Source organism: Pelodiscus sinensis, chromosome 26, assembly GCF_052426305.1.
Source record: "Pelodiscus sinensis isolate ZL-2025 chromosome 26, ASM5242630v1, whole genome shotgun sequence".
Taxonomy (NCBI): domain Eukaryota; kingdom Metazoa; phylum Chordata; order Testudines; family Trionychidae; genus Pelodiscus; species Pelodiscus sinensis.
In genome coordinates this window covers 11918613-11990274 of record NC_143077.1, presented here as the reverse complement: position 1 = coordinate 11990274, position 71662 = coordinate 11918613, and the positions used below count along the sequence as shown (strand labels likewise).

The 71662-nt window shown below is 47.1% G+C and overlaps 2 long non-coding RNA genes across 5 annotated transcripts; one reads left to right on the top strand and one right to left on the bottom strand.

Moving 5' to 3' along the window:
* The first annotated feature begins 14650 nt into the window (after positions 1-14650).
* LOC112547617 (uncharacterized) lies at positions 14651-26017 on the top strand. Of its 2 annotated transcripts, XR_012897639.2 has the most exons (5): positions 14651-14887; positions 20978-22048; positions 22373-22474; positions 24801-25087; positions 25418-26017. It is a non-coding gene; the product is annotated as an uncharacterized LOC112547617 (long non-coding RNA). The 2 variants fall into 2 exon arrangements; XR_012897637.2 differs by having other exon boundaries at positions 20978-22474; positions 25418-26010.
* Positions 26018-48822: 22805 nt separating this feature from the next.
* On the bottom strand, positions 48823-63065 carry LOC142819928 (uncharacterized). 3 transcript variants are annotated; one of them, XR_016347897.1, is made up of 5 exons: positions 62505-63065; positions 58662-58781; positions 54532-54680; positions 53903-54008; positions 48823-48961 (listed from the first exon to the last, which is right to left on the bottom strand). It is a non-coding gene; the product is annotated as an uncharacterized LOC142819928 (long non-coding RNA). The 3 variants fall into 3 exon arrangements; XR_012897612.2 differs by lacking the exon at positions 48823-48961 and having other exon boundaries at positions 53383-54008; XR_016347896.1 differs by lacking the exons at positions 48823-48961; positions 58662-58781 and having other exon boundaries at positions 53383-54008.
* Positions 63066-71662: the final 8597 nt, after the last annotated feature.

Genomic DNA, 71662 nt, shown 5'->3' with positions numbered 1-71662 from the left:
AGTTGTGTCTGTGACTTTTGCTGCTGGTGCTACTTGACGGTTTGCTAACAAAGTCTTTTGGGGAAAACGGTCGGGGCTAGAGGCGGTGTTTCCAGGACTGGGACCTGAAGGATCCACTTTTTTGTTTGTTTGTTTTTTACGGAGAGGTTTCCCTCTTATTTCTCCATCTCCATAGGATTTCTCTCCCAACAGCTGCCTCATAGTACGGGTCCCATCATTTCTGGGGTGGTGCCTATGCTGCCACTTTCAGGGCTAAAACTTGAGCTGTTCTGAGGTGTGAAAAGCTCACCCCTGAGCCATGAATGGTTAAGCCCTGCATAGTGCCGGCGTGGACAGTGCTTTATGGGCAGTGGCTGTGCCCCCTGCGATAAAGCCACCCCTCGTTTGGGGTGAGGTTTTTTTATCACCAGGAGAGCTCTCTCCCCCCCCCCCCACCCACCCCGGCGACAGTGACTACACTGCCCATTTCACAGGGCGGCGGTGGCAGCGCTGTAATGTGGACAGTGTAGACGTAGTCTCGAACCGCTGCTTCTCCCTCACCCCTACTCATTTGTACCCACTAGTCTTGCTGGCCCTAGGTACCAAACCTGCTGCTGCTTCCACTCTGAATCCACAGCCTGCTCAGCTCCTGTGGGTCTTCCCCACTCAGACCCTTGCAGCCATCTCCCAGGGCTGCACAGAGCAGAAGAGGAAGCTGTCTGTGTCTCTCTGCGTGCTCGGTTGGCTTGGGAGGCACTCCGCTTCCTGCTCAGCTGTTCTTCACGCTTCTCCCAAGTGCTTCCCTGTTAAACACTGTGATAAGTGCATGCAGCGACACTTTACATGAAGTGTCTTGTGTCTGTGTTTTGGTTTGGGCTAAAAAAGGAGCTGGAGCCGGTGGCCTGATGCTAGTTGCTTAATAAAACGCATGGAGATTTAAGATGATCTGCGGTGCACCGGGGCGTGGCTGCCAGAGGCCCTTGCATGTCCCAGAGAAGGGTACAGTGCACCCGGGGTGCCCTTGCCTGTTTATGGCCCTGGATCAAATGTGACACTGACTCAGATTGGCAGATGTTAATCCAATCTCCCCACCCCAGCGAGGACCCCCTCCTGCCTGCCAGCCTAACACACAGGTCAGGATCTATTCTCTCTGCTTGGATGGAGAGCCCCAGCCCCTCAGAACTGCTGAGACCACTGCCCATTCACAGGCCCAGCAAGAGAGAGGTGCCTTCCCCATCTCTGCTCCCTTTAGGAAGGGGGAGGGGCGGAGGCTCTTGTCCCACCAGCGGGGAAAGCAGAAGGGAGACTCTGGCGGGGGAGGGAGGAGAGCCTCTCCTCTGGCTAGAGGGGAAGAATAGGAGCCTGTCACTGCCTCCAAGGAGGAGGGGACAGATGGCAGCCCTGGGCCCACAGGCTGTGGATGAGTCCCTGTCTTCACCTGCAGCCTAGAGAGAAAAGCCCCACCGCCAGCTGGTACGTGAGAGCCCAGGAATGCAGGGGAGCAGGCTGCAATGGGGAGGAAGGCAGATGCTACAAGCAACCCCCACACATCCCTGTGTAGCCCCTCTTCCATAGCGCACACACAACCCCTCATTCCTCCCCTGCCAGGATGGATGCTGACAGAGTCCCTGCTGAGGCGGGGAGGCTTCAGCGCTGTGTACATGACCAGCCCCCCAGTGTGGTGCTTCGGGGATGGTACCTTCTTGTTATGCCAACAGTAATATTACTATGTGCGTGGGATTCGTGTGCAGAGCTTCCTCCCTCCCCTGCGCCTGCTCTCTTGCTATCAGTGAGGTAGTCTGGCTTTACCTTGCATGGGCATGGATCTCCCAGGGCCGGATGCTCTTCTCGCTTCATGCCAGTTTTATGCCAGTGCAATGCCGTTCGGCAGCCTTGCTCCTGACCTACAACAGCATGACCCCCTCCCCCCATCTCCCATGGGTGTGAACTCCAGGGTTGCCTCAGATACTCTGGTTTGTGATGCACTTATTAATGTCCAGGAGCAAAATGATTCCTAAAACACAGTCAAAACTGAGCAAAAAGTAAAATCATATGTAACCAAGCACTTTGCAGAGAAAAACTGGCCCTCTTTTGCCTTCCACTCTCTCAGGCGCAAGGATACTATGTTGCTAAGCCTTTTTCCCTCGTAAAAGCCGAGTTACAAAAACTATTTTCCAAGGATTTTTCTTCCCAGCATTGCGCTGGTTTAGAACTGAGAAGCTCAGGTACGAGAGACATTCAGCTGTCAAATGTCAGACCACGCCTTATTTTTTTATTTCCATTGCAGCGGGTGGGTTTTTTCCCCCCATGTACAAGATTAGTGATGTCCCCTTGGATAAGCCCATAGTTACTAAACGGTGAAAAATGTTCCTCTCAACTCATGGGCATGACTGTCCCTCAAATGTGGGTGATTTTTTTTCCAGAGAAGTAAGCGGATAGTTCTGGCAACAGGAGGTGGCGGGCAAAGGAGTTGGAAAGAGATATCATAGAATAACAAGGCAGTTCACTGTCCAGAGTAGCTCAGTACGGTGTGATTTATCCGTGGCTGTTGCAGTGGAGAAGAAGTAAGGTTTCTTTGCTTCTCTCATAGGTAGAGTGTGGACTCTGAATGCATGCACGCCTGCATGCCTAGGTCCCCTGCCACTGATGCTCAAATTTCCTGCTTTCTTTTTTCTTGTCTTAGTCTGGGAGGAGTCCTGAAGCTCTGTGTGGATGATGGAGCGGTTTCTAGTTGTTATCCATTTCATGTGTGAAATCACACAAACGGCATCGTTATCTCTGGGTTTTGTCTCCCTGTGATGTTCCCCGTCCCAGATTCTCCTCTGACAAAGTGCGAGTTCACACTCTAAGCCCCTTTTCTACACACAAGTGAGCGCTTCCTATTGACCTTTTCCAAGCCGACCCCCTCCCCCATTAGCTCCATAAATCCAAACAGCTCAGCTGTGTACTTCTGTTGTGCTGCCTTATTCAACCAGGCTGTGTAACAGAGCAGACTTCTCTTTGAGACCATTTAAACCAGGCTAGAATTGCTGTAATGAATGTATATATGACATGAGGAAAACCAGAGGGTAAAAGATGCTAATCAGCACAAACATACAGGACCTGAAATATAGACTTTGTATGGAGGGAGAGAGAGAGATTTTAATTAAACATCTTAATAGAGAATGCCTTCTTGTTTTTTCAGAATAAATTAAGGAAGTAACTTTGATGCAATATCATTTTCATCTAATCAGTAACATTCCAAAATTACCATGTTGTTTTCCATTAGAAATACCATCATCCAACAAATCAGATAACATTATTTAACAAAGCTACAATGCAGTCTCAGCTAACATTAGCCTGGGCATGTGTACACACAAAATAGCAGATGGAGACTGAATTGACAAATGTTTATAGGGGGAAAAGGGCAGACAGTAGCAACAATTGTATATACTCCTTTGAATAGGATGCCCAGATCTGATCAAGATTTTACTAATTATCAGATAAAGGATGAATCAGGTTCTTGCCATCTGCATAGAGAAAATCCTGATTACTGACACCAATAAAAGACAAAGGGGCATTGGCTTTTACTCAGACAATAAAAACATCACCATGCAGACTTTTGGCAATGTATCTGGGATGAATCCTGAATTGCCTGTTGGACATAAAAACTGCCATGTTAGCTTTCCAGCATTTCCATTAGCTTTTGTACGACAGTGTTTGACTTTTTTAAACATACACAATTAAATCCATAAAGAGCGAGCACCTTGCAAAAAATCATAATTATTCATATAAATCTGAAGTGAAAATAACTTTTTCCCCTCGGCTCTTTGCGCTATGTCCACCACTATTTTGGCTCTTTGCCTGTAATGGGTTGGTCACCCCTGGTCTAGGTCACTCTGGACCCTATCCCTACCCTCTAATGTATCTACCTCTCCCACTAGCTTAGTGTCAGCTGCAAACTTGCTGAGGGTGCAATCCATCCCCTCATCTAGGTCATTAATAAGGATGCTTAACAAAACTGGCCCTGGAACCGATCCTTGGGGCACTCCACTTGAAACCGACCATCAACCAGACATCGAGCCATTGATCACTACACATTGAGCCCGACAGTCTAGTCAGCTTTCTATCCACCTTACAGTTGATATATTCAATCCATACTTCCTTAACTTGCTGGCAAGAATACTGTGGGAGACCGTATCGAAAGCTTTGCTAAAAGTCAAGGTATATCATGTCCAACACCTTCCCCATGTCCACAGAGCCAATTACCTCACCATAGAAGCTAATCAGGTTGGATATTAGGAAAAACTATTTCACTAGGAGGGTAGTGAAGCTCTGGAATGGGTTACCTATGGAAGTAGTGGAGTCTCCATCCCTAGAGGTGTTTAAGTCTTGGCTTGACAAAGCCCTGGCCGGGTTGATTTAGTTGGGATTGGTCCTGCCTAGAGCAGGGGGCTGGACTTGATGACCTTCTGAGGTCTCTTCCAGCTCTATGGTTCTATGATTCTATGACTTGCCCTTGGTGAAGCCATGTTGACTACTCCTGATCAAGGGCGGCCCATGGCTATAGGCCGACTCGGCCGTCACCTAGGGCACCACCTCAACAGTGCCCGATGATGACGTCACGGGGCGCCCGATGATGACGTCACCCCATTGACGGCCCATTGACAGCTGTGCAGGCGGGGGCGCCGATCGCACGTTCCACCTGGGGCACCAGCTGTCACAGCCCGCCTCGGGCCGCTCCTGCTCCGGATCACTATTCCTGTCAAAGCAGCACAGCAATTGTCCCCCTCTCGCTGCAGCCGCAGTCTGCCCACCACTGTGTTCTTAGCAGGGTGGAACAGGAGAGATCCAATGATTTCCTCTGTGTTTGTTTCCCGAAAGGAGCAGCTCACTCCTGGCCTGGCCTTTTGAATGAGCTTACGGGGTGTGTAATTGTCTTGAATCCTAGCTTCCTCGAGTTCTGTCTCACCCTGGTGGCAAATGGCTCTCCTGCTCCCCCTCAGCTGGCGTGGATGGGGTTCAGAGCATGATGTGAGGCTGCAGTGCCCTTTGCACCCATTAAGGCAGCTGATATGGGAAGCCACTGATGGATATGGGGCCTCCTGGGGCACTTAGAAGAGTCAAATCTGTACAGGGGCTCCTGGCCCAGTCCCTCCTGAGCAAAGGGATGTTAAATTCCCAGCATCAATCAGGCGGCAACCTGATACCCAATCCCACATATAATATCCACATGTAACTCACACACCTACTGAGAGTGGTGCCCTGTCACATGGAGTGGCACCGAGACCACTTAGGGTTTGTCTACACTGCACTGTTATTTCAAGAGACTGAGCGTTATTACCGGAGCCTGCCTCAGACTAATTTTGAGGCCTCCCTGCAGTGTAGACATGCTATTTCAGAATAACTATTCCAGAATAGCTTATTTCGAAATAAGTGTGCAGTGCAGACGTAGCCTTACAGAGAGAGAGAATGAGTTTCCTCTACAGCCTTAGCTGGGAGCCAGCTGGCTTTTAGCTCATGCACTAAGTGCCAGAGGTCCCGTTCCTCCTGTCGACGTTACACATGATCGTGTTATTACCGTCCAGTGCACTTGCTTTGATTTTAAACCCAAGTAGCAGCTTAACCTAATGAGAAGTTGGAGGAAAAACCCGAAAAAAGAAGGTGCAAGTCAAGGACAGATGGGGAAAGCGAGGCTCATGTGTGAATTTCAAGCACCCCGCAGAATGTGTTTCACTTCCTACCGTCTCTCCTACTGTCAAAGACTGAATTATATTTTGCACCTCAACAGGGGATATCCCATTGTAGGCAAGAGCTTTTAATGATCCTCAGCCTCACACGTGCTGTTCTGGAAACCAGCTCTCAAGAAAAAGGAAGATTTTTTTCCCCCGACATATTATCTCTGTAAATAAGAACATAATTCTTAACAGGAATGCAGATTCAAATACTCTGCACTGTTTTCTTTTCTGAGTAAGTATTGCTCCCTGTGCATGCTCCTTTAGCTTTTTCAGGCATTTCTTAGTCTCTTGAATCCCAATAAGCAGTAAGTGGCAACAGTGGAAGTTTAGTGCCTTGGATTGTCTGCACACGCTTTCTCAGTTTTGTCCACTGATGAATCAAGTGGTAGTAAGCAGATTCCAGTCTGCAATTGCATTTGTACTTGAAAGGGAGGGAGCGCAGCCGTGGGATAAGAGAGCTTAAAGTAGCAAGAGACCCGAGTTACTGTCCTGAATTGAATACCCCCAGGCTGTGTCTACATTGGCCCCTATTCCGTAATAGGGATGCAAATGTAGCACTTTGGAATAGGCAAATCCACGGGGGGATTTAAATATCCCCCGCGGCATTTGCATTAACATGGCTGCCGCTTTTTTCCGGCTTGTAGATAAGCCGGAGAAAAGCGCCAGTCTGGACGCGATCCTCCGGAAAATAAGCTCTTTTCCAGAGGATCTCTTATTTCAAGTAGGAATAAGAGATCCTCCGGAAAAGAGCTTATTTTCCGGAGGATCGCGTCCAGACTGGCGCTTTTCTCCGGCTTATCTACAAGCCGGAAAAAAGCGGCAGCCATGTTAATGCAAATGCCGCGGGGGATATTTAAATCCTCCGCGGATTTGCCTATTCCAAAGTGCTACATTTGCATCCCTATTACAGAATAGGGGCCAATGTAGACACAGCCCCACAGTATTCCCAGCACTGCAACAATCTGTAGCCATGACAATCTTATTAAATGGTCCAAATTTTAAAGGGACCCTAGAAACGTGCAAATGCTACTTGACTGTTTGTAATTCCCTTGGTTACTAGGGCAGGTGTTTTCTGAGGCACAGCCTCACCCCAGCTATTTTGCACAGTCCCCTGTACTATAGGGGGGAGCAATGGGATATTTATCTGGGTTCTGAGGCTACGTCTACATTGCACATCAATTTCAAAACAAGCTATTCCAGAATAGTTATTCTGAAATAACTTATTTCGAAATAGCACGCCTACACAACAGGGAAGCCTCAAAATTAGTCTGAGGCAGGCTTCCCTAATGTAGATGTGCTATTTCGATTTAAAGCCCCAGGAGGCATTGGGGAGGAATAACTTAGAATGGCCCTGGTGAGGGGCTATTTTGAAATAGCACCATTGGAACGTCTACACGTGCCTTATTTTGAAATAGCTGTTTCGGAATTGGTGTTATTCCTCATAGAATGAGGTTTATAGAATTTGGAATAAGCCACCTGTTATTTTGAAATTATTTTGTAATAATGAAATGGCTGTGAAGACACTCGCATAGTTATTTTGGAATAACAGCCGTTATTCCGAAATAACTTTTCTGTGTAGACACACCCTGAAGCACAGACTGCAATCCACTCCAGTTGGGACCCAGCGCAACTGATCTGAGGCACTAAGTGCAGCAAATACGGGTCTGTGGACCAGATACTCTGGCCATTTGGGGTGCAGCGGGGGAACCTAAGAATCTTCATCTCTGTAGTTCCCCATGCAGGAAACAAGTGGCCTGCGAAGCCCTGTGAAGTGTTTTGTGTAACTGATCTGAGTATAAATTTAATAGCAGCCATGTCCTGCATGCCAGCATCAGGGGCCTTCCCAGCTGGTTTTTGCCGGCATGCTCTGAGGGGTCACAGAAGTGTGGAGATGCAGTGGCAGAAGAGAGAGAGTAACTGTATTGAAAGACGGTTTGAGGAGTTTACGTGGCATTTTTCTTTATTTTTTTTTAAATGACACATTTTTGAATACAGCCCTGCAGAGCAGGAAAAACACGGGGAGGGAGGCAGCAGGACAAGTCAGAACCAATTAATAAGCTTGTTGCTGCCCTACACACCAGCGGGGGTAATAGGCATGAACTTCACTTAACTAGCCACCTCTGAACCCTGCGCTACTTGTGAAACTAGCTTGAATTGCAACTGGACACAGCTGCTGCAGTTTGAGATTCCAAGGGGAAATGCAAGCATTGTGTGCTGCTCTATTAGTTCCCTAGAAACATGAGTTGACATGGCCACCTCAGCTTGCTGGCTGGGTAACTTGAGATGACAAGTTAAGGATGATGGGTCTTTTGGGCTGCCAAACAGCTAACAGTGACGCTGAACATGAAGGAGGCAGCCTGGCCAAAGTCATAGTCAGCATTGTACCAATTTATAATGCCCAATTTGCTTTGCTTTGCTTTCCTGGGGTGGGTGTGATGCCTGAGAACTGACAGGCTTGATGTGCACTATTGTGTGCTCTAGTGTCCTCAATGGAAGTGGAGCTTCATAGAATTTATAGAACACTAGAACTGGAAGAGCCCTTGAGAGGTCATCAAGTCCAGTCGTCTGCCCTCATGGCAGGACCAAGCACCATCTAGTTCATCCCTGACAAGTGTATGTCTAACTTGCTCTTAAAAATCTCCAGTGATGGAGATTTCACAACCTCCCTGGGCAATTTATTCCAGTGCTTAACCACCATGATGTTTAGGATGTTTTTCCTAATGTCCAACCAAAACCTCCCACGCTGCAATTTAAGACGATTGCATCTTGTCCTATCCTCAGAGGCCAAGGGGAACAATTTTTCTCCATCCTCCTTATGACTCCCTTTCAGTTATTTGAAAGCTGCAATCATTTCCCCTCTCAGTCTTCTCTTTTCCAAACAATACAAGCCCAGTTCTTTCAGTCTTCCCTCGTAGGTCATGTTTTCTAGACTTTTAATCATTTTTGCTGCTCTTCTTTGAACCCTTTCCAATTTCCCCACATCTTTCCTGAAATATGGTGCCCGGAACTGGACCCAAGACTCCAACTGAGGTCTAATCAGCGCAGAGAAGAGTGGAAGAATGACTTCAGCTGTGAGACGGTTGGAGAGGATGGTAGAGTCTTACAGCAGATGGGTTCTGATTCTAAAGAGATTAGGGCACAATTAGATTGCTAACTGGGGTCAAGAGGAAATGCCCCCTCATAGAAGGATGCATGGGGAGCTATGCCTTCGGGTGCAGCATCTGGCTTCAACCCCTATGGAGTGTGAGATAACAGATAAGATGGACTGCTTGGTATATTCCAGAGTTTTCCAGCACACATACTGTAGAGTAGCTAGGGTTATTTTGTCATGTGATTTAGACCCAGAGGCCTGCCTTGCAGTAGGAAGACAATAAAGCTTTAAGTCACAGAAGCCTAAGGAGTGGCCTGTTCACCATAGATACCCATGTGTCCAGGCTCTGTCCTGACTTATCAGTGGGATTAGCTAACCTGAAGTGCCGCGTCTGAGGTATGGTAAAAGTTGGCAGCGGAGATGAGCACAGCTGCAGAGCCTCACCAGGCAGAGGTGCACCTCAGTTTGTGTTTTGTCTCAGTAACGTGATAGGTTCCCTGAACAGAGACCTGCTCATGGATTTGGGGCCCTGCCCATGTTCTGATGAAGTTCTAAAACCCTGTAGAGTCCATGCTTCTCTCCCTTGGCAGGAGTTTGCCCCATTGCTTGTCCCCTATAAAATAGCCCCAGTGCTCCCTACATGTGGTTGGACCTCTCTTTCATGCATGCTTCTGGTGAACAAGTGCCCAGTCTCATGTGTTCACATGCACTGTGGCTAGAGTCTGCCCCTTTAATGGTTCCGGGGCTGGGTGGGAGGGAGAAGAGTTAGGGTTTGATAAAGAACAACAATGAATATTGTCAATGCTTAGGACACAGATGATATAACACAGGTTTTTAACCACAGAGCACAATAACTGAAGCAGGTTATAAAATGAGCATAGCAACAGAGTGGCACTAGGATGGACAGTGTTAATCATTGTGCAATACTGTCCATTAAAACTAATATCTGTTAAGAGAATACACTTTTTTGTTCACCAAACCAAGCCAGCAACAGAGTGAGTTGCCTGTAGCTGAATCTTTGCTACAGTAATAAACCTGTTAAAAGAATCAACTGTAGTGTCACCGAACGACATAAAATTCAACAGAAAATCAACCTGATACAAGAATCGATCAGTTCAGTGAACACGTTTCTGCACACCAAACTGAAATGTGTGTTCTGAAAGAGCAAAGCCTCACAATTGGAGGCCCATAAAAGCAACAGACCTGCTAAAACAATAACATGTTGGTGCAACAAGCTTATCTGTTTAACAGCTTTCCACTGCAGTTAACTTAGGCAGTAAATACAGTCATTTCGCATGACATTCCACTCAAGTAACCCTCGTTTAGGAGTGAGATTATATAATTTAAAAATCTTCGTGTAGCTCTGAGATTAAAATCACTGGTTTACCCCATTTATCTAAAATGCCAGCAGCAGTCCCTCCATCCTAATCACAGACTGTATGTGATCTCTGTGTACAGCATGGGATCCAGCATCTTCAATGCATGTTCCGAGAATAAAATACAGGACTATGTAGCACTTTAAAGACTAACAAGATGGTTTATTAGATGATGAGCTTTCGTGGGCCAGACCCACTTCCTCAGATCAAATAATGGAAGAAAAAAGTCACAACCATATATACCAAAGGATACAATTTAAAAAAATGAACACACATGAAAAGGACAAATCACATTACAGAATGCCACCTTCCTTCCCCCCCCCCCCCCCCCCATCCCCCTTCTGTTCTGTAATGTGATTTGTCCTTTTCATGTGTGTTCATTTTTTTAAATTGTATCCTTTGGTATATATGGTTGTGACTTTTTTCTTCCATTATTTGATCTGAGGAAGTGGGTCTGGCCCCCGAAAGCTCATCATCTAATAAACCATCTTGTTAGTCTTTAAAGTGCTACATAGTCCTGTATTTTGTTTCAGCTACACCAGACTAACACGGCTACATCTCTATCACTGTTCCGAGAATAGCACTCACAGTAGAACTTTCAGCTGGGACCTGGGAAAGCAGTGGGAGGAAACCTGGGGAAGAAATTCATCCAGACCAGCACCAAATCTTAGAGTTTGACCTTGTCATGTTCTGTGGCTTGGCAGCCATAATCTGCCCAGCAAAATGGACATTAAAAGGTCTAGCAGGAAAAAAAAATGTGTAAATTCATAGCCAAGAATCCACCAGTCTCTTGGCTAGTGGCTCTCCTGCATAGCTCGCCTAACAAGATCCACAGAAAGATCTTCATCCAGCCTCATGAGAAATAGCTTCTTATGGTTGATGTCGGCTGGGCTAAGTGTAAGTGACTAAATGATTGACAGGTGGTCAATGCAGAACTTTGTTCCGTACAAGCGGTGATGCTGACACTCCATGCATATCTGGAGAAGAGTCTAACCTCGACTCACTTCCTGCTGCCAAAACAGACTTCTCACGGCAGGTGAGTTTTAACTGCATGGTGCTCAACTGTTGCTGAGCCTCCTAGCTTATATCAAGGTGCCAAAGCAGCCCCAACATCAGTATCCCACCACTGTCCGGTGCGGATGCCCTTCGCTTCCCTGCCTGGCCTTTCACAAGAGAGGTAAATTACTTTAACACCTGTGAAACAGACACAACTTGACCATGGCCGTTAGCCCTTCCTGCGCGTGTGAATGGAAATGGCCTGCCTACGGGGCTTGAGAATTGGAGCCTGGCAGGAAAGGAACTGGTCAGCAGGGAGACACCAGTGTGTTGAAAGGGATGTGCCAGCTTAGGTGGAGGTGGGGAGCAAACTGTCTGCTCGTCTGAAGAGAAGGGCGAGAAAGAGAGACCCAGAAATAAACAGAAAACAAAACCGGCGAAAAGGAAATCATCTATGGAAATAAACTGCTCCCTGCAGCTGCTCGGTGGAGCAAGCAACGTGCGAAGCAGATTATGCCTCTGCCTGGAGTGCTCTCGGAGATGACTCAGAGTCATAGCCACAATGGTGGCGCTGATTTCAGAGCACTCGCACCACTGATCTGAGAGACAAGCGCCAGCTCCTGTTTAAATTGGAGCTGCAGTAAATGCAATTCCTTTTCCTGAAGTGGAGCAGGTTTGGCTGGGGCTGATGAAGGAAGAAATACGGATAGCGTATAAGAAATAAGGTGTGCCCAGTGCAGCCTTGTATGTGGCTATTGAAAGGGAGAGACAAGCTGTTGTCAGGGTGGAAAGTCAAGCTGACTCCTGCAGATACAGGGACACTGGAAACAGTTAAAGGCCCTTGTGAGGACTTTAGCGACAGGCTGCACTGGGCACACTGTCCTTATCCATATTTCTTCCTTCATCAGCCCCAGCCAAACCTGCTCCACTTCAGGAAAAGGAATCGCATTTACTGCAGCTCCAATTTAAATGGGAGCTGGAGCTTGTCTCTCAGCTCAATGGGGCATGTCTGCACTAGGAAGTCATTTCGAAATAACTACATTTGAAATAATAACTCCCGAAATAACAAAATTGAAATAGTGTGTCCCCGCTACAGGGGAGTCTCGAAATTAGTCTGTGGCAGGCTCCGTTACTGTGGATGTGCTACCTTGACATAGAGCCCCAGGAAGCACTGGGGAGTAATTACTTGGAATTACTCTGGGGAGTTGTTATTTCTAAATAGCTGCGGCAGAGTGTCCACACTAGCGCTATTTTGAAACAAGCGTTGTTCCCTGAGGAAAGCAGGAATACAGATTTTGTAATAACCAGCCTGTTATTTCAAAATAACAGGTTTGGTAGTGTGGATGCTCTGATTATTATTTTGAAATAAGGGGGATTATATAGAAATAACTCCATAGTATAGACCAGGACTTGTATCCACCCAAGGCTCTGCTTGTGGCCTTAGTATTCAGTTCTTCTTGCCGAGGACCTGGGTTTGTCAGTGTTACAATTGCAACAAGTGAATCCTGGGCAGAGGCAAACCACTGAGAAGGAAAGTGAGAAAGCTTTCCTGTATTGCCTGGTAATACATTTTAATCTCCTAATTCATGGGCAATAGAAAAGCCTGCAGTACTTTGCCTGCCCCAGTCGGAGCAATGGCTAATCCCTGCTAACATTCAGGAAAGCTAGGGGCTGTAGTTGGTTTTTAGGTGGATTATAAGATCTTAAGGGCATGAGAGGCTCTTCCGACATTCGTACCCAACCCTTCTGGGAGCGCAGATGGGAAAATGATGGTGCTGAAAGCCTCCCCTCCTTATGAGCAAAATACATTGAGAATTGAATGTAACTAGTGAGCAGATATTGGAAGCCAGCTGTTTCAGAGCAGTGCAATTTCCTCCTTCAGGAGGGAGCAAGATTGGGTAGCCCCATGCAGTGGTGGGGACCTGGGGTGTCCGGTCAGGTGTGGCTGAGAGCATGGCTGTGAACTGTGGGAGGCTTGTCTCTCACAAGACAAAGTGACCAAGCTGAGCGCTGAATTTTTCTTCCATGAGTAGTTACGTAATGAGCCTTAGATCTTGCTCAGGCTGGCAATGGCCAGGCCCTTATTTTAAAAATCTCAGTATCGTGGTTATAAAAACACTAGAGAATTCAGCATCGGTGCCAAGTCTGGGTTTTTCTCGGGGATAGTCCTGAAGACTTTGAACCACTCGGAAAAATGTTGGAAGCTTTCCTAAGAAAACACAGGGAGGCTCTGATTTTGACACATCCCATTTTGACCTGGGCAGCGGTAGGGATGTTAAAATGCATGTATTCAGGGAAAGGATCTTGCCAGCCTGAGCAAGATCTAAGGCTCATTACGTAACTGCTCATGGAAGAAAAGTTTGCACGTGGGGCAGGGGAAGATGGCTCTCCAGGAGCTGGTGCATGTGGGGAGCTGACTGATACCTAGGCAGCAGCATGGTGGGGCAGGTGGGAGCCAGTGCTTGTAGGGAGCCAGCTTTTAAGCCAGCTCCCTGTGAGCACCAGCTCCTTCCTGCCCCTCACTCCCCCGCCCCCCCACACACAGCTGCCTCTGATACAGAGGCAGCAGCATGATGGAGGAAGGGCTGCATGTAACCATGAAGATTTACCTTTTACACGTGTACACTATCGCAACCCTAGGCAGGAGGCAGTTGCCATTCTTGGCAGAGGATTTGGCAGCCACAGAGGTCTCAGTGGGACCATTGCCCATTTCAATTCGAGAACAGAAACCTTTCGTTCAGCCTCGTCCTTGCAATATGGAGAGTGCAGAAAAGCCATTGCTGTGAGTCAAGGGAGTGAGGGAGCAACCAGAGAATTTGTTCTCAGTCCTGGGCTACTCTAGAAAATTGAATTGACTTAACTATGTCATGCAGGGGGAATCCACACCCCTTGGTGAGTTGACCTAACTCCCAGTGTGACAGCACCAGGTTGACGGAAGAATTCTGTTAACCGAGCGGCCGTCTCTCGGGGCATCGGCATAGGCGGTGTCCTCGCTGAAGTGCGAAAGTGGTGCAGCAGCTGCATCTTAAGTGTAGACAAGCCCTTCTCCCCGTATTTAAAAAGAGGCTCAACTCCTAACTGGGGTCGTTGTTCCCTGGGAAGCACTAGGTCACCTCTCACTGAATAATGCCGCTCCCTTTACATATTCAACTTGCAGATGGTATAGGCCCAGGGACAGAAATTTCCCTCAGGTGTGCTAAACATTTCAGGTGATGATTGACACGTTCTCCGTGACATTTGTATGATTATTAGTCTCTTCTCTGTGTGCTGTTCGGCGGACAGCACTGGTCATAAAAAGCAGATCGGAGCAAGTTTGGCTGGTGCCCCTGGTGAGCAGGAGAGAGAATGGGCTGATTGATGACCCCTGGCTGTTTTCTGGTGCTGCAATTGTTTTTTATGATGTCATTAGGAGGCTATAGTCACATTAAGGAATCCCTCATGACATCATAAAGGACTTGATATTTTGCTAATGTTGTTTCAGCGGAGTGAAGCTCTGGCATTTTATAGTCCTTGTGTTCCCCAAAGAGTGAGGAGTTGTCTAACTACAACCTGGAAGAAATGCAAAAATAGTCAAATGCCGACTCCAGAAGTCATGGCTGGAGAATGCTAATATGTTTGGTGCTTTCTGAGCACCTTTAGGTGGAGTACATGCCGTGTTTTTAAAAGATGCCGCCGATGAGTGTGTTTCCTGACACAGGGAAAGGGCAAAGAGCCTTTCGCGTTTACTGGTACGTAGCCAAGAAATGCAACTCACTGGGTCCTGTTTCCCATTGTTGGGAGGCATTGGGGTTATCGGCATTGGAGCCCTCTAGTGCCATGTTCCTCTCAGTTCCTGGCATAGAATTGCTACGCTGCCTGGCATAGGAGGGTAGGCAGGAAAACTCTGGAAGGGGAGGCAAAAGCTCAAGTTTCTGAATGCACGAAGAAGCAGAAAGTAGCAACATCGGTGTGCTGAAAAGCCCTGATGTTTGCAGATGCCCTGTGTACGTGGGGGGAAGGTACTGAACGTGCTGGTGGTGGCTTGCGTCATGGGGCCGACTGACTGTTATTGGAGCATGCTGCACCAAGAGCAATGTTTGGTGTGACCGCAAGGGGAGATGTGGATGCCTGCTGAGAAGGTTGCTCTACAGGGAGACGGATGGTTGCTTGGAGGGGGGCAGGGTTGGTGAGAACTGGGCTTCTTGCAGGGGCGTTCCTGTGTGGGAGTTGGTTTCCACGGAGTTCCTGGAAGATGCTCTCATTTCTCATCCTAAAGGCCCGGTCTACGGGCGATGAGGTGTTTTTCTCCAGGGCGTCAGACATTTGTGTTTTCTGAGATCCAGTCTGGGTTTCTGGCTCACTGGGGTTTGTGGTGGGGGTGGGCAGAGGTAGTTATGTCAGCGGACCCCACCTCACCAAGGCCTCTGACGCTGTAATAGCAGAACGGCAGCGCCTGCATTGCAGCCACACAAATCACCATGCCAGAGCCCCCCCGAGCGTGCTTTCGTTTCTCCCAGCGACAGTATTTGTGCTTCCGTGGAGGAGGTGGGGAAATGAAAACAGGGAATTGCCGCGCTGTGTAAAGAGCTGAGCTGGGCCACAGGCCGCTGTCCTGGGCTGCCCATGACCTCTGTAGCTACCAACGACAGGATTTCTGCTGCTGCCCGTCACTCACCGTGATACCTTCATGGTAATCAACTGCTCGGCACATTAGCACAATCTGTTCCGTTCTCATGGTGCGAACACAGCTCCAGTGATTTGCATGACGTTTCTTCGGGCCATCAGACAAGTCCCAGTGTGAAACTGTATTTCAGTAACGATGGTGTGTCTCACCCTCGCTGCTCCAGTTCTGTTGTGATAAACGGTTCCGCGGCACCTCACCTGCTCAGGTCCTTTTGAAAATCCTGCCCTTAGACTCCCAAACAGGTCTGCTGGCAGGGGCGGGCAAAGGAGGCAGCTGTCAAAGCCCCGGGCCCCTTTAAATCACCACCGGAGCCCTGCATGGCATTTCGGGCGATGCTGATGGCTGCCTCTGGACCTGCCCTTTCTGTCTGAGGCCCCGCCCCTTATGGGAGTGCAGAGTCGGGTTCTCCCCTCTCCCCCCATTGCCCAGGGACCCAGCAAATCTGTCAGCTCCTCTGCTCCCAAATCACTTCTGAAAATGGGATTTGGGCTGCTAAGTCACTTACTTTGGCAAATTTTACCCCATAACATGAAAACAGAAAACTCTTAGGTGTTCAGAGGTCACCATGTCATGTGGCCTTTCGGTTGGCACATACTCTGATTTAGTCAAGAGGGAGAATCACCCCAAATAATAAGCACATCCTGGGAATCAATGGATTTCCATGTAGATTTCAGTGCCTGGGTCTGTCTTCGTATCAGAAAAAAAAATCGGTGGAATTTAAATACATGTTCTTTGACTGATACTGTCGACAAAGCTTCTGTCGACAAAGAGCGTCTAGACTACAGCCAGTTCTGTCGACAAAGCAAGCCTCTTTTTCGCTAGAGTCTAGACACTCTCCTTTGAAAAAACACAGTGTGGATGCAATAGCACCTTTTGTTGACAGAACTCTGTCGACAAAAGGCGTTATTCCTCATAGAATGAGGTTTACCGCTGTCGACAAAACTGTCAACAGGACTCGGCGGTAGTGTATACGCAGGTATAGTTTTGTCAAGGTGGAGAGGGAGAAAAGAGGGGCTCTAATATTAGCTTGCGAAATCGATTTTTAGCCAACCTGTAACATGAGGCCTGGGGAAGTCCAGCTATTGGAAAGCAATGCTGGGTACTACTGTAGCACACTGAAGGGACCGGGTGTTTTGGCTTGCTTGGCGAATTGTAAGGAAAGGCTGTTCCTTTTTCTTGTAATTCATACGAAAATGAACTTTAAACAATGCGTGTCATGACAGACAGCCGGGGGGGGAGAGGAAAGACGAGCTAGTGAAGGAAGAGGGTGCGCTGCACGGGGCAAGAGTTAGCATCAGTCCCACTAACAGGAAACAGCTTTTTTCCCCCCCCACTGTGTTTGCTCCTCCCTGGAGAAGGTGCAAAAGAGGCTGGAGCTCCCCCACGGAGAAAGGAGAGAGAACCCGAGCTCTTGGCTGTGACAAGTAGCTCCAATCCAGGGGGGCAGGGCTGGCACTCAGACACTGCAGTGTTCTTACGGAGGGACTGTCAGAGAAAAGGTGTCAGAGAGGAGAGGAGGAGAAGGGATTCCTCATGCAGATGCCCCTCTCCCCCCACCCCCGGTCCAAGCAACTAGCCTCCCCTCATGCATACATCAGGGCTGCGTAGCCTGAAAGCTGAAAACGGTCACTCTTCTCCCCTCCTGCAATGGGAGGAGGGGGGGGCAGAGGAGAGGCATGATTAGCACTAGACAGGCAGGGCAGAGTGTGGGAGGATGGGCTGGCCACAAGGCACAGACCCGAACCTCCAAAGCCCTGGGAACCATCCGTTCATGTTCCTAAAGTGCTTTGACATCTAAAGTGCTTGGATGATTGTTGTTTTTCTTTTCGGTGCTTGTGTGGCTAAAGGCACGGAGTAACAGGGCTGCCCAGAGGATTCAGGGGGTCTGGGGCAAAGCAATTTTGGGAGCCCCTTCCTGGCACTCCCTGTCTCAGACCTCAGACTTCAGACATTCTTGTGGGGGGGTCTGGGGAAAATTGCCCCACTTGCCTCCTCCATCCCCCTTCCCCCCCCCCCCCCCCGAGCGGCCCTGCTGAGTAATCAGTACAGGCCTGCATCCAAAAGGCATTTCACCAGCTACTTTCATTCCTTTTCTTCCTCCTCCTCCTCCTCCTTGTTTCCTTTCCTCTTTTTTAGGCCTTTGGGGTCCTTTCTGTTCTCCTCTCACACACCTTCTCATCGCCACATTTTAGTCCAGTCTCCCCAATTTGTTTTATCTGGTTAGGGAAAGGCAATTTGACTGTGCTGTATCAAGATGGAAAAAATGAAGATCATGACATATAAGCCATCAGAGCATCTATTCTACACCAATCAGGGTACGTCTACACAGCAGGGCTAAAGTCAAACTGAGCTCCGCAACTGGAGCTACATCAATGGCATAGCTTAAGTCGAAAGAGCTTCCTTCGGCTTTTGGCGCTGTCTACACAACAGGAAGTCGAAGGAAGAACACTCTTCCTTCAGCTTCCCTTACTCCTCGTGAAATGGAGGTGACAGGAGTCAGAGTCAGAAGTCCTTCAGCTCGACATTATTTTGGAATAACAGCTTGTCGGGCAGACACACTCTTTGTTATTTTGGAATAACGGCAGTTATTCCGAAATGCTGCTGCTGCGTAGACGTACGCTGCCTGGTGCTAACTCATCCTTGTGGGTACATTGGAATACCTGCTTCTAAAAACTCCATTCTATGAAGCTGCTGGCTAATTCCAGTGGCCCTGCATATGGCTGGCTGTTCCTCATGCCTTCTGCAGGCTTAAGGGAATGCTTTGCTTTGCTGCTGCAGTGTTCTTGCTTTCTGGTACTGAAGAAACCAGTGTGTTGTGTGCAGGTATGCACATCCTTGTTTGGGAAGATAAGTCCACCTTGGGCGCCTCCAAATTCCACAGTGTATCATACTGATGCATGGCTCAGCTGCTAGGGGATAGAAATTAGATCAACTGATTAGCTTGGAATCTTTCCACATCCAAGGCTGTTCAGTTACTTCTTCAGTTTACTGTTCTACTTCTACTTGCCTCTTCTCTGTGTGTGTGTGAAGCTTCAATTCTGCCTTTCTCAGCCTGTGTGTTCCTCCTCCTATGCTCAAAGTTTTCAGGAAATAAATAAAACCCCACATAATCTTTGCAGCTCACTAAGCCACGTATTCCTTGCCTTTTCTTGGAAATCACTCCTTCCCCTGTTCTATGTGAGTGAGTGGGGGAGGAGAGGGAGAGGGAAGGAGAAAGAACATTAAGCAACATTAAATCAAAGATAATTATCAGCTGTCAGTCAGGGAATGGCAGAGAGCCAGGGAAGCACTCAGCGGGGACTCTGTCCGTCCATCCTTGCCTCCCTTCGTGGTTTGCAAAAAGTGCAATATTTGTCTTTAAACAACATAATTCATCATCAGAGGAATTAAAGACTATTTAGAATTGTAATAGACCACTCCATTCTGAGAATGAAAATGTCTTTTCATAGAACAGTACCTCTGGCAATACACCATTCTTTCTTCCAGCTTGCCAGTACTTGACCTTAGCCTCCAATATTGTGATACTTTTTATCTTCTCTTGTTTTCAAAGGAAACTATTCTGATCCTTTTGAAAGAATTGCCAGCACTGGTGTTATTCATGAAGTCCATGCTATGCAATTACCTGTTATTTACGGTGGATAATAATATTTAGCCAGGGCTGGCCCACAACATTTTGGCACCTGAGGTGGGGAGCTCAAATGATGCCCCCGTAACCTCTCGCTTGGGCCAAACTTTGAAAGGTCTCTTGTGCCCTCCTTCCTCCAGCACAGCACTCTCTGTGCATCTAGAGCAGAGAGAATACATCTGCACCAGCAGCAGACACAATTTTCTACACTCTGGGTCCTAGTGGTGCCCACTCACAGTCTGGCACCTAAGGTGACCGCCTCAGTTCACCTCATGGCAAGGCCGGCCCTGTATTTAGCTTTGCACAAGTGTCGGACACAGAAACAGCTAACGGGTCCAGATTCTGTTTTCACCTTTGTATTTCAGAGGGGCCTCCGAGAAGGTCCCATAGACTGGGCATCTCTCCTGCAGGAGTGGAGGAAAAGCCATAGGAATGCTCATATATATATAGTAGCCCAATGTCTGTGTCTCCGTAACACTGAAACACTGGCTGTTCCCTCTGGGCGGCGCTGTTGCCTCCCACCGTGGTGCTCAGTTGACTTCTGCACCACTCAGCCGTTTGGGGTCCGCGCTCCCTATGTGGCAAGGGGGGCAGGGCACTGATGTACACGGCCAGGGGGCTGGTCCTGGAGCCTCTGTCATGTCCTTACTGTGCTGACGTCTGGTCCAACCAGCCTGGGAGAGTTCGCAACCTGGAGCGGGCCCCAGGAGGGAGGCGCGGGCTGGAGGAGCACAAGCAGCTGCACAGCCAGCTGGAGAGAAGCGGTGCTTTTATGGGGAAAGTGCCGCTTCTCTCTAACTGCCTGCTCCATGGCTGTCTCCTGCTCAGTCCTCTAGTCGGCACCTGTGAGTGGGGGCTGGGGGCTGAGCCTGGCCAGGGGGAGGGCGGGAGAATGAGGGGAATGGGGAGATGGAGGACAACTGGGAGGCTGCAGGATCAGTGGTGGGGTGAAGGGAAATGGTGCACGGGGGCAGCTGGAGCTCATAGGCAGCCGCTCAGCCTGGCTGCCATGCGGGAGCAAGCGGCGCAAACAGCTGTTTGGGCTCTGTGCTCCCCATACAGGAGGAGGAGGAGAAGAGAAAGAGAGAGTGGGAGGCAAGAGGAGGAGGAAAAGAGAGAGTGAGAGGCAGGAGGAGGAGAAGAGAAAGAGAGACGGAGATGCAGGAGAGGGAGGAGAGCTGAGTGGGGAGGGGAGGCAGTAGGAGGAGAGGAGGGAGAGAGAGTGAGAGATGGAGCAAGAGACCAGAGGCTCAGGAGAGAAGACCGAGATAGAAAGGGAATAGGACATGGAGAAGAGACCTGAAAATCCCGTTTTATGACGGGCTAATTGGTTAGTATATATATAAGCAGCAACAAAATAATTTAAATTCTGAAATCTTCTGGGATTTTATGGTTTCCCAAAAACTCTCATAACATGTTCCAGGTACCGCATCTCGCTGGCTTTGGGCCAATGCTTTCCATTAATTTATGGGACCTGAAACAGCATGGCTGACATAGCTCGCTGTGATGTGTCTGTCATTTGTGTTTCAGATGGTGGGTCATGAAGAGGTCTCCCTAAAATTTAGGAGGCACACAGACACTGGTGCCTTCTGTCATCCAGTTCCGTGCTTTCCTGGGCTGCAGGGCTTTTCCGCTGCTAAGTCTCTGAAAACATACGTTTCAGATCATGTATCGCACAACAGAACTAGAGCAATGTCAGAGAGCACATTTCCATCAAGCCATCCTGCCTGCTTCTGTGGCTCTGGGGTTGGAAGAGGATGGTTTAGACTTCCCTGGCCTTTACAAATATGTGGGAGTTGGGGTATTCTGGGTTGGAGGCTGCTTGTACCTGCCATATTAACAGGCAATGAGGACGAGGACATGCCTGTTCATTCTCAGAGGACACCTTTTGGATTCTGCCTCCAAGAACAGGCTTGGGAATGGGCAGGCATTGGGTGTGCATGGGACGAGGGTTCACAAAGAGCACAAGCCACCTGAAAACCTGCTGGAGACAATACCCCAGGGGACAATACCTCTTGTGGACCTGTAGCCTCCTTCCTCCTGCCCCTCTGACTCAAACATCCCGGTGACTGGGATTGAGCCTGTGGCTATACAGTGACCTCTATAATGATGCATTTGTATTCATAAGAGCCTGCTGAGGTCTGCATGCAGATGCTTGTAAATGGGTTGGACCTCTGTGAAGTTGCCGCTGAGTGACACGCACAGATAATAATGACTCGGAACTTTAGAGTCTGATCCCTTGTTCCTTGCTGCAAAGACCAGAGGATCCATATTTTGCCTCCGATGTGGTAGGACCCCAGAAAACAGCTGACACTCCCTGGGAAACTCAGAGCCCCTGATCCTGCCCCTGCCCCTGTTTCCTCTCTCTCTCTCTCTCTCTCTCTCTCTCAGCGTTCGTCACTGTGGAGATTTGCCTGCAAACAACCTGAATCTATCTTCACACTAATCACTTGCTCCCGCTGCTGCCACCCTGTCTGAAGCCAGAATGCTGTGTGTGATGTCACAGTCACCTCTGTAGCAGCTAATTGTGATGCCACAAATAGATTGCGACTTCGGCTGTGGGCTAAGCAGCGGGGGACGTGAACCCTGGAGGAACGAAAGGTCTGGTTTTCATGCCATTGCACAGTGTTTTTTAAAGGAGGAGAAATACAGACAATCTCTCGGAAGGAAGCTCTGCCAGCCAAAACTGCACAGGGTCACCAGCTCTTTGCAGTTGCTGTTTATTTTTATATTGACTAACTGTGTATGTGTCGAGCTATCCCATCCTGGACGGGCCTAGAGTAGGGCCAATGGGAGGTGGCACCTGGCTGCAAGCCAAGGTCTTTCTCTGTGCACTTTGATCATAGTGACCGATCAAGCGTGTGAGTTTTGCTTTCACACACGTTCCTCCAGTTCACCTACTTACACTCTGCCTCTTATTAATAGAATTGTTAGCAGGTTCACTCCACAGCTTGTGGGGAAGGTGTGCACATGGGTGGTGCTGAAGAGAGAAAATATCTGATTACCTCTATCACCTCTTCTTCCCAGGTGAGCTTTTCTACCAAACGATAACGCAGGCAACTTCACCAAGGGCGGGATAGCACCATGTGTGGACACGCTAGAGAAAGTCTGCAGAGGGCAACCAAAATGATTAGGGAGCAGGAGCACGTGACATATGAGGAGAGGCTGAGGGATTCGCGCTTGTTTAGTCTGCAGCAGAGAAGAGTGTGGGGGGGAGGGATTTGATAACAGCTTTCAGCTACCTGAAGGGGGGTTCCAAAGAGGATGGGGAGAGGCTGTTCTCAGTGGTGGCAGATGACAGAACGAGGCACAACGAGGCAGTGGGGGAGGTCTAGGCTGGATATTAGGAAAAGCTGTTTCCCTCAGAGGCTGGTGAAGGACTAGAATAAGTTATCCAGGGAAGGGGTGGAATCTCCATCCTTAGAGGTTTTTAAGTCCCAGCTTGACAAAGCTTTGGCTGGGATGATTTAATTGGGGTTGGTCCTGCTTTTCCCAGGGGGTTGGACTCGATGACTCCTGAGGTCTCCTCCAACCCTAGGATTCTATGCGACTTTGCTGCGGGCTTGGGCCAGGGCCTGGGCTATGCTCCAGTACAGAGGGTTAGGGCTGTGCCAAGTTTTGCTACAGCAAGGAACCAAGAAGGCAGCCCTGTTCCTGAAGAAAAAGCAGGACTATGTAGCACTTTAAAGACTAACAAGATGGTTTCTTAGGTGATGAGCTTTCGTGGGTCAGACCCACTTCCTCAGAAATATAATTTATGCCATCATGTGCCGAAAGTGTCCGTCTGCTATGTACATTGGACAAACGTCTCAGACACTTCGCCAAAGGATCAATGCCCACAAAACAGATATCAGACAGGATCACAAAGAAAAAACAGTTCCTTGCCATTTCAACCAGAAAGGACATTGTCTCAACGACTTGATTACCTGCATCCTGCCTCAAAGGCCTTTTAAGAATACACTTGAAAGAGAATCCTCTGAACTGTCATTCATGCGAAAATTTGACACTTTACACTTAAGTTTGAATAAAGACGCTAATTATCTTACCCATTTCAAAGATAGCTTCCCCAATTATCACCTCTAATATCATTAGCTCACAGACATTTACCTCCCCCCACATACCTCTTCTGTTCTGAAATTTGATTTGTCCTTTTCATATGTGTTCATTTTCTTTAATTGTATCCTTTGGTATATATGGTTGTGCCAATTTTCTTCCACTATTTGATCTGAGGAAGTGGGTCTGGCCCACGAAAGCTCATCACCTAATATACCATCTTGTTAGTCTTTAAAGTGCTACATAGTCCCTGTTTCCTACACCAGACTAACACGGCTACATTTCTATCACAGTTCCTGAAGAGGCAGCATGAGCTAGGAATAGGACTCGGAAATTGGACTCTGTTCCTAGCTCTGCCCTGAGCTCAAAAGAGAAGAAACATGGTCTGCCATGAAGCTGTGCATTTTAAGATTTGGACACTCTGCATTGGACAGAAGCAGCGTGCTCCTTCTATAGCCATGCCCTCCTTCTGAGGGGAGAGGGTGTGAGCATGAGCTAAAGGCGAGACTGAGAAGTGGGGTCCACAACAGAGTCTGAGGAAATTGGGGAAGAACAGACAGCAAGGGGAGGAGGGACAGAGTCCTATAGCAGTTGGGCCTCCTTCCGACCCCAGGGTATGTCTAGACTACATGGCTCCATCGATAGAGCCATGTAAACTAGTTTACCCGACATAGTCAATGAAGTGGGGATTATAAAATAAAAATGGCCGCTGCGCTGTTCCAACAATCAGCTGATCCGGTACAATGCAGCGGTCTAGACGCAGATCAGTCGACAAAGGAATCCTTTGTCGAGTGCTCCCTTAAGCCTTGTGAAATGCTTCATTGACTATGTCGGGTAAACTAGTTTACATGGCTCCGTCGAGCCATGTAGTATAGACATACCCCCAGTGTCGTGCATCTTGGGGCAGGTCTACACTAGAAGTGCTACATCAGTGCAGCAAAAAAAACAAACCCTTTTTGCGCAAGATCGGTATGTTTCCTTTTTTGAGACATAAGGATCTTGTGCAAAAAGGGGGGTTGTGCAAAAAGGAAACGTCCACACAGCTTGTTTTTGCGCAAAAACGGATTGGCAGAAAATATGCAAATGAGATCGTGACTCATGCAAATGAGTCCCTCATTAGCATATTTTCTGCAGCAAAAACTGGCAGTGAAAACGTAGCCTGAGGCATTGGCCTTTGTGTGCCTCACAGCCACGTGTCACCAGCTATTGGAGGTGCCCCAGCCAGACACCATGTGTCGGGCTGGGGATAGGGTGGGTAGCATAGGAGTCAGTACGGCAGCTCTGTAAATGTTTTGTACAGTACTGACTAGAGTCCATGGAAGCACCGGGGCTTGAGAAGATATTGCACAATGAAGTGCTGCATGAGGAGAGATGGACACATGAGCCGATCACGCATCTGTCATTTTAATCCTGGGGGGCCGCTCAGAACCCAGATGCAGATGGAGAAACTCCTCAGACCTTCACGTATGAGTTCCCCGGGAGATGCTCTAGATGAGTGTTTCTCAAACTGTGCTCCGCAGAGACCCAGAGGCTCCGCGAGACATCTCCAGGGGCTCCGTGAGGTTGACAAACTGGAAACATCAATAGGTACAACACATACAATCAGTGGACCGCTGGGGCTCCGCATAAATGTTTACGCATGTAAAGGGCTCCAGAGCCCAAAAAGTTTGAGAACCACAGCTCTAGATGGAGTCATGGCCTCTGGCTAGCACGTCCAGAAAGTACTGGCCACTGGGTTCTGTGAGCCAGGGCATTTGGGAGCCAGACAGATGGGATGATAGGCATCCAGGTCCCGAATAGCCATGTGCCGTAAAAGGCAGGCGCTTGTCCAGACTCTCGCAAATATGAATGCCTGATTTATGGGACCCTACTCCCCTTTCTGTTTACGCCACCCTGACACATTTATCATTGATTTAGGAATTATTGTTCCCAAACTGGGCTCAGATGCCTCGTTTGCCTTGTGAGTTACGAGGCAGGAAAAATGGTGGTGTGATGACGCCTCTCTGACTGATGGCTTCACCATCTTTAATCGGATTAATTTATTGGCATTTCCAGGGGACACCTCCCCGTCGCCTCTGAACACCTAGAAGTCCCAGGTCTCCGGAGTTCTCCATTTCAGTTTCTCACTCTGTATCTACCTCCTCACTCCCAGGAGTGTTTAGAGTAGCCGTGCTAACTTTAATAACTGTAATATTGCACATTCTTAATACACCCAATTGATCCAAATTGAATTAATTTCTTGTTGGGTGTTTTTGTTTGTTTTGCGTACTCTCTTCTGACCCTGAAGTGTCTCTCTGGTGTGGAGGGGGGGAAGCAGCCTCTTTCCTCTGTGGCAGAAATGGACAACCATGTGTGTTTGTTCCCTTCACACCTCTTGCTCCAGGGAGGCCCACACTGCAGTGGGTTTTCACAGGGCTGGTTTTCCATTCCCGACTGGTTTTGAAACGATGGTTTGACTCCTTTTTCAGTGGTAATGACAGTGGGGCCCGCATTGGCCACTGTCCATTTCAGCTCTGAATTCCTGTTCTCTCCGCCACGTGGGAACTCAAGAGGGGACTTCAGGCAGGGAAAAGGGGGTTTCTGGCTTAGCATTTGCTGTTTGTCCAGATTGTCTTCGTTTGCTGCATCCTCCAGTATTCTTGGCAGCACAGACCGGAGACCCAGGCCCCCCAGCTGTCAGGAAAGACAGAGGCATAGGGGCCTGAGACTCAGAGGTGCCAAGCGCCTACGAGTCCAGAAACACTTTTGGAATGGAGAGCCCGTACCTGAGGCATCTTGGTTTACTGTTACTATGGGCTCCATCAGGACTGTTCGCGGGTGAACATTTACTAATGGCTTGTTGAATCTGGTTTCAAATGCATGAACACTGGTGAGTCCAGCCCTTTCCTTGGGAAATGATTCCAGCTCTTGACACATCTCCCTGCCAGGGACATTTTCTTGCTAGTGAGACTAAATTGGCCATTTCTTCACTTCATGTCTCTGTTTTAATTCACTAAGGGTGTGTCTAGACTACATGCTTTCGTCGATGGAGGCATGTAGATTAGACAGATCGGCATAGGGAAATGAAGCGGCAATTTAAATAATCGCAGCTTCATTTAAATTTAAATGTCTGCCCCGCTCTGCCGATCAGCTGTTTGTCAGCAGATCGGGGCAGTCTGGACGCGCCGCGGTCGACAAAGAAGCCTTTGTCGATCGGCGCAGGTATGCCTCGTGAAACCAGGTTTACCTGCACCGATCGACAAAGGTTTCCTTGTCAACCGCGGCACGGCGAGACTGCCCCGATCTCCCGACAAACAGCTGATCGGCAGAGCGGGGCAGCCATTTAAATGTAAATGAAGCGGCGATTATTTAATCGCCGCTTCATTTCCCTTTTTCGAATAAACTAATCTACTTGCCTCCATCGATGGAGGCATGTAGTTTAGACGTACCCTAAAAGAGATTAAATATTGGGGAAAATGATTTCACTGGGAGGGTGGGGAAGCACTGGAATGGGTTCCCTAGGGAGGGGGTGGAATCTCCATCCCTAGAGGTTTTTAAGTCCCGGCTTGACAAAGCCCTGGCTGGGATGATTTAGTTGGGATTGGTCCTGCTTTTCATCAGGGGGCTGGACTTGATGACTCCTGAGGTCTCTTCCAACCTTAGGATTCTATGACCTCATTCTTCAGCTTCCAGGAAGCTTCGCACCCTTCAGATATTTGCAGGCTGTCTTTTGTCATCCCATAGCCAAGAATGCATCTTTCCTTCTAGTCCCTGACCATTTCCTCTTGCTCTGCTCAGGACTCTCCACTTCCTGGGTACTCGGTGCCCGGCAGTTATTCCAGGTGCAGCTACCTACACGCAAGCTGTAGCGAGTAGCTGTCACTATCATGCCTTTTCTTACTGTAGGTCTGCCACACCACATGGCACTAAGGATGTTAAGGAGCAGCTATATGGCTAATTGTGGATTAGTCAATAAGGGGAAGCTCTCTGCCCAGCCACAGCGAGTGTGGCTCCCGGAGCCCATGTGAGGCAGATCTAGGCAGTCTGGACTCACACTGGTTCCGGGATTGCTGCGCCTCTGCATTCTAACTTTAAAATTCAGGGCTGCAGCACAGGTGGCTCCCAGAGCTTTTAAGCCGACTCCCCCCAGCACAGGCTCCTCTTCTCCCCCTCCCCACTGCCTCTCATACAGAGGCAGCAAAGGGAGGAGGGGAAGTGAGTAGTTGAGTACTCAACTATTCGTTTACATCCCTAAATGGCACTGGCCAAACCAGTGATGCTGTTGGATGGCAGAACCCCAAATAAACTTCCAGGAGCAATAAGAAAATGGAGCAGGTAGCATCAAGCATCAAGGCACCAATGGCTCCTTTCCAAACCTTACGGAAACAACTGCTAGTATTTACAGGACCAGTTGGGGAGACTGGGGCTGAGTCAGGCCTGGTCTACAGTAGGAGTATTTAGTCACATAAGGTCAATTTTCTAAACGATGTGTCCACACTACCAAGCTTGTTCTGTCAACTTGAAGGGCCTCTGAAGTGGATTTCAGGTACTCCAGCTTTTACAAGGAGTGACACAATTTCCTACCTTGCCTGGTCGAATTTACAGGAGTGTAGACACAGAGTTAGTGAAAGTCGAGGTCCTTGGCCTCCAGGAGGCATCCCACAATGCCCCACTCTGACCACTCTGGTCAGAACCTGCACTTCTACTGTTCTCCAGGTGAACAGGAAAAGTCCTGGGAAAGTTTGAATTTAATTTCCTGTGTGGTCAGTGTTGAGAGCATACCTCAGAGCAGGCAGCACACCTCAACATCACACGTGGCCATGACTTCCAATACTTCAAGTACCATGAGCTTCAGTTCCCAAGGGTGCAAAAGAGCACCAGCATGGAGTGTGCAGGAGATCTTGGACCTTCTCAAGGCGTAGGGAGAGGAATCCATTCTCCCCAAGCTCTGACCCAGCAAAAGAAATGCCAATATTTATATGAACATTACAAAGACAATGAAGGAGAAAGGATCCTCCAGGGACACCCAGCAGTGCAGAGTTCAAGTAAAGAAGCTGAGGCAGTCCTACCACAGAGCAAAGGAGGCAAACAAACAGTCTGGTGCATCGCTGCAATCATGTTGTTTCTACGACCAGCTGCCCAAACAGCTTCCTAACCATGACCATGGACACCAGCCACAGCACTCCTGGCAGCAGCGTGGAGAACAGTGTTGTGGTGAAGGGGGAAGGTGAGGAACTCCCTAATGGGGGTCAGGGGTGGATATAGGGCAGGGCGAATGGGGCAGCTGCCCCGGGCCCCGCGCTTCAAAAAGCCCCGCGCATGCGCCGTGACGCCACCACGCATGTGCATGGCATCACGGCGCATGCGCCGTGGCAAAGGGGGGGGGGCCGCGGAATTATGCTGCCTGGGGCCCCGCAAAACGGTCATCTGCCCCTGATGGGGGTGCACTACTTCAAAGTACGTCGAATTGGGGACATGGACCTTCGACTTTGCGAAATCAGGTGAACAGAAATCAACCATCATAGATTCAACCTCATCACATAGTGTAGACAAGGCCTCAGTCAACGGTAGGAGACGTTTATTTATAATTAGTGCCAGGGGACATAGATAGCTTTGCCTTTTGAGTGTTTGTACTCTCTTGTGTGTCTCTGCTGGGGAACCCAACAAAAAAAATCTGGGTGCTGATGTTAGGGGATTGTGAGATTTAAATCTCACTCTCTCGGTCCACCTCTCTGGCTATACACTTCGGAGCTAATCCTTGTTAAGGATCTGTAACTTCATTACAGCTGAGTGAAAATTGCCGACAAGTCACTTTTTTGTTGTTGCTAAATTTCACTTCCTTTTTATGTTCAACCAAATATTTCCAAGTAAATAGCAAAAATTCATTGTTCAGAATTATTCACAAAGTTTTCCACTCTGTGTTTTCCCTTCTACCTGAACAACTTTTGAATAGTTTGTGGTGACATTTAAACTTTGAAATTCACCTTATAGTGGTTCGTTACCTAAATCTTGTGGATTGTTTCTGTCTCCTGTTTGCATGATATATGCAACTCAGCAGCACGGCGTGAAATGCAAATTCTAAACATCAGTCAGGTATACAAATCAGAACTCGATGACGAGTTTTATTTTGAGTGAATTCACATATTCATGCATTCCCATTTAAAATTTGTTAGAAGCCATACTTGCAAAGCTTGACAGTCAGATGTTTACAGAAAGCAAAGGAGAGAATTGCAGATGCATTCCCATTGAAATTTACTTTCAGTAGTGGCTAAATGTTTTTCCACTATTCGCTCAGCTCTAACAATCACTGGGAATAAAGACTCTTAAGAACAGGAAAAGTGGTAGCACGTTCATCTGGATTTCATTAAGGGACAGAGGAGGAGAAGTTTAGGAGAGCAGAAATTGAAAGAAATAGATGTTCATTCCTCATCATTAACATGTTGCAATAAGTGATAACTTGTTGGAGCCAAAATGATTGAAATTCCAATTCACAATATCGGTTTCGACATAGAGAACAATCTCCCATCACCTTAACATCATCTGTCAAACGAAGCCAGCTCTGAATAACACTGCTTACAATTCTCAGCTCTTAGTCACTTTGCAATCCCACGAACCCTTACTTGTAACACAGGTGACATTAGTATTTACCCCACAGTTCCCATGCTCAATCTACCTGCTGCTTGTTTCTATCCAGCTTTCACACCCTGCTACGTCAGGAAGCCACATTAGTGCTTGTAGCTGTCTGACTTCTGTGTAGGAGCCAAGCAGTGCTGGAGTTCTGGGTTCATCTATGCTAGGAGCTGCGGCTGTGATTCCCAGCTCCAGAAGACACACAAGCTCTCACCAAGCTAGCAGGCTAAAAGGAGAAAGTAGCAGTAGCAGGATAAGTAGCTAGCCACCCTGCCAACACATCTGGGGTCTCAGGCAGCCCGGCTAGTCCCTCCTGCTGCATTGCACTATGGCAGCTTCATTCTAATTGTCATGGGGTTACCTCAAGCTACGTCTCCACTTACCAGAAGTTCGAGGCTCTGGAGATCGATTTTCCAGGGTTCGATTGAGCGGGTCTAATAAACACCTTCTAAATCAAACCCCGAGGGTGCCCCCTTTGGTGCTGTTGTGAGGAGTAAGGGAAGTCGACGGGAGCGTTTCTCATTGACCTCCCATTGTGGAGAAAGCGCCAAGCTCAGCTTAAAGTACATCGACTTTACATAGGTGGAATTACTTATCTTATGCCGACTTCCCTCTGCAGTATAGACCTGGCCTCAGTGAGAGGGAACATGAGTATGTCAACATACCCTCTGGTAAGCAGGAGTCCTCCAGCAAGAAAAAAACAAACTTCTTTAGAGGCACGAGACAGTGAGTCGCTGGCCTGACATTTAATCTTGAGTGACACGGTTTCAAATCCAATCTTCTTTCTTCTTTGTCCAGAGAGTTGCCGGACCAACTGTCCCAAGGGGCAAAGCTTTGGGAGGCAGAGGAGCTACATTATTGGAACTCAGTTGAAGTCGTGATGCTGGGTTAGCAGAGCTGCAGGCAGCTCACAGAGCTGGTATGGTTCACACTAGCAATCTGCCTCAGTCTCGCTTTCACGAGCACTGTGTTCACACACACACACACATTCCTTTTCAACAATGCAAAAGCCGTTTAGTTCTGTACTTTCAGATCCTTTCACAAGCTGTTTCTAGGTCTCTAATGCTGACGCAGCGCGCCGGAAACTTTCCAAACATTCTATCTAGCCAGCTGATACATGTGTGTCCCTCATTGCCACGATAGTGGAGTACCTCACAATCAACCCTGGCACCTCAGAGCACCCTGAGCAGTAGGGAGGCATTGTGCCCATTTTACAGATGGGGAACTGAATCACAGAGTGGATAAGTGAGGCCACTGAGTATTCTGACAACAGGCTTTGTCACGGTCATGGGGAGCAAATGGCTTGTGCTGTCCTCTATGGAGAGAATCAAGTGAGAGGTGCGTGCACTGGTGTCTCGGGGCGTGGGGGAGTCACCGGTCCCTGCACCCCCATCATCAGTCAGACGTGACTCTCAAGGTATGTCTACACTACAGAGTTTTGTCGGAAAAACAGTCATTTTTCTGACAAAACCTGAGTTACGTCCACACTGCAATCACGTGCTTCTGAAAGTAAATCGAAAGAACAGAGGGTTTTTTCCGGCTTGGTAATCCTCATTCTACAAGGAAGAAGCCTTTTTCCGAAAGAGCTCTTTCGGAGGAAGGCATGTGTGAATGGGGATGAGGGAGTTCTTTTGAAAGAAGAGGAAAAAGGAAAAAGCCCAGGTGCCCTGGTGGCCATTCCATCCATAGTAATCACAGCTTAAATGCGAGATAGCATCCATTCAGTGTGGATATATCTTTCGGAAAAGCAGATCGCTTTTTCGATGAGCTTTTGTGTGTGGACGCTCTTTTTCGGAAGAAGTTTTTTCTGAAGATCTCTTCTGAAGAAAGCTTCTTCCGAAAGAAGCCTGAAGTCTACACATAGCCTAGGCCAGCAAGTAGAACAGAAGGTGTATTCATTGGCAGGGGACACAGCAAAGCACAGACTTGTTGTTACAGGAACCAGACGCATTCAGTACAATCCATCTTGGGGAATCCTGCTCAGCATCCCCCCCGCCCCAAGCCGGGCCAGCTAGACTCCCTTCTCCCCAAGCCAGCTGAAAAAAACTAAGCTCACACACCCAGCAACTGGTTCCAGCCCTCTAGGCAGCTCTGCCTCCTCCTTTGTTCAGATTCCGGGCCCCAAGGTGTTATCTGACTGTCACTGGTTGCATCCTCCCCCTAGGGTCAGGTGACAAGCCGGCCTGGGCCATTCCCCATGTGCCTTCCCTCAGGAATTCTCCCCCAAAGATCCCATCCCCCGCTGGGCACCCCCCTCCCCACACACACACAGAGTCACTACAGAGCAGCACAGGACAGCGAGAATCACATACAGCATCACAAAGCAAATAGCAAACACAATCCCCACTATGCCACACTGGACAGAGAAGGGGTGAGTGCATTTTGGAGTCTCTGGGGGTACATCTACACTGCATCCCTAGTTCGAACTAGGGATGCAAATGGAGACGACCGAAGTAGTTAATGAAGCGGGGATTTAAATATCATGATTTAACATGATATCGCCAGCGCGCTAGTTCGAATCACAGCTGATTCGAACCAGGAAGTGCGCATTCGTTCGGACTAAAGCCCTTAGTCCGAACTAATGTTACTCCTCATTTTTTGAACTAATGTTACTCCTCATGTGGGAGGGGTTGTGACATCGGAGTGGCACTCATTAGCGTCCCTACAGATGTTTTTTTAACAAACTATTTGTCTGGGCCACATGGCTTTGATTGTGGCCGCGTGCGTGACGCAGCGCTGGGAAGCAAGTGACAAGGAAAGCCGGCACGGAAGGGCGGCGTTCGCTAGAAATCACTCTTCACGCGGTCGGGAGGAAACTATCTCTTTTGCTGGGGACGTTCTGAGTCCGAGCCACACTCACCCAATGCCACCCTATGCAGCAAGAGCTGCCTTGCCTCCCAGCTGGGCCATGCGACGCGGATTGTGTACTCCTCCCGCTCTCCAGCTCTGGGCCTAGAGTTTAACCTTTCATCCTTGACCCGCCTCCCTCCCTCCCCCCGATGATTTCTAGGCTTTCTCATGGGTTCCATGGACTCTGGGCTGTGGTAGCAGACTGGACCCACACATCTTCTCCACACTACCGGTGACCATGTAGGTCAACAGCTTTTCAGCGACCAGGTAGTGACAGCATTTGTGTCTAGGAAGGTGCGGGTGCTGTGTGGGTGATGGGATTGGCAGTTGTCACAGTATGTCTCATGATGGTTGTTTATTGAATAGCACAATAAACTCGCTCTCTGGCTCCTTTTAATGCAGCAGGTAAAAGTGCCCTGAGGCTAATCCATCTTATGCACATTTTCTCCCTTTCAAATTGAACTGCCAGTTCTAGATGTGGGAGAAAAGAACTAGAGCTGAACAAGCCACTAGGAAGCTGGTCTCTGATGTGCCTTTTCTTCGTGCAGGTATTACTCGAAGTTCTCTCTGTGTTTATGGGATGCCAAGCCTCATAGGACCAAGCTACCAGGGCCTCTCTGTCTGCCCTTTCCCAGGGCCTGCTATTGCTATGGGGACCTTCTCAGCCTTAGCACCAGATACATCTGTTCACGTACAATGTTCCTCCCCCTGACGTTCAGAAGAATATTCTCTCCAATGACGCGTTGTACTTCTTCATGCAATGCACAGTCAACCTGTGGAACTCCTTGCCAGAGGATGGTGTGAAGACCAGGACTTTAACAGGGTTCAAAAAAGAGCTAGATAAGTTCATGGTGGATAGGCCCATCAATGGCTGTTAGCCAGGATGGGTAGGAATGGTGTCCCTAGCTTTTGTTTGTCAGAAGCTGGGAATGGGTGACAGGGGAGGGATCATTTGATGATCACCTGTTCTGTTCATTCCCTCTGGGGGCACCTAGCATTGGCCACGGTTGGAAGACAGGCTACTAGGCTAGATGGGTCTTTGGTCTGACCCAGTATGGCTGGTCTTATGTTCTTATCCCTCTTCCTTACTGTTTCAAATATCGACTTGAAGCCAGTGTTTCCATTACATCTAACAAAAAATCAAAACCGACCATCCCCAGGCAGTTTGATTGCTACTGAATTATGGGCCCTTAGAAATGAAAACCTAAGCTGCTTTCTCAGGCGCTGAGAGCTGAGAGGGCACGACTCGACAAAATAAAAGGGTATCAGTTTCACTAATTGGTATGAATAGCTCTTTTGACCCTAATTAGCTTTTTGTAATTTCCCAATTTGCATATCAGAAAAGAAACAAATTTGCATATTTGTAAATGAGGAGTGTTTACATCTCGCTGGGTTTTAAGCAGCGTGCCAGAGAGCAGCAGTGTGATATGGGTAGATGGCGTTCCCTGGCAAACTGGCAGAGTGCCATCAAGCCAGAGACTACCCTTTCCCAGGCAGGCTGATCCTAGTGCCTGCAGCCATCGAGGGCTGTTTAACTGCAAGCATCAGCCGGGAAACGTTAATGGGTTAATTACTGCTCAGATTTAATCACGATAAATCTTAATGTTACTATTTTGATAAAATACTATCCAGGCTGTTTTTCCTGGTGCGTTCCTTCTGTTCCGCTTCTCAGAGTGAATCTGTAGACATGAGATGCAATTCAGAATGTCTAGATCACCAGGTCATTGGATTTGCCATGAGAGCGGCAGTATAAAGTATATAACCATGTGGTAGATACACACACCAGCCACACTGGGCACAGGGCTTTGTGTTGTTTCATAGCTCACAAGAGGTTCTGCTGTGTTGGTGGCCTGTGGGATACCTGTTCCCCTTTGCTAGATCTGTAATTTGGAGATTGAAATCTAAAGTCCAAAAACCACTAGGGGAACTGTACTGAGCAAAACGCTCTGGAGAACGTGCCCAGGATGGTGTAAGATCCTGTGCAGAAAAGGTGGGCCTTCTGTCTGTAACTTACTTACATTTATTCAACACTTTTCATCCAGCAGATTCAAAGTTCATTTTACAATCTGTGCACGGAGATCACGTCGCCATCCACCACTGAAATGCATCCACCTCCTCGCTGAAACGCAGCAGCTGATTAACAGTGCACAGCACCACTGCAAATTAGTTTAGGTCAGGAAAAGCAAAATGCCTGATCCAAGGATAAGTTCTAGTCTTGCAAAAAAGGCCTATATGGTCTCATCAGCACAAGAGGGATAGGATCTTCCTTATCTCTCAGGGGTACCATAACTGCTTGCCAGGTGCTCAGACACTATGTCGATGAGAGGCATAAAAAAAATTTGAGTCATCCAAATGACAGCCATTCCAGCCATGCAGCTCCTCTTGGCCCGACATGGAGGCACTAGCTCAGGAAGGAAGATGTCATCTCTTGATTCACCAGCCCTGCTTTCTACAGTCTCTCTGTTTCCCCTTGCATGGTGTTAACACCTGTGTTACCAAACATGCTGCATGCCTGCTTGATAAATGCTGAGCCTCCTACATCTGCACAGCCCTTGCAAAATCAACACTTTAAAATACACTAGATAAGTATTTATACGTTAAATATAGCGTTTTGCGTCGTTACTACTCGGGTAGTAAGTACGAGAAAGAAAGGGCAACAGAGTCTGGCTAGTACAGATTGCGTGAGTCATGAATATTCATCATTCAAATGAGAGCTGGAGTTTGCATAACAGCTCCGCCCACCCAACTGAAATAAATGTTGCAGACTTGGCCAATAAAGTGCCAAGCGAAATGGGTAGATGCTGCAGACTATATTGTGCCAAGCTTTTGATTTACACTCTGTGAATTTTTACAGGCAGGAGGAGAGCTCCCAACCCGCCAAAAATAGCTCTCAGTTGCACAGGAACTCCAAAGAGAGGGTCAAAAATGTTCTGCAGCACATCTCAAAATAGGAGGGCAGCTCCCACACGCCCGCTCCATGGACACCTATAAAACCGACAGACCTGGGTCCTCAGCAGAAGGGATTGAACCTGCGACCTTAGAGGCTAAAGCCATGTGCCTCTACACGCAGCATGAGCTAAAAGCCAATGACTTCTCAGCTAAGGCTGCAGAGCAGACTTCCTTCTCCCTTGTCAGGGGTCTCAGTGTCTCTGGGTTACACACCCATGGAACCAGGAACTCAGGGGCTGGCCACTGGCAGCAATGCTCAGGAGTTCTCCAAGCCCAGTGCTTTTATTCCGCTGTGATCTCTTAGTTCGTTGTGCCTCCCGCTTTGATTCTTTTGTATGAAGACACCTACAAATGCTCCATTGTTGGTTCTATTGGATTTAATTACAAGTGTGTTAGCCGCTTCGCTCCATGTAATTACTAACTTGAATGGGGAAAGCAGAGATCAGAGAGTGTCAGTTCTCTTCACACAAATGCAATTAGGTTTGTGGGCGCCTTTCCAGCTGCCGCTTATGTGATGTAAAGTTTTGTGTACATAGGGGGATATTTATGTTTTCTTGGCTTCCCTTCCCAATTTATTAATTTCAAACGTATTTTTATAAGGTATCGGTGATTATGTTCCAACACAACGTAGGTTAATTAGGCAGCCAGAACAATCCCTCGTCCAGGTGCAAGCAAATCTGCCTTTGAAAAGCAAACAAAAGGGATTTTTAGGATTACTCCAGCATGCACTGGCTGGGACAGTCCTTGAGATGGTCTAGCAAGTGTCCGTAATGGCGCAGCATTTTCCAGTTAGTGCCGTGTATCTTTCACCAAAAGTAGTTTATTTAACATTTGGTGGAAGAAAAAAGCTGTGCGGGTGTTTACGTTCCTATGGGAGAGCTGTGCGAATATGAGGATACTATCTCATCCCACTTGGAGCTGAGGCTGCTCTTACTTACACCATGTTTACACCATTTAAACACCACTGATGTCGGTAGCATTTCTCCGGCTTCTCATCGGTGTTGGTGAGAGCAAAACCAGGCCCATAGCTTGTATCTTATCTACCAATGAAGTGTTGCTGACACATTCAAATGAGCAAACTCTGTATAATAAACTACAGTAATTTGTTAATATATTATGAGCTGTTGTCCATTTAATAAGCTACAAGGGCTGCCTCTGTGTTCCGTGTTAACAGTCTTCATTTCATATTTTCTACTTGAGTCATTCTCTAAACCTGAAATTCTCAACAGTATCAAGAAGAAGATTTCATGCAAGGCAGCAGTTTCTGAGATTTGTGTGACAAGCCTGGGTAAAATTCAAATGACGCCGTCTGTGATTTAATCCATTTGGAGCTATTGCACTAAATCAGGATGGCTGTTGCTGACACACCAGCCCACAGAAACCTGGAAGTGGATGATATAAGCTTATCTGCATATCTACAAGTGAAAACTCAGGCCGCCTTTAATTGAAGGGAGAACTGTTTGCTTCTTTTCTGAAAACATTTGTGGAATGGGCAGGGTCTGATTCCCAGAGCATTTTGGGAAAATCCCAGTGCATTTCCCTGGAAACAAATTGTCCTCGTGGTCATATCCAGAACTGCTTACTTATAGGAAAAGTCTCCATTTACCCTGGATAGTCCCGTTCATAACTCTATACATCTGCAAGAAAGAAACAGGAATAGTCGCAAAGGGTACACCTAGACTACATGGCTCCATTGACGGAGCCATGTAAAATAGTTTACTCGGCATAGTCAAAGAAGCAGGGATTTAAATAATCCCCACTTCATTAAAATAAAAATGGCCACCGTGCTGTGCCAATGATTAGCTGATCTGGCACAGCACGGCGGTCTAGACACGGCGCAGTTGACAAGGGAAGCCTTTGTCGACCGCTCTGGTAAACCTTCACGAGGCATACTGGAGCAGTCGATAAAGGCTTCCCTTGTCGACCACACCGCATCTAGACTGCTGCGCTATGCTGGATCAGCTGATCATCAGCACAGCGCGGCAACCATTTTTATTTTAATGAAGCAGGGATTATTTCAAACCCCGCTTCTTTGACTATGCCGAGTAAACTATTTTACATGGCTCCGTTGTCAGGGCCATGTAGTCTAGACATACCCAAACTGTCTACCAAAAAAAAATGCACAGGGGCACAGATTTGTCGCTGGCCTTAACCCACCAAGCAGCAGTTCTGCTGGTGAATGAAGCTCCCTTTCAGCTTGGAACCGGCATTCTTTTCTCAATTTGCTAAAACTACTAAAGCCTGGTCTACACCTAAAACTTAGCTCAATCTAGCTCCATTGCTCAGTGCTGGGGCAAAAAATGTGCCTTGTGAGAAATCGTGAGCTGACTGAACTCCCACTGGAGACATGACTAAGTCGACAATCTCACTGGCACCTCTGAGAAGTGAATAACCTGTATCCATGGGGGAAAAAAACCTTCCACTTCTGCATCTACCTATAGCACTCCCATAGCTGTACTGTTGTGGCTACTCTAGCATAGAGATATCCTGAGAAACAGTTAGGGGCAAATTGAGGTCCTTCTCCTTCTCCGCAAGATAGGTGGTTAGCAATGTTCAAATACCCAAGACCAAATCAGCCAGCCAGGGAGTAGCTTCGGAATAAGAGTGACATGCTCCAAAGAATCAAAGGATATGCTGATTTTCAGTGTGGTCCATAGTTTGCTATTGTGGTCCACCACCACATAATGCATTGTCTCTCCTCTCCCAGAGGTATAAAACATGACAGCACCTGTCATGCGATGTTGTAACATGGTTCATTGTGGAACATTGTTGACATCTGGGAGCCCTTCAGTGGGGGTAGGGGGAGTCAGCCATCCGGTGTGTGTTTGGGACATTGAACAGATGTTGATTTTAATGTCCCAGTTACAATATTCATTATGGTTTGAGTGGAATTGAGGTTGCACGTCAGGGTGAGAAGATGGTGAGGGAGATTTTAGTCATCTGTGGAAACACTTATTTAGAGGGCTTGGGTAGCACACACTGATGTGTTAACCTCTCACCTCAGTGTGGAGAGGTTCTAATATGCCCTTAGCTTGTTCAGTTGGGGAAGTTTGGGGGGATCTCCGCCATTTCCCATTAGAACAAGTGTACATGTCATAAATCCACTGTAAGGTCAGCAGACTTTAGAACTGCAAACCAAGGAGTGACCTAGGAAACAAAAATCAGATCAAGCCAGGATTGTTGAGGGTTTTTTTAAATGATGAAATGGAAGTTAGAATTTTCCACTTCTGGTTTCCGTGCTCAAAAAAGATTTTTCTAATACGCTGAGGAAACGAATGGATATAAAGATTATGGACTATCACTCCTGAGGACTTGCACAATAATAAATTATCAACCTTTTTTTGTTATATGGATGCCTTTTAATGCACTGATGGAGAAAAGATATAGACACAGGCAGGTCAGCGAGGCACATATTACTCTCGAAAAGATACAATCTCAAATATGTTTCATTTTATTTTCCTTGTACTGCATTAAGGGCTCTTTCATTTTTGTCTTGACTCAGAGGCTGAAAAAGGAATATGGAGTAAGCTATCTTCATAGAAAGCGATTGCCCTCCTTTCTGAGGGTAGTAGATGGTCCGTGATATTAATCACAAGTTGGCCCCTGGTTTGATAGCCTCAGCAAACCATCCCAACATAGACTGGGGCATAGAAAGTGTGCTTCTCTCTTGGTTCGGAGACATGCTGGGGAAGGGACGGCATAGGGAGCTTTCATTGTTTCAGCCTGGACTATCCTTTGCCCTGTGGATATTTGCACATCTAGAGCCAGCAGGCTGGCACCTTTCAGCATCTGCTGGATTACATAAGAACAGCCATCCTGGGTCAGACCAAAGGTCCATCTAACCCAGTAGCCTGTCTTCCAACAGTGGCCAATGCCAGGTGCCCTAGAAGGAATGAACAGAACAGATCATTATCATGTGATCCCTCTCCTCTCTCCATTCCCAGCTTCTGACAAACAGAGGTTTGACAAACACCATTCCTGCCCATCCTGGCTAATAGCCTTTGATGGACCTATCCTACATGAATTTATCTAGCTCTTTTTGAACCCTGTTAAAGTCCTGGCCTTCACAACATCCTCTGGCAAGGAGTTCCACAGGTTGACTGTGCACTGCGTGAAGAAAAACTTCCTTTTATTTGTTTTAAACCTGCTACCTATTAATTCCATTTGGTTACCCCCTAATTCTTGTGTTATGGCAACAAGTAAATAGCTGTTTCTTATTAACTGTCTCCACATCAGGCACGATTTTATAGACCTCTATCATTTCCCCACTTAGGGTATGTCTACACTAGCCCCCTAGTTCGAACTAGGGAGGCTAATGTAGGCATTCGAAGTTGCAAATGAAGCCAGGGATTTAAATATCCCGGGCTTTATTTGCATCTTCCCATCCGGGCACCATTTTTAAATCCCCTTAGTCCAAACTAACTGCCCGTGGCTACACGCGGCAGTCAAACGTTAACTTGAACTAAGTCCTTAGTTTGAGTTAACTGTTACACCTCATTCCACGAGGCAAAGTCCCAGTCTTTTTAACCTCTCTTCATATGGCAGCCGTTCCAAACCACGAATAATTTTTGTTGCCCTTTTCTGGAAAACAAATAATAATGTAAAATTGTTTGAAAAGAAGCAAAGAGAAGACACTCCACTTGTCTTCTGCAGCATCTGCCAAGTGCTGCTTTCAGCCCCAGAGTTCAGCGCCCCCTTTGCTTTGGGTGAGTCTGGGATCACATTGCAGGGAGGCGGTGACTAGGAAACGGAGCTTTCTCTGCGGGCTGCGTTAGTTACTAGAAATGGATACCGGAATGTGACTTGAAGCATTTACCTGCCAAGCAGAATTGCACATAGGACGTTTTTGACTGGAAAAAATATGCTTTAATGTTTAGGTTCAGTCCTATTCGTGAGTGTCTTCCTACTGGCCGCGGCTCTGAAGTGCAGCTTTTGTGTTCCCCAGCTCATGCCAACATCTCAGCCTTTCCTACCTGCACAGCAAAGAGGGATGGAGACAGCTCTACTTATTACACTTATTTGTCTCTTGAAGTCAATTTTCATAATTTTATTTTTTGAGTGAATAGATAAACAATGAAGGATTCCATTGTGATAAATGGGGCACTTGGAGTAGCCATCATGCACAATTTAAAGGCAAAGCGGGGGGGTTTGAAATGTCTCTATTTCATAATGAGGACCTAGGTAGATCTGTCATCACAGCAATGGGTCTGCCAATGTGTCCAGGAAGGAGCAAACCAGAGGCTCCCGTTGATGGGTTCAGAGTTGGTGTACTCACAGTTACTGCAGTTAGATGCTCACGAAACAGGGCTCCGTGAGCTGGCAGTACCTCCAGCTAACCCTGTGAAGCACAGGGAAGTCCCACATGGCCCATGAGAGCTGGATGTAATAGTGTTTGTCAATGTGGGGTGGATGAGATGCTCCTGACGGGATGATGGTTCAGAGATGTTGCAGCATGTTGGGAGCACGATGGAGAATGAAACTGGGATTAAATTATTGGGACTGGAAGGGTTTTCAAAGCATCACCACGTTCCTTTTTCCTTCCATCCCTTTTAAGACCTGGTCCCAGGACCTTGCAAAGACTCGTTTCACACCTATGGTTTGCTGCAATCACCTGAAGTGCACAGAGAGGACTGTCAATTAAACCTCTAGCACAGGGGTGGCCGGCCTGTGGCTCTTCTGAAGTTAAGATGCTGCTCCTTACTCAGGCACTGACTCCAGGGCTGCAGCTACAGCTGCCAAATTTCCAGTGCTCAACTCCTGGCTCCACCGACTCCTACAAGCGTATTGCGCCGTTGCGCCTTCCCTCCCACACAGAACTTCCTGAGTGCCATGAAACAGCTGATCTCAGTGGGCAGGAGGCATGGGGAAGGAAGAGGAGGCACTGATCAGTGGGGCTGGTAGTGGGCAAAAGATGCTGGAGATGAGAGAGGAGGCACTTGATGAGGACTGCTCACAAATTACTGTAGCTCTTTGGCAATGGACATTGGTAAACTGTGGCTCCTTCTGAGGCTCAGGCTGGCCACATTTGCTCCAGTACATGATAAGCCTCCGTCCCTATCCAGTCTCACTTCGGACAGACCCAGAACAGCCCTGTGGAACCCTACAAGTCACTCTCCTTTGCTCCATGTTTTCAGTGTTTTAATGAGGCTCTGAGATACCTGCTTCTCGGTTAGCCAAAAGGGAATGGGCAAGCCAGGGAGAGCTCTGAGATGGAGAACATGCCAGCAGTGAGAAATCGTAGGCTCCTTCCTCTGGTAATTTCTTCCCCTGATGATTCAGAGATTCTCTCATGTAGCCCAATGAGACTGGCCGACATAGGGCCGGGGAGTAAAACACTAGCTCTCCCTTTGTTTAGATGGATGACCCGTAGAAACCTGCACACTCTTTTCTGCACCAAGCCCTGTTTCTGTTTGAAAGGTACATGCTATGCTGTACCATTGGACAGTCCCACACCATCACACTGCCACGTGCATCTCACCGCTGGAACACCACGCTCTGACTGACGACCTCTCTTGGAGCTGAGCTACAAAGACTGGACGACCAATGGAAAAAATAGCCTCCGAGGCCACAGGAACTAGAACGTAACATTTGCTTCCCACGTCTTTTGTATCACCTTCCCGCAGAGTAGATATCCAGTACTTGCAAAACTGGATTTCTGTGAACATTCAGGGGAAATGCACTTCACACCCATTTCTGAAATGTAGCTCCAGATGAAATTAACTTCACTTTGGGCAAGCATGGAGGTAATAGACATCCTCTTTCTCCCAGGTACTATGTCTAGAAAAGATCACTGAAGGTTTTGTGGCCGCCCGTGATGGTCATGACTAGCAGAAACAGTAGGTTATGATGACAAAGCTACTCTAGTGGTTCTTCATAGCATCATAGAATACTAGAACTGGAAGGGATCTTGAGAGGTCATCAAGTCCAGTCCCCTGCCCTCCTGGCAGGACGAAGCACCATCTAGATCATCTCTGATAGATGTCTGTCTAACCTGCTCTTAAATATCTTCAATGATGGAAATTACACTACCTCCCCATGCAATTTATTCTAGTGCTTAACCATCCTGATGGAAAGTTTTTCCTAATGTCCACCTTAACCCTCCTATTCTGCAATTGAAGCCCATTGCTTCTTGTCCTATCCTCAGAGGGTAAGAAGAATAATTTTTCTCTGGCCTCCTCATAACATCCTTTTAGGTACTTGAAAGCTGTTTTCATGTCCCCTCTCGGTCTTCTCTTTTCCAAGCTAAACAAACCCAGTTCTTTCAGTCTTCCCTCATAGGTCATGTTTTCTAGACCTTTAATCATTATTGTTGCTCTTCTCTGGGCTTTCTCCAATTTCTCCACATCTTTCCTGAAATCTGGTGCCCAGAACTGGACACAATACTTCTGCTGAGGCTTAATCAGCACAAAGGAGATCAGAAGAATGACTTCTTGTGTCTGGTTAACAACACTCCTGGTAATGCATCCCCAAATGATGTTTTCTTTTTTTGTTTTTGTTTTTTTGCAACAATGTCATGCTGTGAACTCATATTTAGCTTGTGGTCCACTATGACTCCTAGATCCCTTTCTGCAGGACTCCTTCCTAGAATATCAGTTCCCATTTTGCATGCGTGAAACTGGTTGTTCCTCCCTAAGTGGCATACTTTGCATTTGTCCATATTGAATGTCATCCTTTTTACCTCAGGCCATGGCAGTTTGTCCAGATAATCTTGAATTTTGAATCATTTTATGTTACATCGAGCTGGGAGAACCAGTGCAGACCAGCCAGGGGCATGTTAACCAGGATGTCCTCTAACTCGGCTCAGAACTGCACAGGTGGGAAACGAATAAAAATTCGAGTATAGTCAAGGCTGAAGAGTTGGTGATGTTCATCAGGTAATACCTGGCAAAGAGCTGGCCTCTCTGCTGAAGATGACAGATTTATTAGGTGAAAGCGGCATGCATTAGAAGATTTTTTTTTTGAGCTAATGATTGCTCAGAGCTCTGACACCCAACGCACTGATTAATTTCTGCCAGTTCAAATACACATTCTCCCTAGGGTGGCTTTGATCCACACAGCACCTGAAATAGAAAACTCTAGCATCACTGTACTTTGGAGATGAAAGTGAGAGTTCTATTGTGAAGGGCTAAGTGGAAGAACAGAAGGCAGGAAACATGTTGCTACTGTAACTTTCATTAGATGACACAAGCCACGAAGTCCACGGGAGCTGTGTCAGCAACACAGGAAGCAGCCAATACACTAGATCTGCCGGTGACAATCTAACGAGAGCTCTGCCCTCCAAATTGTCCCTTCTCACTTCTAAAATAAATTTTTAAAAAATCCATGTCAGCAGAGTAAGGAAATGTCTGTTGAGCCCCTTCCTCCTGATTCCTCAGGAAATTTCTGTCCTTTAAAGACATTGTTACAAGTAGAATGTAATAGAGATGTAGCCGTGTTAGTCTAGTCTAGCTGAAACAAAAACAGGACTATGTAGCACTTTAAAGACTAGCAAGATGGTTTAGGTGATGAGCATTCATGGGCCAGACCCACAATTTGATCTGAGGAAGTGGGTCTGGCCCACGAAAGCTCATCACCTAATAAACCATCTTGTTAGTCTTTAAAGTGCTATATAATCCTGTTTATTGTTACAAGTGTGATCTTTGAAATCTTCGTTTTGTCTCTAGCTAATCAAAGATCTTGAAAGCCTTAAACAGGTGGAAGTCTCCTTTCCAAGGTTCAGGAAGGCTCTGGTCCTATCTAAGTGCAAGAAGAGGTCTATTAGGAAAATCACTTGCTCTTCATCCTCTCAATGATGTGGGAGTAATTTTAAACAGCACATGTAATTTAAAAATGAAACCAACAAGGTTCCTGAAATTTAGATTGTTCCCTTCCCACCCTCTGGGCACTGGGTTTTTGTTTCAGATGGTTGGTCGGTTGTTTTTGCTTCCTGCACCTAAGAAGTGCCTCTTCCCTTCAGCTTTACCTGCCAGCTGATTTGCATCTTGTGCTAAACAAGTGAAACAAAGCCCCCTTTGAAATGCATGAAACCTTTTATTTCAAAGAGGAAGTGAAGAGTGTGGCATGTTGGCAGCACTTGGTTTGAGTTTGTCTTGAAATGCTGAGACTTCGTATATTTCATAATTACATCATTAGCACCTTTAAAGGTTATTTCGCCACCTTCTAAATGAGTGGGGTAGAAATTCAGAGACAGAGGGGTGTACCTGAGTGCCCAGGAAACAATCAGATATGCTTTGTGGGCAAAATACCTGAACCGGTAGCCCTCCTATGTTGTAGCCCTGCACCCATCCACAACAGGCAGTCTGCTGCTCTGATCCATCCACAGACACCCTCCTGATTTCTCCCAGGTGACCGGGCATGAATAGAAGAAACACCCTTAAAAAAGTCACTACTTCAACCTTTGTTAGGGTCCTTCTACGGCTCATCTCTGCCCCAGAGCCCTGCAAATTGCGGCCCACTGGTAAAGCTTAGACAGGAGCAAACCAAGAACTCTGATCAATGTGTAAACGCATGCTCACCTTTCTCTTCACTGCTCTTCCCTCCCATCCTGGTTGTCTCATCTTCTCCTAACCTAGACAGTGGGTAGCATTCAGGGGCAGAGTCTGTATTATTGACAGTGTATCTGTACAGCCTCTAGCACAACGGAGGCACTGATGCTTGAGTAGTGCCCTTAAGTAGTGGAAGTCATTTGACGCTGGACAGCCACTTCAGAAAAGCTCCATCGAATGGTATAGAACCAGAATAGTTTCCTCCAAATCTGTGGTTGTAACTAGACCCAGTAACTGTAAACTCACAGGGCCATGGACGAACAGGATTATGGATTCACTTCAACACAGAGTCGATTAGGGATGCTTTGCTTTATTAGACTTGCTACATCACTGCTACTACAGAGTTAATATTGCTGAATTGTTGTTATACAGCTATTACAGAGTGCACATTGGCAAGCGCAGCAGAGCAATGCATATGAGAGTAAAAGGCACTTGGAATGCTTACGTCCCTTCTACCACGGGGAGTCCCATCCTTGATCCTCGCTTCAAGGGCCGTGGTCAACATGGCTCCAGATGGGGGAAATCCAGGGCACCCTCCAAGGTCTAGGTCCCCAGTGAAACTCACCGGGCACGGGACTTCCCACACTAGTTATATTACAGTTATTTACCAGGTGTGCACGTACTGGCCCCATGCCACTCTTAGCATTCTCATGAAGTTGAAATCACAACATGATTTATTCCTCGCTACATTCCCAGCTCAGCTGCATGGGCTGTGGCCGATAAGAACAGTTAACAGTTAATTATCTTGCAGAGCTAAACAATTGTAGTGAGCACACCCACCCCAGGGCAGCTCTCTCCTTTTAGCTGGCTGATAGCAAGCAGCAGTTCAGCCCCTGCTTACACAAACCTTCCACGTGCCAAAACCTTTTTGAAAACTCCTGCCTAGGTGGAGACTGAAGAAAACGAACTGTAACCAAACACATTCATCTGTGCCTCCTTGGCGCATGTGCATGAGCTGTTTGCACTCGAGTGGCTAGTCACAAAGAAACATAGTTCACCAATAGACCCAGTGGTGTTCTTCCGGTAGGTGTCAGTGTGATGCCCCCACCGCCGGCCCACAACATTTTGGCACCTGAGGTGGAAAGCTCAAATGATGCCTCCATAACCCTTCGCTTGGGCCAAAACTTTGAAAGGTCTCAATTCTGCCTTTTTCCTGTTTTTTGTGCCCTCCTTCCTCCAGCACAGCACTCCACCATCTCTATGCATCCAGAGCAGAGAGAATACACATGCACCAGCAGCAGAAACAATTTTCTACACTCTGGGTCGTAGTGGGACCCCTCCACAGTCTGGCACCTGAGCCAGCTGCCTCAGTTCACCTTATGGTAAGGCCAGACGTGGACGCCCCCTGCAGAGGCTGCTGTGCCTCACACCTGGGAGTTTTTGAACAGCAGCATCTGGGGCTGTCCATGTGCCTTGGGCTTCGATACTAAGACATACAAAGCAGAGCAGCTGCAACCCGCTGTCAGTTCCTCTTCCTGCCCGGGGCATGAGACAGAATGTGGCCAGGGTCTGGCCTGCTTCTCTCTTCGTGCTCAATTTCTAAAACTATTTTTGAGAAGAAATCCTTCTTCATCTCTTTTACTTCATAGATATTTCACTTTATTATGCACAACTGCCATAGGAGCCGCACCGACAACATCCAGGAGAACTACAGTCGGTAGCTGTTCTTCGTTAGGTCGGGGGTGGCCTGCTTTTGCATTGAGGGGCCTTGCGTTCAGCTCATGGAGTGACTGTGTCACTGGTCTGTGGCAACAGAGTCTCTTCAAAGAGCATTTGCTCTGTGCCAAGCACGAAGAAGGTTGCTCACTGAGGGTTTTGAGACTACAGGGTTTTGTCGACAAAAGTGGACTTTTGTCAACAAAACTATAACTGCATCTATACTGTCGCTGAGTTCTGTCGACATAACATTGACAGAACTCAGCAGTTTTGTTGACAGCTGTAAACTTCATTCTATGACGAATAACGCCTTTTGTCGAGAGAGTTCTGTTGACAGAAGGCGTTATTGCATCTACACTGTCCTTTGCGGTCTACACTGTCATGTTGACAAAGCGGCTTGCTTTGTTGACAGAACTGGCTGTAGTCTAGATGCTCTTTGTCGACAGAAGCTTTGTCGACAGTATCTGTCTACAAAACTTCTGTTGACAAAAGCCTGTAGTCTAGACATACCCTAAGTGGATGGGCTCTCTGGGCTGTATAGAGAGGGTGGATAAGATAGTCTGACTTTTTTGCCTTGTAGCAGGATCATGAATAGGGAAACGTGGCTGGGGAGCACGATGTGAGCTGTTGTCTCTCGGTTGCAGTGATTAGTTGGGGTGGCAAAGGGCTGGGTCTGTCGATTGGGATAAGAGACAATGGCTAAAAATGGGTGGACAATCTGAAGTATGGACTGGGGCTGTCCTGTGAGCTTTGTGTGTGGTGGGCTAGGGTTGGAGTGTGAGAAGGTGTAGCCCATGTGGCCAGTGTCTGTGGGATAGCCTTGGTGGCAATGAGAGGGCTTCTGTCCAATACTTGAGGTTAGAATCCTAGGGCTGGAAGAGACCTCAGGAGGTCATCAAGTCCAACCTCTAGCCCAAAGCAGGACCAATCCCAACTAAATCAACCCAGCCAGGGCTTTGTTAAACCAAAACTTAAAAACCTCTAGGGATGGAGACTCCACTACTTCCCTAGGTAACCCATTCCAGTGCTTCACCACCCTCCTAGTGAAATCATTTTTCCTAACATCCAACCTAGGTTGTTACTAAAGTAAAAGTGTTTTGTCTGCTAACAGATTTCACTATGAATTTGAGGCCTCTGGAATTGACTGCGGGCCCTGAGATCTCATGACTGTCATAGCCACAAACCATATCACGGCCTGAGAAGAGTCCTTGAAACCAAAAGCTTTAGCCGCCCTTAAATAAAACGTCTGGGATATATCTGGGTCCTGACAGCATAGTGCAGAGTCCTGCGGACAGGTGGCGTTACAGAGAGAATGGAGACGAATAAGATGGGACTCACTGTAGTAAGGGTGGGGAACCTTAGGCCTGGGGTCCAAATGTGGTCCCCAGTTTTCTTGGAGCTGGCCCCTGAGGCTCAGGGCTTCCTGCCCAGTATTAAAGAGCCCATACTGGTACTCCATCCCCCCCCCCCCCACCACTACCCCACCATACGGGGTATGTGGGAGTGTCTTTTTCCTTCTCAGTCAGGGGCCACGTCAGTGAGAGTTTATTTGATTGTTTTTGCATCTCACTTGCATGCAGGCCCCCCGACTGACTTTCCTGTAGGGCAGTGGTTCAAGAGCCAAAAAAGGTTCCCCACCCCTGCACTGTAGGAACAGGAAGAAGCATCCACCTCTGTCCCTCGTGAGTCTCTCGTGTGAGGTGGACGGAAGCCTCCAGGCTGCTTGCAGTGAACGGGAAATGCCACACTTGGATTCTTGGCACCAAGGCTGATGGGACAGACAGGCAGGAGGCTCACAAGCTGAACTGTTCACACCGTTGCTCAGTCAGCCGGCGGAGACAGACACGTCTGACTGCAATAAAAATCAAACAGTGATTCAGGAGTGGGAGCTCTGAGTAGACAGGGCCTGTCAGTCATCTGGGCAGTCAGAGAATTACCACGGCAGACCTATGGCTTGGGGGTTACCTGTCATATTCGGTGGTATTTTCACGGCCACTGTGCCAAACCGCCTACGGCATATTGTACAGTCTGATAAGGGCTGTGTCAGCATGATACCACGTGCGTGTTGTTAAAGCTGGCTATGACACAGGGTCACAGAGTGACAACCTGTGAGCAACAAGCACTTGGACAGATCTGGACAAACACAAGACAACAGCAGCATCAGCTCCAGCTCCACGGGGTGTGTTTGCAAGCAGCCTCATTTGGGGTGACTGGCAGAGAGGCTCCACAGGTCTCAATATCTTACACCTCCATGAGAACAATACAGCAACCTGTCTGAGTGTCAGGAACAAATCAGTGTCTTTGTTGTCAGCTCCAGTGTGGTAATAGAGAGGAGAGACCGTCTGCCTGTCTGTCTGTCTGTCTGTCTGTCTCTCTCACACACACACACACACACACACACACTTGGGGCTCGTCTACACTGGTCCCTTTTCCGGAAGGGGCATGTAAATTTCATGAGTCGTAGTAGGGAAATGCGCGGGGGATTTAAATATCCCCCGCGGCATTTAAATAAAAATGTCCGCCGCTTTTTTCCGGCTTTTAAAAAAGCCGGAAAAGAGCGTCTACACTGGCCCTGATCCTCCGGAAAAAGCGCCCTTTTCCGGAGGCTCTTATTCCTACTTTGAAGTAGGAATAAGAGCCTACTTTGAAGTAGGAATAAGAGCTTCCGGAAAAGGGCGCTTCTTCCGGAGGATCGGGGCCAGTGTAGACGCTCTTTTCCGGCTTTTTTAAAAGCCGGAAAAAAGCGGCGGACATTTTTATTTAAATGCCGCGGGGGATATTTAAATCCCCCGCGCATTTCCCTACTACGACTCATGAAATTTACATGCCCCTTCCGGAAAAGGGGCCAGTGTAGACGTAGCCTTGGAGAATTTGAGCCCATTCTTCACTGGAAAGCACTATATGTTTGATAACCCTAGGAGAGAGAAGACAAAGATTGTCAAAGTTAAAATAGGAGCAACCACTGCATGCAACTGCACTCAATAGTAAGCCTGGGGCAGGGCCGGATTAAGGGTGGGGGGTAGCCAGACAGCTGCCCTGGGCACCAACCTATGGAGGGCACCTGATGGCAGCTGCAAGGGGCGCTGCATGACCGGCCGCATGGCACCCCTTAGAGCTGCAATCAAGTGCCACGCACCCAATTGCAGCTGTAAGGTGTGCAGCACAAAAGGGGGCGGGGCCGTGCATGCATCATGCGCCCGTTGCCCGGGGCTCAGGAATGGCTCGAGCTGGCCCTGGCCTGGGGAAAGCTAGAATGCCATCCATAGAATAGACACTCACTCCAACACTCAGATGGACTGGAAGTCCTGGGATTGATTGCCTGGAGAATGAAGCCCCATGGAGATTTAGAGTCGTGGCTCCAATTCCATAATCTTTGAAGAACGTCGGGTGGGTGCCAAGCTGCTATTAACCTGCTCCACAATGCACAGCAAACCTACTAGCAAGGTCTGGAAAGCAAGTCGATGCTCTGTACACTGTTTGACTTCCTGCCAGGTTGTTTTCATGTATAAAACTTCCTCCCACTCCATCTTACTTAATTCCAGACTTTCCTCAGAATGAGGAAGCAGTAGGATCTGCAGCAAGCCCTTCCTGGTAAGTGACACGGAGAGACCAGCTGGGAACTTTTTCCATCCTGTGCCCTCTCTGGCTTTACCAAGTTCTGCCACAGTTTCAGCACTGGACCTCAGCAGCAAAGGGCTGTTTCCTTGAGTGACCAAGATCCCTGGGGGTGCCCTTAGCCTCATCTTGCTGCTGGTATCTTACAGGAGGAACTTGTCCAACAGCAAAAGGGAAAATCCCTCTGTGACCTGGTTTTGGGAATTATGTAAGTGTGGTTTTGCCTGGGCTAGCCCGGCTGTCGGGCATGTCAGCTGCCTTTCTGGCAGCATTTTCAGTGCATCTGGGACTATTTTACCAATCAATAAATGATTCTGCTGGCTGAGAATGAACAGCAGTTGACCCTTATCAAGCCAATACAGAGAATGTATTTGTCCAGTGAAAGCTGCTGCAAATCACCCAAGACAGTGAGCACAGCCAGATGCATGCCTGCTGTAGATCTCACCTCTGCATGCAGTGATTCGTGTTTCTCATTGAACACAACTGCAGCTGCAGGTCGCATGCAGTGATGCATACGATGCATCTGTAATCTGTCTTCACCAGTGCTCCCAGGGTCTAGTTTGGGACTGTTCCCGCTATCTCCTTGCTCTTTGTACAGATGATTTTTGCCATGTCTCAAGCAACAGGGCACCCACCACTTTCTGTGGAAAACCAAGCCACAGCCTAATTGCAACTGCTTGCATATGGAAGAGGAATGTATTGGCACGTCAGTGAGCGTCCATCATCTCCCAGTGCCCCGTGGTGACATCAGGGAAACCCTGAAAACTGCCTCACACCTCAGTCTTCCCTCTTGGACTGCTCAGTAAACGTCACCTGTAAGCTCCGCAGAGGTTAGATTTTTTTACCATAAAAATGAACTCCAAGTGTCAAATTAAAAGTCAACCAAAGTCCACATAAAACAAGTTTTCTCTTCCTCTACCCAGGCATCTCCTGCTTTGGCAGGCCACTTCCGGCTGGAGTCTTAGGGTGTGTCTAGACTACAGGGTTTTGTCGACAAAAGTGGACTTTTCTCGACAAAACTATACCTGCGTCTACACTACCGCCGAGTTCTATCGACAGTAAGTCGACAGAATGCGGCAGTTTTGTCGACGGCGGTAAACCTCATTCTACAAGGAATAACACCTTTTGACGACAGTTCTGTCAACAAAAGGCGCTATTGCATCCACACTGTGCTTTTTCAAAAGATAGCGTCTAGACTCTCTGTCGAAAAAGCGGCTTGCTTTGTCGACAGAACTGGCTGTCGTCTAGACGCTTTTTGTCAACAGAGCCTCTGTCGATAAAAGCCTGTAGTCTAGACGTACCCTAAGTCCTAAAACACTCTGCTGGGCCTGCCATGCTGCTCTCCCTCCACAAGCCAGCGTCCTCCTCTTTGCTGCAGCCTCCTAGGCAGGGGTCTCAAACTCCCAGCCCATGGGCCATCCCCAGCCGGAACAATTGTGCAATCCGTCCTAGGACTCCCAGTGGGCTGGGTGCAAGGGTTGTCCATTATTGGCCCCAAGCTTCACCTCATCCCACCATCACCCTGCCCTCTCTTCCCCATACCACCTTGACCCCTGAGGACATGGCTTCAGGGTTTACTAGGACGGGGGGGGGGGGTGGATGAGGTGCCCTGGGGGGAGAGTGTAGGGTGAAGGTGGTAAGGGGCAGAGCTTGGAGGCAGATTGCTCAATCATTCTGGCCAGGGATGTCCTGCAAGCCAGGAGTTTGAGACCTTGTTCTACACAGGGAAAGGACCAGATGCGTACCCAGGGGTGGCTTCTTAGTAATCAAGGTTGGCTGGCCCCAGACCTCTTTGGCCAGTAAGCAGCAAGCCACCCTGCTGCAGTCAAATACCAGCTAAAAGTGTCTCATCATCAAGGTCTATCTTTTCCAGAAGAGCATTTAGGGCAGCTTGGGCGAAGCCTGGCAGACTGGAAAGAGGATTTGCCTTAGTAATTCTTCCCACTCCCCTCCCCAAAGCTAAACGTTCCTCTCGAAACGGAAATAAAACCTGCTGAGGGATGAGTCCTGACTCGCCGTCCTGTTTGTCAGGGTGTTTTGGAAGCCTCTTTTTTTTTTTTTTTTTTAGAAATAAACATGTGACAAGGAGAGCCAGGCATGCCATCCTCTGCCTCTGGCTGCACGTCATCCCATAGGACAATGGCCACTGGGTTGAGAATCAAATGGCTAACGGACTAACACAAATTCTGTGTCGGTCGGTGCTGGGGACATGGATCCCAGCAGCAAAAACCAGTGCTGGTGACTGGAGAGCAGCCAGTTTAGCAAGATGATGATAATTGTTACAGGCAACATCAGTGATCCAGCAGGACCACAGATGTTGCTGAACCAGAGAGCTCTGATAGCTGGGAATGGGGGCTGGCTGGGAGTTCAGTGGCAAAGTGGCCAGCAACTCAGGCCAAAGCATAGTTGGGGGCCAGAGATGGGAGTGCAACCAGGAGGGGAGCCTGCCAGCCAGGAAGCTGGCAGCCCCCTACGGGAGCATGGAGGGCAGCGGAAAGGGACCAAAACTGATCTCCCTTGATCTAGCAAACTCCCTCATTCAGAACCAGTCAGGTCCCAAGGGCGCCGGACGAGGGAAGTCCAACCTGGATTAGCAAGGAAAATTACCTGCTAAAGGGCTGTCTTGTTTAATAACAATCAGTTGCCCAAATATTAGGGTCTTGGTATGAGTCACTTATGTTATCAATATGCAACTGGCTGCTTTCCTTTTCCTGCTTTGGGGTAACAGTAACTATCTATGGGGCTAGTGTGTTAGTCAGCAACTATAACCAGGGCCGGCCCACAACATTTTGGCACCCGAGGCAGGGAGCTCAAATGACGCCCCCATATCTCCTTGCTTGGGCCAAAACTTTGAAAGGTCTCAATTTTCTGAGTCCCAGTCTGACACCTGAGGCGGCCACCTCAGTTCGCCTCATGGTGAGGCCAGCCCTGGATGTAACTGTTACTAAACCTTTGCGCCTTTTAAACTATTTCCAAACTGCCGCTACAGGATGGTGTTTGCTCGGCAATTCCTGCAGTTCTGGGGCTGTTTGGTGCTCAGCATTTGGGATTTATTTTAAGTCAGAGTATGTGGCTGCCATCATGGCTCTTTGTTGCTGATAGATTTTGTGAAGCCCAGAAGTCCGGTGACAGTCCTGTCCCAAAGCACTGGGTATGTGCAGTTACGAACAGGAAGTACCGCTCAAACTTGCATGGGTGCTGCATGCCATCCATGTAGCCTTATACAAAGATGTGTAAACATCAGCTTTAAAGATCGCCGTCTCTTTGGACTCTGCAGGGCTAGTCTGTAAATGTAACAGAGAAGATCAGGATTAATTTTCTGATTCAAAAGCAGAAGTTGTGTTAAATACTAAAGACGCTCGGCCTGCTTCACCCCTGTCTTGCAGCCTCGTGGAAAGTGGATAAAATGCAGCCGTTCTTTTTCTGAGCACTGGCATGTATCAGAGACAGACAAGAGTACAGGGATTTGCTGCCTGCTTTCCAGCCACTTGCCTAGGGATACAACACACAGAACTGCCTCATTCTCTGACTTTTGCTTTGTGTTCCAGGTAAATGAAAGCCAGGACAGAGGCACTGCCCTCACTCTAGACTCATTTCACGCTAACAAGTTCCCCCGCTCCTTTTATATTTTGTACCCAGGTTAGGGAAATCTTGGCTTCCCCTTCTTTACTTTTCACTCACCCCGCGTGACAGATCTTTCTCGAAAGCAAACTGATTTCTGCAGTGGTGTGGGGACCGTTCCTGAATTAGCAGGATTCTCTCCCCCTCCCACTTCCCGCCTTGCTTCTTCTCTTTTGAAAAACAAACCTGGTTCTTCCGACAAAACGATAACACTTGTGCTTCCAATCCTGCTCATCCCCGGCCTTGGGTTTGCATGTGTAAGTGCGGATTATGAATGCATGCTCAGGGTCTGATATTTCTAGGAAGAATACTTTATAACTGAAATCTCTCTTCTCCTGGGGATGAAAGCAAAACAAATTTAAGGATTAAATCACACAAAGGTATAATCCCCAAGGGAAACCTACTTTAGTTATTATGATTATATTAGGATGTACGCCTCGGTACGGCAGAAGCCGTGTGAATACCATTTCAGTGGGGAATAATTTTTAGTCTTACTGCCTATAGTACATTATAATGCATTTCTGGGGAGCCTGATGAATAGTAACTGCAATGCTTAGATTTCTTTGCTTTCTTCGGTTTATGTTGGTGTTCCTAACCCACTCTCCTTTGTTTTGGTCTTGTTTGTTGCTTGGTTGAAGATCGGGCTGTACACAATAATTAAGTTGGAGGATCGCTAAGCAAATGTTAATTACATGTACTCCATAATGTGTGTGCTTCATGTTTATGTAGGGTTTGAAACAATAACCACATATGAAGCTTTTTGAATACTAAAGTCCCTGACTTCCCAGGGGGTAGTCAGTGACACCTGTGTTAAGTGAGTGTCATTCATTTAGGAATGTTTGATACACACTTAGCATGGGTTTGATTACACAAGGTGCAAGGCAACAGAGAATCAGCACCTGTTTTTGAATCACACACTGATACTAGGTATTGGTCCCATAAGTGTATCACACTAATACAGCAGGGCAGTCCCCCAAACCAGTGTGTGGGGCTGGTATTTGGTAGCAGTGCCCTTTGGGAGTGATGACAAGACCACATAGCACATATATCATGTTTTCCAGGCTCTGAATGCTATACCAGAAAGGGAAACTATTAAAACCCACCACTGGAGAATGTAGCTATGCAATCCACAGGGATGCTGTGTTGAATGTGCAGTAGACAGCAATCCTGATGCTTAAACAATTAGGAAGTAAGTCAGACTATTTACTTTTTTTTCCTTTTATCAGCTTTGTGCATTGCCTTTTAATTTTGATTGGCTGTCCCTTTCTTGTATTCTGAGAAGGGTAAAAAGGAGCTCCAAATTTACTTTCTCTATATGCCATTCATTATTCTATATATCTTTAGTTTGGTCATCCCCATTTGTCTCTTCTGTCAGCCAAATACAACTTCTCTTTTTTTATCTCGCCGCCTGTAGATCTCTGTCCATTCCTCTAATTGTTGTCATAGTCCATCTCTGGAGGTTTTATAGCACTGTATTCTCTGGGATGGGGTGACCAGAACTGAGCACAAGATTCCAAGTGGGAGTTCCCACTGATGTATGTAACGGCATAATAATTCATTAATCAGTATTGTTGCAGCCTTGTTTGTCCTAGGATATGACAGGGTGAGATAATCATAAAATCATAGCATATTGTAGGATGGGAAGGGATCTCAGTAGCTTATCTTGTCCAGTCCCCTGCACTCAAGGCAGGACTAAGGGTGTGTCTACATTGCACCATAAGCTCGAAATAAGATACGCAATTTGCGCTCCACCAATTGCGTATCTTATTTCAATTCTTTTTCGAAATAGGCTATTTCAAAATTTGATGAATCTACATGGTGCCAAATTTTGAAATAAAGCACTATTTTGAGACATCCCATATTCCTCATGGAATGAGGTTTACAGGGATGGTGAAATAGAACTTCCACTATATTTTGAAATAGTGGATGCATTCAAAAGACACGGGATACCTCTGGTATCCCGAAATAGTATTGCAGTGTAGACATACCCTAGTAATAACTAGACCATTCCTAACAAGTGTTTGTCTAACCTGTTCTTAAAATCCTTCTATGCGAGAGATTCCATAACCTCCATAGGCAATTTGTTCCAGTGGTTAATTACTCTGACAGGAAGTTTTTCCTTATGTCCTACCTAAATGTCCCTTACTGCAATTTAAGCCCACTGCTTCTCGTCCTGTCCTCAGAAGTTAAGGAGAACAATTTTTCTCTTTGCTCTTGCAACAACTTTTCATGTACTTGAAAACTGTTAGCATGTCCCCTCTCAGTCTGCTCTTCTCCAGACTACACAAACTCATGTTTTTGGTCTTTCCTGATAGCTCATGTTTTCTAGACATTGAAATGGGTTTACTGTTCTCCTCTTGATTTTCTCCAGTTTGTCCACATCACCAGGGCTCGACAAACTGTGGCGAGAGCTACTCGCCAGTCCCACACCGCACATGCGCCAGAACGGTACTGCGCATGCACGCAGTGCCGGTGAATGGGGCACACGGAGCGACCGGCTGAAATCTACTCACCATGGGCGAGTAGAAACAGCGGTTTGTTGAGCCCTGCACATCACATCTGTCCACTTCTACCCTTTCCTCATTTTCTGTTATTGTCTTTCTCCCCTGTGGAGTAATGGGCCTACCCTGTCCTTGGTCTTACTCTTGCTTCCATTATATTTGTAGAATATTTTCTAGCTAGTTTAATCTTGTTTTGTGCCTTGGTCTTTCTAATTTTATCCCTACACATTTGTGTTGTTTAGTAATAGTTCTTTGTAATTTGATCTAGTTTCCACTGTTTGTAGGACTCTTTATTTAAGTTTCAGATATTGATGATTTCCTGGGTAAGCCAAGGTGGACTTTTGCCATACTTCCTCCCCTTCCCATACATTGGGATAGTTTACTTTTATACCTTATTATAATGTCTCTTTGAAAAACTGCCAGCTCCCCTTATACTTGCTTCCCATGGGATCTTACCTACCAACTTGCTACATTAGCAGAAATCTGCCTTCTTGAAATCCATTCTCTCTACTCTGCTGTTTTCCCTTCTACCTTTCCTTGGAATCATGAATGCTATCGTTTCATGTTCACTTTCACACAGACTGCTTTTTATCTTCAAATTTTCAACCTGTTTTTCCATATTTGTCAAAATCAAATCTAGAACCTCCTCTTCTCTAGTGGCTTTCTCCACCTTCTGAAACAAATTATTTCTAGTGCATTCCAAGAACTTGTTGGATAACCTGTGCCCTGCTGTATTATTTTTCCAACAGATGTCTGGGTAGTGGAAGTCCCCCATCCCCAGTCATCACCAAGTCCTGCGCATTGGATGATTTTGTTAATTCTATAGTAGAACCTTACTCTGACTCATCCATGATTTTTACCCCTTGTATTCCTACAGGCTTTCAACAAATCTGTCTCCTGTTTCCATCTCAACCTCAGTGCATGTATATACATCTTTGAAATACAAAGCAACACCTCCTCCCTTTTTTCCTGCTTGTTTTTCTTGAGCAAATTGTACCTGTTGTGACAGACCCAGACCAGCTGGTTGCTGCACACTAGAGGAAGGAAGACATGCTGGACTCTTTGGGTGAACAGTTTTCTCTTCCCTGAGCTGAATACAGCATAATCAGGCAGGCACCTGGGACCTATTAAGAGCTTGTTGGAAGCAGCAGGCTAATCAGAGCACCTGCAGTCCATTAAGGCCTGCTGGGGCTTGCTTATAAGGCCTTCCTGCAGGGAGAGCATTTAGCTCAAGATCTCAGAGTGAGAAGGTGCACTGGGTGAGAGCTGAGGCCTACGAGCAAGGCAGAGTGCCTCAGGTACCAGAGGAAAGGTACTGGGAGGGATTGTTTGGGGTAGTGGTCCAGGGAAGAAGCTGCCAGACTGTGAGTTAAAGAAACCCTGTTGTTGCCATTGCCTTCAGGTACTGAGGCCAGAACTCAGAGTAATGGGTGGGCCCAGGTTCTCCCCAACCCTCTGCATGCCACTGCAGTGTCTGCCCCGGGGGGAGAGGGGCTAGGACTATGGAAGGTTTTCATCAGAAACTGTGGACTAGCCTATGATGAGTATGGCTCCGTAGGCTGTGACCCTGGCTTCTAGAAAAAGAAGAAGCCATGTGTAGGGTCACAGCGAGCTTCTGAGGCAAACACTTTTTGCCAAAACTGCAGGGCTTCACTACATCAATAGCCATATACCAGTTGTGTATATTATCCCACCAAGTCCCTATGATGCCAACTGAGTCATTGTTCTGCTTATTCACTAGTATTTCTGGTTCTTCCTGTTTTTTCCCTATGTATCTTGCAGTAGAATTTGGTCTAATAAAAGATGTTACCTCACCATCCTTGGCTTGGTAGTATTTCAGTGGAATTTTCCACCCATTCTTAGTAACATAGAACATCTTGCCTGCTTTTTTCTTGTAATGACCAGTGCACGTTGGGCATGTTTTCACTGAGCTGTCTGGAATGATTAGAAGGACGGGGAATTTTTTGTTAATAGTCTTGGGGAACTGGGGAGGTAGAAAAAGCAAAAGGAATACCAACCTCCAATAGACTGACAAGTCCATCCTCTAATACTATTCCTATTTGTGCTCTGTAGTGATTAGGCATTGCTGTCAATGGAGCCTCTGTCTCAAGGAGCTTACAGGCTTAATAAATGCAGCTTTTCCCCTTAGTAAAACAATTAAACAGATATTTGGAGGGGAGACCCACTAACATGTAGAAAGTCTTGAACCCTAGGCAGCAAGCCGCACGGAGGCTTTATAGGACATTGAGGGTGTCAGGCCTGTCAGCAGTACTGCGGGTTTATCAAAAATAAAATCTTGCCAATGAAGCTTGATTTCTTTATGTAGATGTACAAAGAAGCCTTTGTAGTTAATAAACTGTTTGATACAATGTCTCATGAGATCACTGTCTCTAAATTAATTCACTAAGTCCAGGTGTATACTAGACCCAGAAGGTCCGCTTAAGGTACTCAACTCCAGCTACGTAAATAATGTAGCCAGAATCCACATACCATAAGCTGAGTTTGGCTGTCTTCATAGTGGGAGGTTGATGAGAGCAAACACTCCCATCAGCTTCCTTTACCCCTTGTAATTGAGAGGCATACTGACGCTGACCAGCGGTGCCCTCAATGTTTGATGTAGTGGGTCTTTACTAGACCCACTAAATCAAACACCAGAAGATCGATCTCCGGTGTGGCAGGTGGAGACATGGCTTTACATGGGACTGAAAGGGTCATAAACAAGAGAGTGTTAGCAACTGTTGCCATATCCCGTTAGTGTGGTTTTGGCAGTGATCATGAAGAAGAAGAAGAGCAAAATTAATGAAATTTGCTGATGAAGAAAATTGCAGAGAAATAATACAAATGGGCCTAGAAAGATTACAAACAGGAGAAGAAGAAAATAAGATGTTTCCCTTGGTAAAATGCAAGATAATGCATCTGGAGGAAATCATCTGAACTGTAGCTATTCCATGGGAGGCTGGGACATCGAAACCTGTAAAGCTAAAAGGGTTTCAGCACAGTAAGGGTATGTCTACACTACAGCACTAATTCAAACTAACTTAATTTGAATTAGTTAATTCGAACTAAGCTAATTCGAATTAGTGCATCTAGACCTAAAAACTAGTTCGAATTAGCATTTTGCTAATTCGAACTAGCATGTCCACACTGAGTAGACCCTGAACCGAGGTTAAGGATGGCCAGAAGCAGTGCCGGCAGGGCATCAGAGGAGGACTTAGAGCGTGGAGCTGCTGTCTCAGGCTAGCCGAGGGCTGTGCTTAAAGGGACCCGACTCCCACCCCGGACAGACAGTTCTCAGGGGTTCCCCTCTTGCAAAGCAGTCCTGACTTGGAGTACCCTGAGTGCCCACACTTGGCACATCACAGCACTCGGCCATCAGCCTGGCTGCACTTGCCTCAGGCTGCCATTCAGGGGGGGGTCAATCGGGGGGCTGCAGGAGAGCTTCCACCCCGAGGAGCCCACAGAGCCACCCCAGTCCTCCCCATTGGGGGCTCGTACCCCATTCCTCCCTCACCTCCTTCCACTTACCCCTCCCTAGCCCCCCTTCCTGATGTACAAAATAAAGGACACGTGTGTTCAAAAATAGAAACTCTCTTTATTGAACAACACTCAGGGAGACTGGGAAAAGGAGGTGGGAGAGGGGAAGAGAGAGGAGGGCAACTAAAATGATCAGGGGTTTGGAACAGGTCCCATATGAAGAGAGGCTAAAGAGACTGGGACTTCTCAGCTTAGAAAAGAGGAGACTGAGAGGGGATATGATAGAGGTCTATAAAAGCATGAGTGGTGTGGAGAGGGTGCATAAAGAAAAGTTCTTTATTAGTTCCCATAATAGAAGGACTAGAGGACACCAAATGAAATGAATGTTCAGAAAGTTCTTCTTCACAAAGCAAATAGTCAACCTGTGGAACTCCTTGCTGCAGGAGGCTGTGAAGGCTAGAACTAGAACAGAGTTTAAAGAGAAGTGAGATAAAGTCATGGAGGTTGGGTCCATGGAGTGGTATTAGCCAGGGGGTAGAAATGGTGTCCCTTACCTCTGTTTGTGGAAGGCTGGAGATGGATGGAATGAGACAAATGGCTTGGTCATTGTTTCGGTCCATCCCCTCCAGGGTCCCTAGTGTTGGCCACTGTCGGCAGACAGGCTACTGGGCTAGATGGACCTTTGGTCTGACCCAGTACGGCCATTGTAAGCTCAGGGCTCAGGGTCGGGGGTATCAGTGCACCACTCTGATTTTCATGCACACCTGCTCCTGGGTGGCCAGGCTGGCAGCTCTCCTGCCCTAGACGGCCACTTTCCTGTGCCTAGTGTGGAGGTCGTGGATGAGGTCCACGATGTCCACACTAGACTAGGCGGCCGCCCACCTCTTGCGGACCTGGGCAGGCTCCCGGGAGCCACCAGCCTGGTCCCGGGAAGAGGCGGAGGGCTTGGTGACAGCGGGTGGCTGGCTCAAGCCGTGCCAGGTGCAGGGTCTGCTGGCTGGGTGCTGGCAGGCTTGCACTTGGCACGGGCACCGTAGCCAGCCCGGGCCCCTTTAAGGGCTCCGGGGCCGGGAGGGGGGCAGAAGAGTTTCCCTGGTGGTGCCCAGAGTGGCCACCAGGGAAAGCTGGGGAGGGCTAGCCTCCCACTAGTTCGAATTAAGTGGCTACACAGCCCTTAATTCGAACTAGTTAATTCGAACTAGGCGTTAATCCTCGTAGAATGAGGTTTGCCTAGTTCGAATTAAGCGCTCTGCTAGTTCGAATTAAGTTCGAACTAGTGGTTTGCATGTGTAGCGCCTATCAAAGTTAATTCGAACTAACGTCTGTTAGTTCGAATTAACTTTGTAGTGTAGACATACCCTTATAGTGTTGGCTGCATATGTAAGGTCATCACATCACGGAACAGGCAGATAACCATTTCTGGTTCTAGACACTTTCATTCTACAAGAAGGCTGCTAACACTCCAGGTGAGAACAAGTGCTTCCTGTCTACCTCTCGCAAGACCTGTCCTAGCCCCTATTTCCATAATCCTGACACAGCAAACAAGTTTTTCTGTCAAGCAGAGAAGTGCTGTTATTGCTTTTATACAGATGGGGAAATGAGGCACAGAGAGGCTAAGGGACTTGACAAGGCCACACAGAAAGTCTTTAGAGGAGCAGGGCCGTGAATCCACTGGACCATCTTTTCTTTCTAATCTTGCACAGAGAGGCTGAGGGACTTGACAAGGCCACACAGAAAGTCTTTAGCGGAGCAGGGCCGTGAATCCACTGGACCATCCTTTCTTTCCAATCTTAAAATAACTATCCCTTGCACAGAGGCACTGCATCTAGTCCCAGAGCAACTGCCCCAGAGCATTATTCTCAGTGCAGAGCCCTTCATTACCAGCAAGATATTGATTGACACATTGGAGGGAGTTCAGAGAAGAGCAACAAAAATAATTAGGGAGTGGAGAGACTGACTTGAGAGAGTGATGTATGAGGAAAGATGAAGCGAGACAGCTATGTACAGTGAGGCTCACCAGCAGCTAAGGAGGGGTCCTGAGCAGCCCGGCACAGCCCCAAACTATATCAGAGGTCTTTTACTTGGCGACTGGGGATGCCCACTGCCAGTGCATCTGCAGCCTCAGCCCTCCCGCCGCCCTCTCCTCCCCCGGGATACACCTTGCCCAAGGTAGAGAAATGGTACCTTTGCACTGGAGAACAGTTTCTACGAATCAAATATAAGCCTCTCTCAGCAGTCTGCGCTCCCCTCGCTCGCCGATGTTTATGCATTCTCCCTGGCGGCAGCACCAGCGCTGCATTTCCACTGCGGCGTGGAGCCAGAGACAGCCTGGTATTCAGGGGTGTTAAGTAGTTTAACTTTACAAGGTCATTCTCCTCCCTATGGCCAGGGCTTTGAAGAGGTTTCCTGACCTGGAGCATCAGGAACTAAACTCAAAAGTGTGTTCACCACTGTGGAGCTAATGAAGAATTTCTGTTAACATGACTTACATCAGTTGCCATAGCAACGACAGTTCTTGATTATTATGGAATAGCCGAGCAAATAGCCGTCTGAGGCCTGTGGACGTTCTCGGTAAAGTGGGGGTATGGAGCTTCCTGTTGTTCCACCAGCCGCAGGACTGAATTTTTCAACAAGAAAACATTTTGCCAAGATTTTTCACACAAATGAGTCCCATTTTTCAAGCAGCGTCTGAGACACAGGGGAGGAGGGAGAGAGGGCTTCTGCCCTTCACCCTCCCACCTTCCACAATTACCACAGCTAATGGGAAAGTTCGCCAGCTCTCCCCCAAAACAACATATCCCCTTCCAAGCACACCAGACTGTCTCCATCAGGCCATGAGTTGGTGCTGCAAATCAGTGGGCAAGTTTGTAATCGTTCGTGCAGAGGTTCTGCATAAGTGCTACCACATAGCAGGGTCCGTCCAACCCCTCCGCTCTGCCCCATCAATCTCCAGTGTAGTGGGAATGTTGCCCCTAGAATGATGCCTTCGATTCCAGGCACCTCGGTACCAGGAAGGTGTTGACAGGCTCAAACAAGAGCGCCAAAACCCCTGGAGGCCTGGTCCACAGGAAAAGACAAGGGCTACGTCTACACTGGCCCCTTTTCCGGAAGGGGCATGTTAATTTCACCTATCGTAGTAGGGAAATCCGCGGGATATTTAAATCCCCGCGGCATTTAAATAAAAATGTCCGCCGCTTTTTTCCGGCTTTTAAAAAAAGGAAGGAATAAGAGCCTCCGGAAAAGGGCGCTTTTTCCGGAGGATCGGGGCCAGTGTAGACGCTCTTTTCTGGCTTTTTTAAAAGCCGGAAAAAAGCGGCGGACATTTTTATTTAAATGCCGCGGGGATATTTAAATCCCCGCGGATTTCCCTACGACGACTGGTGAAATTAACATGCCCCTTCCGGAAAAGGGGCCAGTGTAGACGAGCCCCAAGGTGAACTAAACACATTATAAATAACAAAGAGTCTCCAAGGTGCCAAAGAACTAACCAAAATGTATAGTATCATGAGCTTCCAAGGGTAAAACCTACTTCATCAGGTGAATTGGAGTGGAAATAACAGAAACCATGAGGCATATATAACAGCAGAAAAAGTACCTGACAATTGTCGGTCCCCTGTTAATTAGGCTAATTAAGTGGGCTGAATGTGTCTCATAGCTTTAGCTGTGGAAATGTAGATGTTAAAGGCAGGAGAAATTGTTTTTAACATTACAGACAAATACGGCTGTCCCTCTGAGACTTTTTTTTACATACATTAGGCTTGCCATAAAGGCAATACAAGAGTGTGAGAATGGCTTGCAAATATTTGAAGGCTGTGAACAGCATGAGTCATGTTGTGGCTTTAAAGCCACTGGCCACAATAAGGCACAAAGCTTCCTGATGTGCAGCTTTTGGAGGGGTGCGTTGTACTTGTCCCCTCCCATGGGACAAGTTCCACTGGGTGATATGGAGAGGGTTCTCCTCCCCTATGCTCCCCACCAACTGGGGGATGCCTGGTGCAGCCCTTGGCTCTGATAAGAGACACATTACGCATCCCCCTATTTACAATGTACAGTTGGTAGGCAGTCTCTGAGGATAATGATAGCCATAGCTATAGCCACAGGCGCAAGAAGGAGTGAAACAAAGGAAGGATATCTGTGTTCAGGACAGTGTGACAAGGTGCCACAGCCTAAAGCTAAAGAAGGTGCCTTTGGGTTAGACAGAAAGGAACCTCCCTAATGGTAAGACCCTTTCAGCAAGGAGAAGACAGCAGGAGGGGACATGAGGTCCCAGGACTGGATACATCCACAGAGAAACTAGATCAGCTAGATGTGACTGCCTGAGAGGTCGTGAGGTCTGGATGTGACGGCCTGAGAGGTCTCAATTCTGTGATTCTGCATCAACATCCGGGTGTTCTCTTTACACGGTGAGACACTGATCCATTCTCCTCTTCGTATGCAGAGACCCCCAGAGTCCCTGCACCCACCCCACTCAATAATGCAGGCTGCTGTCTAACCCCTCTGGGCAGAAAAGACATGTCACCTTGAGCAGCAATCAAATAAATAATAGACTGCTGCACTGTCACTCTGTCTGGGCGGGGGGTTGGGGGTTAGCAAAGGCAAGAGCTTGCAGGTCTGTGACGATCACAAGGAAAATGTCTCCAGCACTACTATGGGAAAGGGGGAGTCATTTAATTCCTTTTTTTAAAAGCAGAATCGGCACGTTTCTTATTTTTAAAGCAACAAAAGGAGTTTCTGCTGAAAAGGGATATCCAAGAGAGGGATATTTTCCATGTGAAAGACCAGGGTATACTCAGGACTGCGTGAGAAGTGTTGCTAACACTGATAGTGCATCTAACGATAGTTTTTAAACAATCTTATTTATGGAATTGACTAGAGAATTCTATTCCCACCCTAGAATGCTATAGGATGATGCAAGAAAACTATAGGAAGGAACATGTTTTTATTCAGTTCTGTAACTTTGTAGGATAATTTCTGCTGGACACTTTTGGTTTCTTCACTACCGAATTTTGTAGGGCTTTTCCATGAAGTACTCTGTATCTTTCAAGTGCTTTACAAGGTTAAACTGGCTTCAATCCTCTGTCCTTCCTTCACAGCTGCTGCACATGCTATGGTCCCTCTGAAATGCCCCAGACCTAAGGCTGGCTCACGCTCATCAGCCCACCTGTAAAACCTGAGCTACTTGTGCTGTTGGGCCAACATCATTGGTATTTTAAATGTGCAAAATTCCCCTGACATCAGTGGAGCTTCGTCTCTTTATGCCAGCAGAGAATTTGACCCAGTCTAGGCCCTGTTGGTTGCAGTAGGACTTATGTGGTGTGTGGGCCTGGTACTGGCCTTTTTTTATAACAGTGATTGGAATTTCACAAATCCATTCTCCTCTGGATGTGGACTCAGTTGGATTCAGGTGGTTTTAGTATCTGGGTTAGAGACTGGCATTGCCTTAGGATGCAAAGCAGCTTCATGTTTTTGGTCAGTCCTCAGACAGGCTACACTGAATGTCTGTGCTGATGTCTGGGCATTTAGGCACAGAAAACAACAACGCATACAATAAAATGTCACTGCTGTCTTTGGCAAAAAGAAAGAAAGATGCTAAGACAGCAACACCATGTGGAGAACTTCTTGGGAGAGCAGAGGACTCCTCCGCCTAGTCCTCTTGTGCATATCAAAGGAAACCCAACATTCTGTGCTCCCATTTCTACTACTGACTTGTGCATTCCCATTTTCTTTTCTTTTCATTGCTAGCTCTGTTTGTAGTTATAGCTGGGTCTCCACAGAGTAATTTACTGGCAGAATCTCTCCCAGAATCCAGCTTGAAACCAAGCTGTAAAAACAGCTGAGAGTGTAAATAATTCATGCAGACAATATGACTTTTTTATGTAAATTCGGTGCATTAACCCTCTATTATAATGATGGACGACAGATATGGGCGACGTTGCCTTGGTAAGAGCTAATGGATGGCCGCCATAAATTCACTGCACATTTTATTGTGTTGCAGGAAATTGTGCCTTCAGGCAATGCTGTTTACTTTTATGTAAAACTCAGGGTTCCCTAAATATTACAAATATTTTACATCCAACTCCTCAGCATTTGGGCACAGCGCACAAATCAAGCATTCTTCATGTGAGTTGTAATTAAAGGTTTGTTATTTTTTTCAGGGACAATTATCTAAAACTATAAAGAGAAATATTTTTCCCTTTTAGATGTTCAGTCATTGACTTATTAGTAATCCTTTGAAGAAAGAGATATTAAGTAACTGCACCATATAACTTTGCATTAGGCTGTATGTCCTGTGCATAGCAGATTCAAAAATAGTTTCTTATTGCTAGTTTTTATTTTTACCATTCCTTGTGCTTATTTACACATATAATATTCTTTTTTTCTCTTTGCATATATTTCTGTCTATAATTTATATCTACTTTTTCAGGGTAATTCTTTGAACCATGTCCTTGAGGAATTCATCTCAGTAAACACAGAAACTTGAGTTCATTTTTGGGGAGTTTCAAATAAAGATTTTGTTTTGTTAGTTTTTGACTATTCTGCACATGCCTTAGGTAAATTGGGCTTGGGCTTGGGTGATGGATTTGCTCAAAGTATTCAAAATATACCTTACTGGCTGAATTTTAAAATTTTTCTCCAAAGGTTTGGGTGTTTTTTAATGTATAACTAATTCTCTCTACTCCTGTCTGCTGTTTTACTTTTCAGTGCAATGCAACTTTGCAAAACAAAACAAAGAATAATCATTTGTCAGAAAAGATGCCACTGTCTTCTATCGTGTCAAGTAATACCAGTTTGTAACAAAGGTAGTTAGCATCTGGAATAAAAGCATGCTTGCCCACTAGCCTGTGTGATAAAGACCAATTACTAGCCCTGAGAAACATATGGACTAAAATATTCTCCCTAATATTTTCATCAGATTACTAGATGCTGCATTAGAATTAATGAAAAAAATGGATTGTTAATTGTTAGACGTCCTACTAAATTCATGGCCATAAAAAACACATCCCTGCAGAGCCGGCCCAAGGTATGGGCTGACCAGGCTACTGTCCGGGGCACCCCATTGTAGGGGGCACCGCGCGGGGCTGCCGGACCACGCAGGGGTGGTGCCATGCATGCGCCGCACTCCTGGGGGCGGCACCGCGCTTCTGGGGTCCAGGGCGTATGAATGGCTTGGGCCAGCCCTGCATCCCTGACCGTGAAATCTAGTCTGCTCTGTGAAATCTGGTAATTCGTGTGCTTTTACCCTCTACTATACAGATTTGCAGCGGGGAGACAATATTTCATATTTCTCAAATTGGGGGCAGGGGACTGACTTAAAAGGGCATCGCAGGAGGACCACAAGGTGATTTCTGGGAAGTTGCAGTATTGACAACCTTACTTCTCTGCTATGTTCAGAGCTGGCCAGACAGAGAGCAGTGGCTCTTGACTGAGGTATGTCTAGACTGCATCCCTCTGTCGGCAGAGGGATGCAGATTAGGAAGGTTGACATTACAAATGAGGCAGGGATTTAAATATCCCATGCCTAATTTGCATAAAAATGGCCACTGCGTTTTGCCGATTCAACTCTTTGTTGGCAAAAAGCGGCAGTCTAGAGGGGGATCTGTCAAGAAAGAAACCTCCTTGCCATCCTTCTTTCTGCACTGCTGCTGGTGATGGCTCTGCCTTCAGAGGAGGGCTCCCGGCTAGCAGCCGCCTCTCTCCAGCTGCCCAGCTCTGAAAGCAGCACCTGCTACAGCAGCAGTGCAAAAATAAGGCTATCAGTACTGCAAGTCCCTCTTCGCCAATCCTTCTTGGGTGAGAACCTCTACAAATGCAACACTGAGATTTCAGTTTTAAATAGCTGAAATCATTAAATTTGCAATTTTTAAAATCCTATGGCCCTGAAATTGACCAAAATGGACTGTGAATTTGGTAGGGCCCTGAAATTTGTAAATCACGCATTCTTTTAACATTCCCCCAAATCTTGTTCTTTCAGAGTCCTGGATACAGACAGTGGTCTCTCCCTGACAGATTTTATTTTCTTACATATGTGGGAAAATGCAATGAGTAAAGTTGAATTTGCGGATTTTCAACTGAACTAGCTCCAGTAGCAATGTATTAGACTTTTCAAGAGACATTAATTTCCTGAGCAATAAATAGAAGGCACATTGTAATGGAAGTGAAAAAACACTTATTAAATAAGAGTGGAACGCAGCAAAAAAAAGTCTGCTAATGAAATCACAATCTTGTGAATCACATGTGGTAATAAGTGAAAGACTAACAGTTTAATTGCATGTAAACGTATTTAATAATTGGATTTCTTTTGCTTCTTGGCTGTGCGTGTAGCTTTCAACTATATTAGCAGTGTCAGAGGATAAAAGTGCGTGAGCTATAACCAGGGGCATTGACTCATTTTTTTTTCTTTTTTTCAGTTTTTAGTATTGACTGAGCTTCCTAAATTTGGACTTTCAGATTTTGCACCTTATTCTTCTGACGTGTTTTACTGCCCTCAAGCCACTTTGCAAAATTCATAGCGGCTTTCACATGCTCTGATGCTTCTTGGGACCAATTCAATCTTGAACAATAGACGTGTGAGCAGCAGAGCCAGGAAATGTCACGCTGGAGATCCTGGGCTTATTCCCCAATAACATTTTGATTTGTAAAGTATTCCACTATATAAAACACACACAGGAGACTACATTAAGAACATTAGATCACCATATCCAGTAAGACAGAAAGGTGACTTAAAATACAGACAGACAGCATGGCCTGGGATATAAACAGGACAGGCTAAATATTCATTGGAAATGTTATGACAAAATGTTTTCAATATTTTACATTCTTTTTATAGTCTTTTAACACATTTCTCCTGGGACTGCCTTTTGCCTTAAAAAACTATTCAGTTTGTAGCTATACAACTGAAACTTCCCTTCCTATTTCTTATGATAAACATTTTTTTTTCAGTTTCCACATTCGTACACTGACAGCTTTCCAATTTTGTATCCTTAATGTATTTTCTCAGTGAAAAATACAGTACAGTAGAGGTGGGGCATGAGGGAAAGATGTGAGGGGGGAAGGGGTTCAAACTACTTTGGTCTATTTCAAGTGGACATTTCTGTAATCCAAGATTTACACATTATTTAACAGGCTCCGTTTTTTCCCTTTGTAGGGTACCGAGACATTCATGGTTCGGCAGTTCAGTATTATAAGCTGCTTAATGACATGCACGGGAGAAATTAACCTATTGTTCAGGTGCTTGATCTGTTTTGGACCCTTTTGGACAAATGGTTGTCATGCTATTCAGGCCAACTGGCTTTCATATCCGTGATCTGCCACAAGAGCAAGGAAACATTTGGCAGCCTTGGAGAAGTAGCTCTTCCCTTCTCAGTGCCAGTGAGCCAGATGTGTTAGGTTGTACAGCTCACAGCTGCTGAGATGAAGAGTCTTGTGTTCTGGGATGAAAAGGAGACTTGAGAGCCAGGGAGCTGCCTTGTGTTTGCGGTCTTTGTGGAGGACGCGCCTCCGGTCTGAGTGATGAACTCATCTCTGGGTCAGTCCAAGCACAGTTTGCAGCTACAGAGTGATCCAGATTAGAGAGCTTCAGAGGGGGTCAGCAAGGGGAATTGCAAGAGCCTTTCTTCATTGTTTGTTCCGAACGGGTATTCTTTGTGGGATTTCCCAAATTGCTGTTTCAGAGCCGCCTAGCATGTCATGCATTACTGAATTGACACTCCTGGGCATTGGGGGCAAAGTTTGAAGAGAAAACGTAGCCAGCAAAGCAGGCAGCAGAGTGTTCCCATTACAGCAACTGGCAATGGAAAGGCTCAATTGCTGGTGAGTCAAGTAGGACTTGAGGCCCCAGCATTGCAGCGAATGGTGTTGCCAGCGAGGCAGCAGTGTCCATCTCATGAGCAAGAGGTGATGGTGGGAGGGGAGCCCTGTGGTGACGATTCCATAGTTCAGTCCATTTTTGTCCCATGATACTCTGGGGCAGTTGTCATATGGGCCTGTTTAAGAGCTATCGGTGGTAGACCTATGAGGGCAGAAAGAAGGAAATGCTGATGAGGGAGGAAAGTGACAGGAGAGGTGAGGCTACAAACCACAGGAAAGAAGGCTGGGCGTTTTAGAAGGTGTGGCAGTTGGGAGGATGGTCATTTTAGTACCCAACTGACAAAGCCTGTTCCACTCAGGATCAGGCCTGTGAAGCCACTGTGACAACCAAAGAAACTTCCAGAACAGTTTCCCAAAGCTGACCACTTCCTCAGCTGCTCTGCGGCCTGCGTACAGACATTGGCACCTCTAATCTGGTCGGATGTCCACCTCAGCCCATGAGATCCCTGCCTTCCCATCTTGAATGGCCCAAGTGTCTACCAATGCAAAGGGCTCTCTGCAGCCAGCTTTGTGCATGATGCAGAGAAGGAGGGAACTGGGGACTCATGGAGGGGGCCAACGGGAGAGAGAGTTGGGGAAAGGGGCACCTCTATCCAAGCCCACTAAGAAGGTTCGTTTTGGTTCATTAAGGGGCTGTGGAGTGACAGGAGAGGTGAGGTGAGTGTCCCCTGGGCTGACTCACCCAGCTCTAATCTCTAAAAGCAGCTTTGTCAATATATAATGGAGACTTTACAGGGGCTTCCCTTCTCAATTTAATACATCTAAGTAGTGCACTCTGCATATGAAGAATAGCTATGTTATCAGAAAGCATTCAAAAACATATGTTTTAATGAAATGTGTTGACAACTGCTGAAGTAAAGTTTTTGTTAAGTCTCAAGAGTTTAGCCATGACAAGCAGTATTAATGAATTGAATTAATTAAAAAGCATTTCAAGATGAAACAGGGTCTGCTCTATGTAAAATGCTCTATACATTAGACAAGCATTATGGAAATCACTGCTTTGTACTACACTGTAATGCAGCCATTTATAAAAGCTTCCCCAGATCCATGGATAGCAGTAATTTGGGTTTAGCGTGTCTTTGAAATTCATTGAATACAGCATGTGCTATTTAAAAGCATGAAATCTGGATCGTTCCACTTCTATCAAAGCTCTTCTGCCTGGAAGATTGAAACTCGGAGCTCAATGTTATTGGAGCAAGTGGCATTGTAGGTGAAAACAGAACCAGGCACATAGCACCAGGCTTGGATGGGCAGAGGCCAGCGCAGGTGTAGAAGACATATGGCTTTTGAGAGCAGGTCTTCTGATTAGCCTGGGATTAGGGACTGGTGTGAATCTGGCAGGTGAGCGATTGCACTAGAGGCAAAGAATGTTCTCTTTCCTTCACGGCCATTGAATCTTCTCTGCCACTGTCATAGAATCCCCTCCCTATTCTAGAATCCCTGTTCACCAACCTTTTTCCTGTGCCCAATCTTTG